The sequence below is a fragment of the Grus americana genome, chromosome 5 (assembly GCF_028858705.1).
Source record: "Grus americana isolate bGruAme1 chromosome 5, bGruAme1.mat, whole genome shotgun sequence".
In the NCBI taxonomy this organism is placed as follows: domain Eukaryota; kingdom Metazoa; phylum Chordata; class Aves; order Gruiformes; family Gruidae; genus Grus; species Grus americana.
Window position 1 is genome coordinate 21,567,085 of NC_072856.1, and position 72,089 is coordinate 21,639,173.

Sequence of the window (72,089 nt, forward strand, 5' to 3'; positions counted from 1 at the left end):
TCTAGTGACATTTTTATAGAAATTGTATTATTTTACAGCAAATTTTATGTATCACTTCTGATTTTGCTACAGCAGAATGAAGGCAGGAACATCATACCCTGAATTCTTTGATTGCTTGGCATGTCTTAACATACATATCAGCTTCTTACATGTTCCTTTTGATATTCCACTGGAATTTAACAAATGAAGCAGAGATTAATATTAATGGAAAAGTAGAAATTACCATACATTTGTTCTCTGTTTTCATCAGGTGTCAGACATTACAGTAACAGACGCCAATTTAAGAATCTAGACAGATTTAGATAATTTCTTTCATGCTTGATGGCTATAATTAAATTCTGGGAATCTGCACTGACACTTCTGTCATACCATGAATGTGGCTTCCTAGCTCCTAATTATAGAGGTTTTCATGTTTTCTCTGCCACCTAGAATTGTGTGGGGACCAAAATCATGTTAATTTTGTGGTTGCAGTGCTGGAGCAGAATATGTGGAGGGAAAGGTCTGCCTGTCTCCAAAAGCCACCCATAATCCTCTCTATGCTGAACCACATGTAAGTGTCAATAATCATACTTGGGAGCATGGGGGCAGCATAGCTGTCTAGGCAGGGCAGTAAATTTAAGGAGTCACCACCCTGTGTGGCACCCTGTCTTTGAAAATAGCACACTACTAAATAATGCATACTGGTGTGCCGGCCAAGTTAGCCTCACCTTGCCCAGACCTGTTGGTACAATGTGCTTTTTTGTCTGTCTGGAAGTATTCTCGGTCTTAGCAACCAGAGTTGTCTCTGCCCTTGGGAGCTGAGACAGAAAAGTCTTACAGCCTCACAAACACTGGTGACACACCAGTCTAAGTACCACATTTGAATCAAATTTCTGCTCCTTTTGCTGGTGCGGTAGGAAAAGTCTGATTTCCATAGCTATGTTGAGATCCAGTGGTCACAACCTCCTGTGGTGCTGCAGCATATGGATGTGATGTATTTTAGTGACTATTCTCCCATGTTTAGCTCAGTGGGACGATGTAAGAGGTGGGTTCCTTGTTCTTTATTGCCTTCTCATTCTTTGCTTACTTCTTATCTTTTTCCTGTTCTCCTGCTCTGGATTGATCATTCATCTGATATGATGATAAGACATTATTTTGATGATGAAAGCTTTAGTGTAAATACTCACCAAGACATGAACTGGAAAGCAAATACTTAGAGTCAGTGACATGAATGCTTAGGGAAATCTTATAGGTACTAGACCTCTTATGAAAAGTTCAAACAGTTGCCTAGCTGTTTTCAGTGACATCATTAACCCTTGGTGTTGTAACTACAAGACAATGCTGCTCTCCAAGATGGACATTTACAGCCTTCCTTCTTCCTCAAGGACCACTTTATTTGATAGGTTAGAATGAAGGTGAGCAGCCATGGAACTTGACTACAAACTCAGTGAAAAATGGTGAGATCTTCCCAAGCAGCACTTGTACACAGGTGCACCTTACCTGTGTGAACAAAAGCAACTTAGGTTTTAATGTAATTGGTGGTAGTGTGGATGACAAGAACAAAGGTGACATTCCTTGAGTCTGAGATCCACTATTTATCTTGAAATCAGGTTCAGCATAAATAACATGTATGAAATGTTTCCCCTACACTGACAATGAGCCTTGATTAATAATTAATACTACCTCTGGATGTTGAAGGACAATTCATTGCCTGTGCTTGGTAAATCTAGCACTGAGAATGCTTGTCAGCATCTGTTGGAAGGGACATTTAAGATGAGCCCTGGAACCAAAAGTGAACATAGACTGGAAAATTCACTTTACACAGACCACTGAGATACAGATGAGGGTTCATGTTTTTATTTAGGCACCTCATTTCCTGCTCAGGTTCATGGTTGCAAGCTGGAGGAGTAACTCACACAGAGGCAGGGAAAACTTTGGACTCACAATTCAGAACTGTCCTGCAAGCACAGATCTTCTGTGAGGAAACGACCTTTCCTTCCTCTTCACTCCAGTTGAGAGTTCAACTGATGACTGAATTAGTGAAAGGCCTCAAATGCAGTGAAAGTCCTCTAATGCAGTGCCCAGGCTGTGGCTCAGTGGAACAAGCAAAAATATTTTGCCTGACTTCCATGGGCTGTGGAGCAGGTGCCTTAAGAAAAATTTTAGCTTTCCTCTGCTGAGCTTAACCTTCAGAATTAGAAAGGTTAAAAGAAGAAATGTAAAACTGAGCACTCATCTGCTGATTTTTCTGCCCTGCTAACCTACACATAGCTGAGTTCAACCCCATATACACATAAAGTGATGATTTTTTTTTTTTAGTTGTTTTTACTTTCTCTCAGATACGCAGAGAAGCTGGAAGACCAAGAGACTCCCCTTTCTGCAGACTCACGCATTTTGCACGATGCTCAAGGTATGAAAAAAAGGAATTGAGCCCATGATATTGGGCTCCCTGCCAGCACAGGGTTATTCCATACTGTGCATCTCCTAATGTTATTTCCAGACTAATTTTAATTTAGGACATTCCTGCTTTTCACTTCTCATTCTAATTATAATCTCCTATCTACCTGAAATAACCTCCATTAAAAAAAAAAAAGGGATGGTCTTAAAAAAACAACTACAAAGAAATCAATCCCTCATCCATTACCGGGTTTTTCTTTTGTTCTGGAGCCACGTGTGTAACCCGGTTAGACCTGTTCTCTTTGAATACTGAGGACTGAGCTGGCCTTATGCAAATGCTTCCAACTTCATCTTGTTGTTGTTGCAGATCCAATCAAACGAACAGGAAGTGACCTAAGGAATTTCTCTATTGGCTGCCTAAGTGCTCAGCAAAATGTTTTAAAATTAATATCACATCCATTTATCTTCACTCCTGGGAGTCTGTAGGAGACATAACCTAGTACCTGTGTTTACCCAACCTACTGTTCTGTAGACAGTTTTCCCATTGCCTCAGTTAAGGATTTCCACTCCAGAATCTGCAGCTAAATGAGGTAAGGTGTCTGGGGTATTTTTTAATATACTTCCTTTAAATTAACACCAGTGAAAATAAAATTTAAAAAAGAAAAAAAGAAAAAAAAAAGAAAAGAGAAATATCTGCTGGATTCATGCCCATCCTAGCGAGCCCCTCCTTTCCCACTGTGGAACAGCAGCTAAGCTCATTTGATCAAAAGGCTTTGTAATGTTACAATAAAGACTTCTGTTTTCCTATTTTTAACTTGTGTCTTACTTCTATTTAAATATTTCTGTTATGTTTACATTTGATTTCGGCCAGATCTGCTGCCTTTACTTACCCAGAATGTCATTGACTTTGAATTGAGCCAGTGGCTTCATCAGGATTACTTAAAGACTCCTGAGGATCCTTTTTATTATGTATCTAGTAATATTCTGGGTCCTAAATCTGCTGGTTTTGTCCACAGAGTGGTCATCTGTTCAGTAAGGCAAGAGGCAAGAAAGCAGACCGTCTCTATACAATTGAGAGTGCTGGTGTTAACAGAACTGGGAGACACTTTACAATGACGATGTTTCTCTTGATTTTAGTGATGAGGGTATTGATGGTGATTGTGCTGATAACAAAAAATCCTAAAGTACCTTTATAATTTGGCTCGGTTTTATCCTCAAGGCAATTCCTTGGCAGTTGGGGGGGGACGGGCGATGGTCTCTGCCAATCTTAGTCCCTTCTAAGTTAAAGCACAGCACGGAACCCAGCTCAAGCACTGGGTAGGTAAATACAATGTGAGGAGAGGCCTTCAGTGTCTTCGCTTGCTTAATTTGTTTCTGTTCCAATGGTAATTTTATTTGAATAGAACCAGAATTGGCCCCTTAAGGTACAGACACAGCTGTTTAAGTAATGGTAGAAGTGAATGTAAAGAAAAAGTTGCTTAAAATGTATGTTGATTTTGTAAAATATGTAATGGTCTTAGTGATAAATGTTTGCATTTCACCACATGAGACATTTTAGGGAAATACTCTTGTGTATATGGTTATAAAGTTATTGAATTTTATCAGTAATATTCTTTTCGATTACTTCATCTAAAAATATCATACGTTCCCGTTGCTTCTAAAGTACATCCAACTATCCTTTTTTTTCCTATTCTTTAGACAATGAAACCAGTTCATAATGACAGAAATGAACCTTGAGGTAAAAGTTTCATTTAGTGATTTTATTTGTACTTGTGTCACATAAGACTGTGTTAAATATACCTATCTTGCACCAGTATTTCCTGTAATTTGTGAAAACTTTAGTGGAATAAAAAAATTCACTCCTTTAAGTTTTGTTTTGATAGCAAATTTGTGGGTAGCAATTTAAGCCAGTTTTCTGACATCTATTTTGCACTGTAGAAAATACCAGAGCTGGAAAATATAACAGTTTTATATTTAATGCAAATGCAGAAACCAAAGAAAATGGTTGCAATTAAAACTAGAAAAACAACAAGATTAAGGTTTTCACCAACAACTATCACAATTAATGACAGTTTAATTCCTGGCCCTTACAGTTTTCAAAACCAGAAGTGATTGTTGCAATAATGACATAGGACTTCAAATACTTTTTCAGAGTTTAATTAGGTGACTTGAAGTAGAGCTTATCTTCTAGAAAACTTCCAATACTGGAAAAAAAAAAGTTCCTAAGTCCAATGACAGGAAATTCACCAGAACTTTTATAAGTGCCTCAGCAATTAAATACTATTTCTCTAAAAATATTTTATCTCATTGTCGATTGGACATGGTCTAGCTTCAACCTGGTCTTTGATAATTGTGGTAGTCTGAGCTCCATAGTGTATTCCCTGTCATGGAAAAACTTACACTACAGTGAAACCTCTAGGACCTCAATCTGTTCCACTGTAAGATTTTCCATCCTTTAATCACTTTGATGGTCCTCTTTAATTTTTCAACATCTACTGAGAAATTTGGATGTCAGAATTGGACACAGGCTGTATGAACAGCAGTGCCAAACATAAAGGTAATATGAGTCAATATATTGGGACTTCAGGGTCAGGGGTTTATAAAATGTGTTCAAGGCTGTCTTAGAGTCATCATGCTCCAGACACCTTTCTTGCCTTTGAGCATTGGTCTTACATGCAGAGACAAGGTTATCATTAGTAGAGTTGATGTTGTTTGCTTACATTTTCTTTTCATTTTTTTCTAGTCCTAGTGTCATTTGTAAAACCTATAAGGATGGTAAAAAAGTATATTTTTCCCAAGTCATAGTAGTATAGGATCTCATATCAGACCAGAATAATGCTTTGTTTGGCCTGGCATAAATTAGGTAGCCCTTCACAGCAATTTATAAGGTGACAACGACACATATTACCCCAGTTGTGGTGAGATCAGGTAGTAGAATATGGTCTGTTTAACATGGGATATTATTACCCTCTTGTCACCTGAGAGAATATGCTGTGGTATTGCTATAGTAAGTTCATTTTACTTTAGATATTCTCAGGGTGTTGTGAGTTTTCAGCAGTAGTAGAAACAGACAATAGGACAGTTGGACAAAGACATTTGGCTCCCACTGAACTTCCTTAATTTTTTTTCATTCCTGAAGAATTTTATTCACATCAGTACTTGTTCTGTCTGGGAGGTGCAAGGTAACAAATTGCAATGGAGGGAGATCAAACTAAGAAGGAAAAAATCATCCAGAAACACAGATTAAGAGATATTAGAGAGGAAAAAAGGAAGATTTCTGTAGATGCATCTGTGTCCAGACATGACTGACATTTTAGTCTGTTGATTGTCCCACAGCAATTCGCACCAAAAAAACCCCTGCAAGATTAAATTCTACACCGGTTGAAGAAGCAAATATTTATGTACATTTCTCACAGAAGAAGATTAATGATTTTATTGCCTCAGTAAACTCTGAGAACCGTCCATGAGCCATGACACCTTTCCAGAATCGGCGCTTACCTTCCCTCCCTTGTTCACCCCTTACGTATTCTTTATAAACATGTCTTAGTCTCAGGACCAAACCATTCAGTCTTTTCCCACTCAAACTCTCCACTGACTGCAGTGTAATCTGGATCTATTCAGTGGAGTCTCAGACAGTCTATTGCTGTTTACTAATTCAATTCTCACAGAAGTGTCTGAGCTCTTTCTGCAATGTGATGAATACCATCTCTGTGAACTGGAGCAATGACCTACTGTACAGAGAGACAGGTTGGAAAGTGGGTGCTACAGGACAGACCTGTCTGGCTTAAAAATTGGTCAGTGTGCCGAGACCAAGCTATGGATAGAAATTAATGACCTCTTCTTATTCTGATGGTAATGCGACCACTCTATAGGATTTTCTGTGGTCTTGCAGTGCTCTCTTTCTCATCAGCCTTCCTACAGTTGTAAAGTAGGTGTTCTTGTTGAGAACTAGGTGTTTGTGTGGCAAGTAGCACATAAAAAGAAAAGGGTCACAAACTTAATTGTCAGTTGTCATTGCTAATGACACATGATGTTAGGATGTGGTAGAACCAAATATAAAGACTTTGCTGTACATGAGGAAATGAACAGAAATGCTAATGATTTTTGTAGCTTGCATAGTTGTGATGTTTAGTGAAGTAAAATCTCTGTCCAGTCTCACAGTTTAGTTACTATTGAACTTTCAAGCATAAAGTCATAGAGTTTTCTTCCTAATAATAAGTGCATTGTACACCAGCGAAGTCCAACACCATATTTAGCAAAGCGCACTGGCTTCAACCGCTCAGCCAGCCTAGAGCTCAAGGGTGCTTCTTTCTCCCTGTCTGTGCCTTCAGCACACTCTGCAGCTTACATGTATTTTGGCTCCTGATGAACCAGGAATTCTTTTAGTAAATTTTCAAGAAAAGAATATATTGCAAACTTGGTAAGGGTGAAATTAATAAGTAATACTGCTGATAAAGGGTAATCTAAGAAAGGTTTGTTCTTCACACAGCTGGTATATGGAAAACTAAGGATTAATTTGATTTCTGTGGAAGTCAGGAGTCTTTCTTAGTATAAAAGTTGCTCTGAGCTCTACTGGGGATGCAGCTTGCACCCAGTCCCTCACTGAATGCCTAAAATACTTGGGACATTTGTTGGTCATTGGTCTATAGACAGATGAGAATGAGTAACCATGGAGTCATGTAGCCAGTGGAGCAATCAACTGGCATTTGGCATTTTGTGTGTCTTCCTCTGAGGAAGAGCACTCAAAGGCTCCCTTTCCAAAAGATGACATTGCACGTGGTTGTCATTGGCTATTCCTCTGGATCTTGTGAAATGTGCTCCAAAGGAAAGAGTATGAGAACTACTAGACAAAACAGCTAGCTGGGCCTGGATAATCACTGGTTACAGACCAATAAGATGGGGCAATAAAAGACAATTGCTTTGCAGTGGTGAAAAGAAAGTCATTCTTCTTAAAGGATGTGCAAACATGTAGAATAAAATAAAAGTTCCTGCCTCTTATGGAGGAAAGATACAGACATAAACACTTGAGGTATTTCCTCAGCTTACAATCAGATGTAGCCAGAATAGTCTCCTGAGCCCCTACAAGTCTGTAAGTATTAAACAACTATGAGTAAAAATATGCTCTATTGTCCAAACTACCATCATCAGAAGAATTGTTTTTGTTTCTTAAAACCGCTCTGGGTTTTCTTTCATCTAGCAGTGAGCAGGTAAGTAATTTATATTGCTATATAATTAACGAACCCATGTAAAACTGCCCAAGATACTGTGGTCAGGAATCAGACGAAGTCCATGATATAATGATTACCCCCAAAATTTCTTAAGGATTTTTACTGAAACATATAATTATTATTACACATCAGTTTAGAAGCTTGCAACTTGATGATACATTTTCAAAGCATGCTTGGTTAAGCAATTGTATCGTAGGTTGGCATGGCTATGGAGGAGTTTTATCAGGGACTCAAATTCTGACACATTCAAGGGTGCTGTTCTCATCTCTCTTGCAGTGGGATCTAACACACTATTCACATAAAACAGACTTTACTTGTAATATTCCCAGGCAGCTGCCCTGAGAGAGGAAGATGAAAAAGTTTTAGTAGACTGAATTAATAGGTGATTAGATGAGTAAGATGTCTTACAGAGTTATCAAAAGTGGGATGCAGAAAATGAAATACATATAGTTTTTTCCTTAATTTAGTGACTTGTAGATATCCTTAACCTCCCTAAGACTTTTTTTGATGAAGCTATAATACTTTATAAGAACAGGTAAAAACTTCTTTATTTAAAATCTCAAATGATTAAACATTTTTGGATGATAGTCAAACTGTAGTCAATCCAGTAAATTTTTCTTAGTCTGCCTGTAGCCAGTCCTGATACACCTACACTCACACAAACATACTGCACTAAGTACATGTACATGCACATCCCTTATCTCCTGCACAAGCTTTCTTGCTTTACTTTTAAATTAGGATTTCAAATATTTACCCCAATTTAAACCAATTTTGTTTGCTAATCTGAAAAAATCCTTGTTTTAATCCTTTAAAATGCAAAGCTATTTGTATTTGGTATTTAGTATATAGATGTATTTTGTTAGTAGGTATAATGAGTGATTAGTGTTGTCCTGCAGCGAGTGAGGGGGCTGCTCATGCCAAGAGCCCTAGCCTCAGCTGCCTGCAACTTCCATGCCTCCTGGTTTTGCCCTGTGCTGCAGTAGTATTTCTTGCAGAAACACGTGCACAGCCTGAGATCTGGTGTGCCCAGGGCTGCCCTTCCCCAAACCCTGGACTAAGAGCAGCAGGCCTGCAGCTGTTGCACCAGCCAGGCTTTTCTATGCCAGCATTGATGTAATGGAGAGATGCACAGACTCAAAGGTGTTAATTAGTGCTACTATATATGTGAAAATCTAACAGGGCTTTGGGTCATTTAGAACCAAGGTATCAGCCTGCCTTATACTATGACACATTTTCAATATTAAAAATCTTATGAAGATTTAATCATTAAAGGTAAAAAAGAAAAGAAGAAAAACTCCCCAGTACCTGACAATAGCTTTTATAAGGATCTCTGCTAACACTTCCTTCCTATAATAATGTTAAAGTTGATATAATTCACATGGTAATAAATCTCCTTTTGAAGAAAATATTTGTTTGAAATACTCCAGAAATATTTTTATTGATTTTGTTGGTGGAACCTGTTCCAAGTACTTTGAGGACTGAGATACATACATGTACAGGGGAGCAAAAATAACTGAGGGAAGAAAGCCTTTTTCCCCTGTTTCTGACTCCTCCAACCTCCATGCTAGAGACCAGCCACAAACTCCCCATTTGCTGTAAGATCTGGCAGTCTTGTGCCACAGATAGATAGTTGAAGATGATGGGGTTTTTTTCTATTTTAGTGGTTACAGGCTTATGGTAGTATTTGAAAGAAGCTTCCTTGGCCAGGTCAGCCAAGTAGAAGGCAAAAAATGAAAGAGAGAGAAAAAAATGAAACAAAAATTAAAAAAAGAGAAATAAAGGGAATCATGGAATCATAGGATCATAGAATGGTTTGGGTTGGAAAGGACCTTAAAGATCATCTAGTTCCAACCCCCCTGCTGCGGGCAGGGACACCCTCCACTAGACCACATTGCCCAAAGCCTCATCCAACCTGGTCTTAAACACTTCTGGGGATGGGGCCTCCACAACCTCTCTGGGCAACTTGTTCCAGTACCTCACCACTCTAACAGTAAAGAATTTCTTTCTAACATCTAATCTAAATCGACCCTCCTTCAGCTTAAACCCATAATAAGGAAGAAGAGAAGGAATAGCAGCAATCAGTGAAAGAGGGGGAACAGGATCGTAAACTGCACATCCTAGGTAGCATCTGAGACAATCAAATCTGGTAGTCCACAGAGGCTGCATTTCAGGATTACTGTGGTGAGGTTCTACAGAGGGTTCCCTGGTGACCATGTGCACAACAGCCATGTTAGGCAAGTTTATTGCTTCCAGCGCAGCTGCTGTGTGGTGACATTACTGCCTGTTTGCAGTAATATCTTAGTTTGGTATTGCACATTTTCTGTGTTTTGTAAACAATTCTATATAACAGGTTGAGTTGCACTTTTGTTACTTGGACAACTTGAGTATAGGTTTTTACACGTCAATTGATTGGGATGGGGATCCTCCCTCTCTGTTGCCAGGGAAAATTGCTTTTTAAAATTCCTTTCATTGCAATAAAAAAAAAAAAAGGAAGAAAAAACATGCCTTGAAATAGACAAGGTTCCACAGAACAGAAATTTTGAATTTTGGCCAGCTCTACTTATGAATGTCTAGTTCATTTTCAGGATCATATGTAGGTCAAGGTCAGGTTTTTTATTTAATAAAGTGTAGATTTAATTGTCTGGCTAACTTAACATTCAAATCTCTACTAGGCACATAACAGCCATGATGCATAGAAGAATCTTGGTTTCAGTCTGAACAGGTCTCTTTTTTATAGAAAATTCTTTCCCTTATTTAATACCTTCTCGTTGCCCTCAAAAAATGCACAATCATCCTAAGTCATTTGAATGTTGAAATTTTTGCCCGAGATGTGATGCAATGGACAGTAATGGAGCTTGAGCTGGAAGATATGAGTTGGACTGACTTCTCCATTGACTTGTTATAAGACAAACCATTTCAGCTCTGTATCTCAATTTTCCTATTTGTAATAATGAGGTAATGCCAGTTCCTTCCTTCATTTCTGTGCGTTGTGCTCTCTACTGCCTTCACTGTCTGTGTGTACTCTTCCTTTTCTGCTCTATGGTTGTCAGTGTTTCAGGAGTTCTTCCATCACCATAGATGCTTTTACAGTTGATGAGCCTTGCAGGCTTAATTTTCAGAAGAACTTAAAAGTAGCCTAGATCCCAGCTGAGTACCTACTCCTCATGGATTGCAATTTTATTTTATTTTTTTTAATACATTAAGGGTTGGAGTGTGTGTAGGTTCATTTGGGAAAACAAACCTTCCCAGTTCTTCAGGTTTTATTTCTCAAGAAAGTACCTTTACTGCTTAGACTTAATTTGTTGCTTTTTCTTGTTAATTTTCCAAACATTGTGTCTCAGCTGATTTTTCATTATGTATTTTGTATGACACCTCTTCTGACTTAAGTCTTAGAACAGTGTGTTACTTTGACCTCTTGAAGTTTCAGTTGATGGAAAAGTACGGTATTGAAATCTCCTCTGACACCAGGCTATTCTGTAGCAAAGGACTATTTATGAGAAGGGAGAGAGTTCACATAAGAATCGAAAGAGTACTTTTGTACAACACCTAATGGGAAAAGCTCTATTGTCAAACCGGCCCAGGCTGTTGAGGCAGATGCCTGGCTTTGCTTTTTTGTTTATATTCCAACAAATCAAAGCTGACCTGTGTTGTTATCAGAGTAGAGCAACAGGTGCAAAAAAATAACTCTGCTGCCAACTCAAACGAAAAGGTAAGACTAATACCCTCTGGGAGGTATTGAGAAGATAACAGAGAGCCATGCCAGCAACTGAATTAACGGCTCTGTTTACGGTGGTTTTTACTTAATAACCTGCTCCTAACACTGACAAATACTCCATTGTATTGTTTAATGCAACCACTGGAGAAATCAATGGAAACAGGATGGGCAGCTCTCACTGTGCCAGGTGAGAAGGAGCAATGCCATGGAAGTGTTGTTCCTCTAATTGCAGACAGGAGAGAGGAGGAAGCTGTTCTTGGCTTTTACAGAAGTGGGGAGACATTGTTTCCCACAGCTTCTTAGCTGCAGAGCAGGAAACTTAAGTCCCTCCATTTTCAGGCTGCTTTTAATGAAGGCACAGAGCACAAATGAGCCCCAACAGATATATCCGCTACTGTCCAGGTGCCCTGTGGCTGCAGGAGGCTCAGGACTTCCTCAAAGTCCTGGGTGCCTGTGGTGAGTGAGCCTGCTGCTACACCCACGGGTGAAGCAGACAGCTCTTGTGCAGCCAGTGGAGTGGGATGCCAGGGCAGTTGTCTTGCAATGTTTTACTCTCTACAAAACAAATACAATATGAAGAAACCACATGGACATAGCTGGGCTCCAAATAAATGTTTACTAAACACACAAACATGCAAGCCTGAATGACAGTCAAAGTAATGGTCTGACAGCAAGTTTCTGAAACAGAGTCAGTGAGATGCCTTTAACTATTTCAGTGATAGCTTCCCCCTTGGGGACACTTTCCTTTGCAAACAGCTGCCCAGCTTGGGATACTTAGTAGTCTAGAGAGGAATGCAGGGGGAGCAGGCATCCCGGCTGGAGCTATCACACTGGTGGGACTGGCGAGTCCCAGCTTGGCACTAGGCAATGTGGCTGACCCGGGCAGAGTTAATAGTCAGCCATATAAACCCTCCCTGTTAGTTACACAGAATAATCGTTCCCACCATAAGCCCTGCACTGCCTCTGCTGTGTCTCCTCCTTGAAATATCCTTTTGTTATTATGCCAGCAAAAGAGTGTGATCAGATTGTGGTTAGTCAGACAGTGGGTTGTAATAAGGTATAAACACTGCTATTGACTGGGTTAGTCCTCCAGCAAGCTACTTAGTTCAGGATAAAACACTTTATGCTCAACTTCCAGCTTCCCTGTCCTAGCTAATTTGTGCTATACCCCTCATGTATTTGATGAAGAAACACAATTAGTTTGTTGACTGAATTAATCAATTCATGTAAAAAATAGTCCCAAAAGGAAAATTTGCATGTTCCCCAAGACACATGCCTTGTTTTGCTCTCCATCCCATGTTCCTTATTCTGTTTAGTTCTCACTCAGAAACCAGGCCCGAAGAGGAAACCTGCAGTTTCCTAGCAGATGCCCTTTATAAAAACAAAATGTATGAAACAGAGTTTACAAAAAGGAAAAGAGAAAAAAAGGATCTTTTTATTTTGGAAGTAGGCAAATTAGTGGTTGTTACTGCTGAAAACCTGATTAGTCCCATAACAAAAGAGAAGTGCTGGTGGTGATCATTTTAAAAATAAACTTCTCCATAAAATACTGGCTGCTGTAGCAGCATATGTCAGAGTCTCTATATCTGAGTGGCTGTTATGTCAGAAACACTTCAGCACCTAATGAGAACCAAACATGAATACAGACACAATTATAATTGTTATTATTGTCATTCTTCACTAATAACTGAACAGTCACACATGCTACATTAGCAATATGGAAAGCAATATGCTGTTGGTCTTTAATGCAACGCAAGGAGAAGCTGTCATGGAAGGTAGAAGGAAGTGGTTGGGGAACCAGAGCCAAGGGAAAAGGAGAAGATGTCAGAACACGATGGTAATATTTTGTTAGCTGATGAGGTTCTTGCCTAATTATAGACATGTGGCTTGTCAAGCTACAGGGGCATCTAGAATAGGTTTTGGCCGTTTGTATATTTAGTGTATTGTAAGCAAAATAAAGGTGTTTAGCAAAAGGAGATTAGGGAGATGAGCTGGCTCCTGCTTAGAGGAAGGATGTACCAGAAAGAGATAGGAAGGACATGAAAGGAGGTGTGGAGTTGTTCCGGTGTGGAGTTGTTCCATGAGGTGTGGTAGTAAGTGCTGAAACAATAAAGAGCAAAGGCAGTTTTTCCCATTATTGTGTTTTCCAAGACTCTGTATCCCTGAGGCTAGACTGATGAATCTATGGTAAATGATTTCTAAATATTCAGGAAACATGGCTGACCCAAATTATCATGAACTTGCTGAGGTGGTGCAGGCAGTAATGAAAGGAGTGCCATATGCCAGTCAAAGCCATGTTTTGCAGCACCAACTCTGAAGAATAAAAAAAGAAAAAAGCCTACTTTTTTTGCCAGTTTTTAGAGAATATATCTATTGGTTCCAAATATTCTAAGGATATGTTAATGCAAAAATGACACAAACATTTATCACAAGAAATAAAACCTTTTGTCTTAGGTCTATGACTAGCAATTCCACTAATAATGTATAAATCTTCTGCAAGAGGAGAAGGAGATTTTTGACAGTAAAATAACTTATATTCTTTTTTCCATACTCAAAAACTAGTGGCAAGAAGAGGTACATCTAGCGTGAAATGCGACAAGGAAGCATGGATCCCAAACACTGGATCCTTGTTAAGTGGCAGGTTCCAGTTCATTGTTTCCTCTGATAAAGTAATGTAACTATGGGTAAAATTTGCAGAAGTACCAACCCTTGGCAGTTAGCACTGTCAGACACATTTATGCCTTGAAGACTCTCTGTTCACAGTTGGCCTTCTGTTTGCTTCTGACTTAGAAAACCAACCAATCAAAATCTTTTTTAAATTTTTCCCTTTTATTTTCATTATACTAATGAGTACCTTGAAAATTGAAGTCAGTTCATATGAAGATTGTTGATTGTGAAAAAGGGGGGGGATCAGAGAAAAAAAACAACCTATGAGACTTTGCATATCGTAAAGTAAATTTTCTTTTTTTTTTTTCATTCATAAAGTGAACTTTGTTCTCTCTCAAAAAGGAAATTGAACTATGGTTTTGTCTTTAAATTACATCGTTAAAAGAGAGATAAGAACCAAACCCAAACCCTGGAGCGGAGGGATAGCTCAGATACAGATCTAGATCTTGACTTTTCTATCCAAGCTTCTCTTTATATATGCAAGATTTTGAAGCATCCATATGAACATGTTAAAACAACCACCACATATGTCTTACAAAAGTTGCCTTGTAGTGCATCATGAAAATCAGATCTGTAGTAATAAAAGATTCCAATCAAGCTTTATTTGATTTTGTTTATCATGATCCTATCCATATGTAGGTAAATGTTAAATGTTCCTTTTCTATTCATCTTTCTTTTTCTCTTCTTTAAGTTTACCTTCATGTATACATTTAAAATAGAAGGTTCAAACAATACAAAGGAATTAACCCAACTCTTCCTTTCCAAAAGCCCATAACTGTAACTGATCAATGTCTCAATGTGCTCTCTGAAAAGTCACCAAGAGTCAGTTTTTCACAGGCGAAGGTGGGTTTATGCATATGAACCCCAGCTGTATACACCAAAAATATAGAAGCATAGGAATGTGCAGTTCGGAGAGGTGTAGAAGGGAAGTAGACTGGCCCCAAAGCCCCAAACCAGAATCCCGAATACAAAGAGTTTTGGATATTATTTAGAAAATTTTCTTATAAAAATGATTCCTTGAATGTCACACTCACAATGTGATTCAGTAAACATATTATGTTACTGTGGCCCAAAGGTACATATGAGGAACTAAATATGAAATGCATCAAACACTAAGTATGTTATACAACAAATATTGAGTGTGATCATAGTGCTTCTTCATATGAATTTTCTTCAAAGCTTTCAAAGAATTTGGAAACAAATTTTTTTGGGTATGTTTGCAAAGATATTAGTGATGAAGTCTTGAGATTATCATCAGTCGGGCCAAGCTGCACAGACTGTCATCTGAATGGTACCTATGATCTTGCAAGTCGTAGCAAAGTGGTCCAAAGTTGAGCTTTTTGTTGTGAAGTGGATCCCTGCTGGGAAGCAGCCTGCAGATGAGTTGTTTCTTTTGAGGCTTCTCTCTGCTCTTCAGGCACTAAAACAAAGGGATGGAAACAATGAAATGTGTGGTGGTTACATGTGGATCTACGTGGCCAGAAGAGATCCTAACACACTGCAGAAAAGTTCATATCTGAAAGTGAGCTGTGGCAGGGATGATATCTTATCTGGGAGTCTGGCATAGACACCAAGGATGAACCTGAGACCTTTGCAAAATAGACAGATAGAGATCATAGGGCAATCTTAGGGTCAGCCATAAATGTATGTATAGGCACACTGGCTCAGAGTAAGACCCTGCAGCCCTGGTAATAATGCACATTAAATGGGGGGGGGGGGGGGGGGAAATAACAAACCAGAAACCCCAAAGCCCATGGTAACATGCAAACAGGCTCTCAACATTCATATATTCAGTTTCTGTGCCTGCCCTTACCATCACTGGAGATGTAAAATAGGTGGTTGGAATGCAAAGCAGCTAATTGATCATATACAAGTGCAATGTATTTATGTTTCTGAAATAATTGTATGTGTAAAGCAGGTCCACCTGCTTTGTTGTGCATGTCCTTCGTTTCTGGTGTCTTGAAAACTTGGCCCACTTGGTTGTCTTTTGATTTTTCAAGAAGCAACTTAAAATCCAGATTCTGTTCCTCTGCAGCCGCAGTTACTACCCAGTATCATTTATTTTAGATTGCTGTTAAAGTGCTTGACCGTAATCCAAGGTGCACTAATGAGCTAAAATATTTAACATACTCTGTAGATACTTGTTCCATAAACTCCTAGCCCTGAAAAGCAGGAATTGTGTCTTCACTGTGTACATAACATACTTCAAAGAAAATAGGCCCAAGTGAAATCTACATTTGAAGTTCAGCCATGATGGTAAAAGGGGAAAAATGGGGAAGGATCCCATAGGTAAATATGCCAAAAGAGATCCACCCTTTTGGACACGCCAGGAGGAGCTGCACTGAGCTTGTCTCAGCTAGAAGTCACTCAGACTTTGCATAGCTTACGGGTGGAGTCATGAGTTTAATAGTTTCAGTCAGATTTGCCTTAGACATCTTTTTTTGTGTTTTGCATAGAGTACACAGCTTTACAAAACAGAAGGCTGTAGGCCCCCTTCTGCTATGGGCTCCACACCCCCTCATATTTGTAATTAATGAGACCCTTAGTTCAGTTCAGTGTTGTAACATAAGCAACTGTGCAAATCAATCAGAACAATCACTTGTAGTACTTCAGGATTTACTTGTTTTCTCTATACTGCTTATTCACCTTTTATACTGTGTTCAGCATTTTCCTGTCATTTAATATGAGCCGTTCTTGAAAGATTCTGGTTCAAAGAAAGGAGAAACTCATTATTTGGATGTTAAGACTCATTGGGTTGAATGTGGAAACGGGGATCAAAGTAATTTATTTTCAGAGCACACCTGTAGTGCAATAAAATAATTTGCACAGAGTGCACTATACAGTGTTCAAGGTTCAAGGATTTGTAAATATGTTTTTCTGCAATGCTGGATTTACTCCATGGGCAGGCCAGGGCTCCTTGATCTTTCCATCACCTCTGTTTACTCAGAGTGGTCAGGCAGTCAAGGAAGACAAGAAGAACAGAGCAAATTACCTCCTGTTACTGCCAAGTTGCTGGGTTGTGGCTCGGTCAAAGCTCCTCCTGACTCCAGTGAGGGCTTCTGCTAAGAAAGGCCTTCAGGGTTTGGTCTTTGAATACCACCTGATATATTGAATGTAGCCAAAAGACCTTTTTTTTAATATTTTATTAATTCATCCCTTCTCATAGGACTCTTTCTAGAACGAATGTTGCTGAACACCAATGCACAACTGTATTTAACCTTGCTGATTGGGTAAAGTGTTATTTGCTTCCTCTCGTAACTGTGCAATGTTCTTTGTGGTGTTATAAGACTATACTCCAGAGATGGCTCCTCTTCAGTGGAAAAGAATGGAAATGTGTGTACAGATACTTGCAATGCACACACACAAAAGCATATATTTGTATATATAAATTAATATGTGCTTTCATTTCTAATGTACCATGTCTAGTAGAGAAACAGACACAAGATCTTTATATTTTTTTCCAAAATCTCAGCTCAGCTAGAATCCCTTTTTCACGTGGTTTCCTGAGGAAATGAGGTTATTGTGGTTATTCTGTCTGTGTGATGGCTTTTGCATTTGGCCTGTAACAATCTTTGAGTCCCATCTATAAGTTTAATTACATTTGATATGCGGTAGAAGCCTCAAAGATATGAAGTTCTTACTGGATTAATGAAAACTGGCTTCCAAGTACAGGAGGACAATCTATTAATACTCCATCTGAAAGAAAGAAAGAATGAAGCTTGAGCTCACTCCCTTGAGACAATGAGATACTATGAATGCCCCAACCGTGGGAAAAACTTCAATCAGCGCTCACATCTTATTAGACACTAGAGAATCCAACCACAAGATACACATTCATAGGAAACCAGGCTTCATTAGTTCCACTGTTTACTTTGATACATGGCATATGATAAAAGAAAATAGAACATTTTAAGTGTCCTTCCCCTTGAGGCTTCACACCCTTTAACCAGGTTTGTCTGTACACAAAAAAGATTTGAGGATTGGCCCTAAACTAAAAAAACCTACACTCCTTCCAATGTCCTGACTCAAAATCTTTCCGAGTATGGGATGAGACACTGCTATAAGCATAAATCTGCCATGAACTTGTATACAAGACAGGCATATACAGGATGAAATGGAGACAATCACAGTTTAGTCTTCATAGGGAAAACATACATGAGCATGATGCTGTACACTTCCAAGGAAAGGTGTAGAAGTTATGTTATTGGGACTTTGTATTCACCTTGAACAAGTGCTAGAATGATTTCCAAATACGGAACACACTTGCACTAAGATAAAGGAGGTAACTTGACAATTTACAAGTCACCAAAAAAACCAGTTCCTTGAATAGTACATAGAAGTTTGGGAAAGTTTGGGTTAAAGCTAAATCCAGTCCTGTTCCTGTGATTAATGTCGCATTGCAAATTCTTCCTCTCATGGATAATTGTTCTGACAGGTGATAACGGAAATTAATTAAGTTGTTCTGGTTGACATAACATATATAGCTTTCAAAAATGGGATATATTCATTGCTTAATTTATAAAGCAAGTTCCATGCACATTATCCAAAAATACTATTAATGTTGTTTAGGGATAAGGTGGAGAGCAATTGTCTGTTAGACTGTGACAAGAAAGAAGAATTTAAAGGAAAATAACTCAAATGTGAATCTAGGCAAAAGACTGTCAGAGTGCTTCTTCTCAGGTCTCTAGCATGCATTGATTTTGGATTACTGCTGGGGTGGAAAACTATGCAAGACACATGATTTGGTTTATTTAACCCTCCATAGATTCAGTTGCTGAATCAAAGTGTCGTAGAATCTTTTGGTTTGGAAATTCAACTGATTAGTTATGAAGAAGGAAAAATGAGAATTTATCCAAACTGAATTTACACAGGAGCTTGAACACAGAAATAATTTCAGTTCATATGCACGCATTTTCCCAAACACATTATTATTTGCATGAGTATTAGGCATGAAAATTATGTAGAATCCCAGAAAGTGCAGAAGTTGTAGAAGACAAAAGCACATAACACAGTACCTGAAATTCTTATATGGCTTCTGAAAATATGACTTCAGTTCAGTAAGTTGAAATTCAATATTAAGTGCATAGTGTAATTTTTTTTTAAAGGAGTGAATTTACCAAAATAAGTTCCTAAGTGTGTTTGGCTAATTCTCAAGATTTATAGTTTTCTTAGAATGGTTGGTATTCTACCTTACCTCTATTTGATACTGTAATAAGGTCTTCATCATTAATACTTCATTCATTCATTCATACCTAATTGTCTTAAATGATTAAAACCCAAGTTAAATAAATAACTTGATATGCCATCACTCTCATAAGTGTATGTATTGACTGTCAAACATGCATTATTGCTTGAAAGTTCTTATATATCAAGTATATGAGATAAATTATACTCATGTTATATGCTGATGTTATAATCAGTGTAATAAATTTAAATGCTTCCTTACATATTCTCCCTCACAATACTAAAATCATTTGGCTTTAATACAGGACTAAAAAATGTCTTCTCTTCTAACTTGCATAAATTTACTGACTGATTTGACAGTCATCTTTTTTTGGCCACAGTGGGACAACATGTATGTTTCTTAATTGCTAGTATTTTATACCTCCACATACCTGCTATGAGAAATTAAATTCTCTTTGCTGGTGGTCAGTGAGGCACAGATTGGCTAGGATTAAGAGTGGAAAGCAATCGTTAAAACATTCATAGTTTGATTTTGCCATGCTGTATAGCTAAAAAAAAAGGCCCTGAACTAGGTTATACTGTAAAGCACTGTTCCCTGTCATAAACTTCCTAAGGCTTTGGCTTTTTAAGTGATTCTCAGTAACCTCTCCCTCTTTAAATATATATATATCTCTGGGGGGGTAGGAAAGAGAGAGGTTTGTAACTTTTATAAGTTACATAATTTATTTAAAATTACAGAGAAAAATACCAACCCAGGTTATTTTCAGGCTGTTCCTTAAAACCAAGGCTGAGAGTATTTCTATTGATTACTTGTCTTCTACCAAAAGGTTGCTGATATGGTCAGGCTACGCCCTCGATGGAATTTTTCTCATTGGCATCAGTGGGTAAACAACCTAGACCAGTGATTTTTACTTTCACAAGTTCATTCTGTATTTCATTCTTTTTTTAATTCCAAGGTGAAGTCTAGCTGCATGCACATGCCATCCTGATGTTTAACAGTTTTGTTTTTACAGACTTTGTGGCTTTCAACTTAGAATATTTTTCAACATGTTTTGGGGTTTTTTTCTGTGTGTTTATATAGGAATAACAATCCGAAGACTTTATAACAGTCAACAAATTACTTTCCCAAACTCTTGAAGAATGTCTATGGTTATAATGTATATTTTTAAACTTTGCAACTTCAAACCACTGAAAGATAATATAAAATATCAAGAATTTTTATACCTTCACTGGAATGATTAAGCATGTGATAAATAAATGATATTTTTCTAAAATATCAGATAAATGGGGGGTTACAGTATAAATAAAATAAAGGACAGTTTTACTCACAGTGCTAATGCTAAGTAGAAAGGAAAATTTGAGTCACTTAATAGAGGGAATGCTGTCTTGTCACTCAAAAATGCTGTTTCTGTTACAACAATGGCTGTCTCATTTACAAGATCTTTGACCATCTGATTTTTTGGTGTTTACAAATCTATGATCTGTGATATTTGTTACTGAGAAGTGTTATGGACACTGCTGACACAGATCAGATAAGAAACTGGGTCAGCTGACAAGATATTCCCTGCAACATTACCTCCCAGTAGCATTAATATGTGGGTTGTTCTGTGTGAGGGAGTTTCTGAACATGGGCTGTTGTCAACTGTGAGGTTTCATCTGCAATTATTGAAAAGTCTTTTCTATCTTGAAAAGGAAAGGAAAGGAAAGGAAAGGAGAAAAGAGAAAAAGAGAAAAAGAGAAAAAGAAAAGAGAAGAGAAAAGAGAAGAAAAGAGAAGAAAAGAGAAGAAAAGAAAAGAGAAAAGACAAAGAAAAGAGAAATAAAGAAGCATGTTTAAACTACATTTCTCTTTAAATTATGAAGAAAAAAAAGGGGGGGGAACTATTTAGTATTTCATTTCTCAAAGTTTGGCAGTTTTCCTGTATTTCTCTGTCAGGAGCCTTGTCTTTTCATTCAGCTTCATTTCTGATTACAGATTATTCATTTATGGATGGGCAGCTGTAGAAACTTGCTTCTCGCATATGCAAATCAAACACGGTAATTTTTATCACAAGGAGATTTTGTGGCAGTGGAACGGGGTTGTGGCAACATGTTGATTTCAATTGTATTGTCTACAAATGGAATTGGCTTCCTCACTTAACGTTCAGTGGATTTTTTTAATTTTTTTTTTTTGACATTTGCCTCTTGGACTAGACACTGTTCACTAAGCCAGCTGTTCAATTCACTTACAGATCATGATTTTGGAAGGAGCTGGCAGAATGAGTATCAATTCCAGCAGCAATCTACTCCACCAGCAGCCTTCCTGGACAGACGGATATTCCACATGCAATGGTAGGAGGAATTTAATGGCTCTGAGCCATGTTTTTTGGGGGAGAGGCAGGAGGAAAGGGGCTACTACACCTTTAAGCATGCACAAGTATTATTTTTCTGTAATACTAATTTACTGGAGTTTCACCTCTGGTAAGAAAAACTTCCATTTGTTACTTTATTTGAAAAAAGTGAACTCAACACTAAATTTCTGAAAGTGATTTGTTTACGGTTCATTTCCTTAATTAAAATGAATTTGGTGATGTTGAAAGTGCAAAAGTTCCCCCTTCTCAGTCCAGAATTCTTTCTCTCTTACCTTTACCCCTCACACATTCTCTAAACCAACATTACTCTTCAATGCTAATCACCCCTCCAGATTTCCAGGGAATAGTCTTTTTGCTTCTTTACTGTATTAGCTTTTTCAGCTCAAATTACTAGATAGCTTTCTAATTAGACTGGCATTAGAGCGCTAAATAACTTGTGATCTGACAACTCTTTTTCTTTTTTTTTTTCCTTACTCTTTTCTTATTATATGGCTGTATATGTAAAAATGTGTTCATATATATTGTCTCTCAGTATAAAAAGATAGACATAGACATATATATCTCTCTATATATAGTGTTCGATATATTTTTTAAATTCTTTTCATCACTCAGTCAATGGGTAAACCTTAAAAATCTAAGCAAACACATACTGTAGTTGTCCTTCTAATCCAAATAATGCTGCAACAAAACTTAGAGTGAAAGTTCGCACTCAATGAAGCTCCTATTCTTTTTCACGTGTATTTTCTAAACACACAAGAATACATAAGCACGCACTTAATAAATGTGCTGAGCTGTCTGTTACAGATTCATGGGGGAAAAGTCCTGGCTGAGTTTCACTTTGCACAGAATTTTGTGAAGGGAAACAGTGGTGTCTATTTTCATGTTTCTAGTGAAACTCCTCAGGATTTACTTATGTTTTAGAGAGACAGAAAGCTCAGACCAGCCTCTACAATAATTCACCACTTCACTTCCTTTTACCTAGCTACTCTTTCCTCTCACTAAAGGCTCTCCATTTACATTAGGAGTCCAGTGGCCTCAGAAATTCCTTTACCCTTCTGAAATGATGGGAATACATATCAGCCTCCTTTTCAGGGAATACTTGATGGCTCCTTCAAACCTTTCTTCTCTGACACTACACTCTTAATCATTACGACACTCATCCTCCAAATCCTTCAACAGGAGAATGAGAAACAGTCCTGCAAACTCCCTAAATTACTGGCGCAGACCTTGTTGGCCAATATTGATAAAGAAGCCTAAGTAACTGTGAGGCATTTTTGTGTTTACCTGGAAACTAACATTGTGCACTGTATCTCAACCGAAGACACCTGAGGTCTAGTGGGACCTGAGGGGAGGTGATTTCCTAATATATGCCAGTTTTGTTGCTTGTGGTCCTCTAGCAACATCCACTGTTGTCAGTATTTCTCACGGCTGTGTGGGTAATCTTTTTCTTGGGGAGACTGAGAACAAACTGGTACCACATCCTGGAGTGGAGCTACTGTAGAGCTAGGCCATAGCAGTCTTTCTTCCTCCCGTAATTCAGCCACCTCTGCAATCCTTCGTTCCCTCATCCTTTAACTCTTCATGCAATTGTGAGCATTTTATCATGCTGCCATTTCTGCTTGGCATACTCAATTGTCCTCCTTTTCCAAGGAATAAATTGCACTGAACTCCTTTTGCCAGTCCTTCTGTGAGGGCAGACCAAAGCGGTCCAGCCTTTGCTCTTATCTTATATCATTATCCTATCCCCATATACAATTTCTTTCATTTACATATGTAAATTATTGTTGTACAATGACATACAACTAAGAGCAGCTTAAAAGATTGCCAGGAAAAGATTCAGACATCCTAACAAGAAAATAAGGCAGCTTCAGTAACTAAAAATGTTCTACAGCTGCATTCAGAAATCACCTTACCTGACTACAGAAATAATGGGCTTTCATCAGAACACAAGCTATATCATGAAGCTGTGGGCCATACTGATAGGCTGTGGAGCAATGTGAAAGTGCCTTGGCTTTTACTGTTCTTTGATTGAGTCTCATAATCCATATTCAGTTCTTATCAAGTCCTTAATCAAAGAAAACTTCCACGTCACTTTATGAGAATTTTGCAAGGCTTTTCCATAATTTTCTGATCCACTAAAATTATTTTCCCACACAAGGATCAACATACCTTTTCAAATGTACTTCTGTAAGGCATCTTCCAACAAATAATTTTGGAGTATTTACCCAACATTAATAAATTAATTCCTACATACTCAATCTGCCAAGAGAGGTGTAATGTAATAATTCCCAGTTTTTAATTGGAAAACTGAGGCAAAAAAGAATAACAATGCCTTCTCCAGCAATAGGGACTGAGCTAGTGTCAAGGACTGAGAAAAGAATCTAGATCTGTGGACTGCTAGGGCGTGCAATTTAGCTACAGACCCTTCTTGTCATCGACATAATCCCGTGGTGCTAACAGAGACAGTAAATACCTATTTTCTTTTCCAGTGTCCAGCAGCTTCTATGGAACCCAGTGGCACGAAATACACCCACAGTACTGGACTAAATTTCAAGTCTGGGAGTGGCTGCAGCATCTCCTTGATACCAACCAACTGGATGCCAACTGCATACCTTTCCAAGAGTTTGATATCAACGGGGAACATCTGTGCAGTATGAGCCTGCAGGAATTCACTCAGGCAGCTGGGACGGCAGGGCAACTGCTTTACAGCAACCTTCAGCACCTAAAATGGAATGGTAAACAGATATTAGGCAGAGATGCATGTACAGTGGTCTGAATTCTGGGATCTTCAGAAGTTGCTTACATTCCCCAGAGACCTACCTGGCAGGTCTTATTTGCTATGTTTGCTCTACTGCTTATACCTCATTCACCGTATTGCTAAATTGCTTAGATATGACATAAGGCAGAAGTCTGAAGCACCAGGGGAAAGAGTATGTTTCCCACTCCAAAATTAGCCCTCTGTAGCAGTTGCTAGTTGGAGCTAATACCTTTGATTCTTCTGTGCTTGTTGTTATATGTCCTATCTGACATATGTTTTCTTGCAGGCCAGTGCGCAAGTGACATGTACCAATCTCATAATGTCATTGTGAAGACAGAGCAAACAGGTGAGTAACAGTCAGGTAACTTGTCTTTTGATGGCAAAAAAAAAAAAAAAAAAGGAAATTGTCCATTCCAAGACAGAGATATCAAAATAGCATTAAATAAAGTGGAAAGTGTATCATGCAGAATAAAAGCAGCAACACAAATATCAGACAATGTCTACTTTTTGAAATTTCAGGTAGTACCACCATATCTTAGTTTGCATGCGGCCACGTTTCCTGGGAGATCTCTGCAGTATCAGCAGTCTATACTGATGTTCAGAGTTGGAAAACTTTGTAGTACTCAGCAAGTGCAGCTTTGTAGAGGACTTCATTCTATGCTTCTTTCAGCAGATTTCAAAACAGCTATTTTCACAGTATTCTCAGTTAAAAAAAAAAAGAGAAAAATATTTTGTGTGAAGTGCTATTAATGTTTGAAACATGAGAAAATTTCCAAACAAAACTATTTTGAGAGAAAAAAATGTTACATTTCAATTTCTTCCCATTTCAATGAAACTGAAATTCAGTTAGTATTTTGGTTTGACCAAATCTGCATTTTTCCTGTGGCAGACTTTTTTTCCAGTGTGTTCATAGTTAGATGAACACAGGCCACCTCCCAAAAATGCACCGTACATAACTTCCTTTCCTAACAGGACTTTGTTTCACCAAGAAAAAAACTTCAGCTTGATTCAATACTCTTCTTCAAGCATGATTATTTTCCTGGTTCCTTTGCCAGAGCACCTCTGTCCATATCCAAACAGTCTCTATCCCACTAGTCCCAGCCTCTTTGTATGTGGATGTGTTCATGAGCCATGTTTTAACATCGCCGGGCAGAACACATACGGATTCATAGTGTGTGATGTCTCCAACAAATACTGCCAGCCTGTTTATTCAGCTAACCCGCAGGAGCCCAGCCTCTCCAGCCAGGGACACTATTCACCTTCTCCTTACAGCTGGCAAGCATTGCAATCTGCAATCCACTGCCTACACAGTGCAGGTGATGCGCATGCAGCAGCCTTGATGTTTGCCATGTAGGAAACTATAGTAATCCTAGTAAGGACCGAGTAAGTCCTGATTTATGAGATCTCAGTATAATATTCATTCCTCCTCTCACTAAAGATACACAGTGCAGTGCAAAGTATCTCAGCTGCACATCATGGAAAGGTCAAAGCCCAGGACTAACTGATGGTTCTCCTAGCTGTGCTGAATCAGGAGTGGCATGGTGGGGCTCTGGTGATGCCAACCATGGGGTGTGGGAGTGGATTTAGTTTCTGCATGGGGAGGAGCAGGTGATGTGAATTGGGGCTGCTGGAGAAGGGACTCCTGGTGAGCCAGCAGGGACAGGGTTGGTGTTTTAGAAGGAAAGCCTGCCTCATCCTAGCAGACCGTCGCAGTTGTAAAGACATGAGTACTGAAGAAGACCAAATGGGAATACAAACTGTCTCCCCGTGTTCTGGCTAGGTAAGACCTGTTTTCAGATGCAACATTAGGCAGATCAGGTGTCCAAGCAAGCCAAGGGTGTGTGCTATTGTAGGAACACAAGCTCTGGGTGCCCAAACATGCAGCTATTACTTAGCATGCCTGCTAAATTCCTATGTCATAAGTGGTTACTCAGCCAAAAGTGATGATTTAGCTACAACTCATATTTGGTTTGTTTTGGTTTGGGGTTTTTTTGTTTGGTGGGTTTTTTGTTGGGTTGTTGTTTTTTTTTTAATTTCATTTATATGAACTTAAAAAAAAATAAGTTAAAGTACAACTTAGATTTGAACTTTACATCTCATCCATTCTGACCTATATTCAAAAGAAAAAAAGATTTTTTTAAAGTCTACTCATCTCAAAAATGCACTGTGAAGAGACTAATTTCCTGATCAATGTACAGGTCATAAAGACAATACTTCTGCTTATATTGATTCATCTGACCAAAAGGTCACTAAAAATTATTCCTCTTTAATCATGAAGGTGGTTTTTAGGTTAAGGATGGGGACTCGACATGCCTGGAATAAAATGGCCCTTCATCTAGGCTTTGATGTTTATCACTATGTGCTTAAACATAAAGATCTGTTTCAGAGGGAACTTTTGAGTTCTGCCATTATAGAAATAAATACTCATTATAAGCATCCTTTTGTTTTACTAAATATTTGAGAACACTTTCATCTCTATGGCACCAAAGCACTGTCATAATCACCAGGGGCTGAGAATTCAGGACTGGATTGGGTAGAATTAGAGTTGATCTGGCATAGGAAACCTCCTTCAGGGGCATAAAAGATATATTAGCCAGGAAAAGGAAGAGCTTACTACATTATATCTAAAAGTCAGTGCTTTGTGTAAGTACATTTGCCTGAGTATGCAAAACCCTGTTCCATAATTTGAGTGAAAGGAAATAAATTTGTGCATAACCCCTTTACTACTTAGATCCCTTCACAACTCTTTTTTTGCACATTTCTTATTCCCTCAGTGCTCCATATTCACCTCTGTGCTAAAAAAATGTTCTTTTAGTGATCTGATTTTCCTCTTGGTCCTTTACCTTTAGATCCATCATTAATGGTGTCCTGGAAAGAAGAGAATTATCTATACGACAGTGGCTATGGTAGCACAGTAGGTAACTAACATCACAATACTTCATGCATTTCTGAGATGGTTTTATTGTTGTCTGAGCCTATTACTTTAAATATATTCTTTCTAATTCCCAGAGCTATTTGACAGTAAAACATTCTGTCGTGCTCAGATTTCCATGACGACACCTAGTCACCAGCCTCCTGGTAAGGAACTTGCAATTATATTGTTAATTGTTTGTCACTTGTCTCAGAGCTACTGACGTATAAAAGTCTCTGTGGTCTTCTGTTGTAGGATTCAGTCTGAGCCTCCAGTAATTTTAAACCAAGCAATACTGATTCTGACAGCTCTTTTAGCTACCATTATTACAATAGCTTGCTTTAAAGAAATGCTTCTCTCTTCTCTCTGTCAAGACAAAGAAGATCAAATAATCTGCAATCTCCACATATCTTTTAAAGTGACTGACTGAAAGAGGAAGATGTTAGTGTCAGAGAGACGAGACGTTCCAGCTCTGCCACACTTTTCTGTGGTGTAGCTAGGTACATGCAAGTAAGTGGCATGTTCCTCCCCAGAAGTGGCTGCGTTTCCCTAGTGAGCCAGTCAGCCATGCTGAATAGGTTACTAGGATTTGGGCTCGGTTTGGGGTCTGCCTGGGGGAGCCGTAGGGCAGGCAGCAAGCCCTCTGTCCAACTCCACCAGAAGAAGGGCTTCCTGCTGGAGCACATCTCAGCTGATAGCAGGGCAGGCACCACATACCTCTTCACCCCTCCACAGTGCTTCCATGAGGCAGAGATACAATCTGCATACTAAAGGGCAAGAGAAGGAGCAAACCTATTTGCCATAGTAACCGGTGAAAGTACAGTCTGGGCAAACATGTCGGGGCATTCTGTGGGCCATGTCATGGAGGCAGGCACAAGGGATGGAGGTGAGAAAGCAAGGCAGTGGGAAAAGAGGAGAGCAGAGATGGCAGGGGAACAAGAAAGGGGGGAGAAGGAAAGGCAGGTCCTTCTTAGCAGGCTGTTAAGCAAACAGAGCTGAGGGAGAAAGCAATGGAAGTCATGGGAGGATGAGAAAGGAAGGCACACTGCTGTAGATGCAGCCTCACAGGCTCTGTCTCTGCACTGGGGGCAGCCCTGTGCCTCTGCACATGGGTGGCAGTCACAGCCTCTGTGCCTGCCCATTCGCTGCATCCCCCAGTGTCCCAGCACAGCTGGACTTGCCAAGTGACATACTGTTTAAACTAATGCACTCAGCAATAAATAAAATAAGAGAGAAAACCTGACCAGAAGAAGAAAACCACCAAAGCTTAAAAAAACCCCAGCCAAACACTCTGCTTCCTCTGCCGCCTCCACCCACTCTCACAAGATGGCTACCAGGATTTTGGAGCTCTCCAACAGGACTGGGGACCTGTCAAGATCCTGGCACAGTGTGTTTACACGCTGACTGCTTAAGCCTAGAGCTAGGGTGGCACGCCAAGGGCACAGCCTCCTGTAAAAACTAAATTTGTATATCCCGTAAAAAATGGCTCATTCCTGAATCATATGCAAATACTGTGCAACCTTTTGTCAAAAGTTTTGCAAGACAGCTTTGTTGAAACTGCATCATAACTCTTTTCATCTGTCAGGCCCCAGCCTCCTAACATGGCATGTTTGAAACTGGTCTCCACATAGGAGCAGAGGCAGAGGAGGAGGCTATTTACACAGCTGAAATCCAGAATAAATCACTAGCTAGGCAGAAGGCAACTGAACTTCCAAGAATAAATCTCCAGCTAAGTGAAGCATAACAAGCATTTGCAAGTGAATTGTGAGATTTTAAAATGAGAAGGATTTATTTAAGAGGGCAAATAAAGGACTGGGTCCTGCTGTCCTTGCCTGGAGTTCCCACAGACTTTTAATAACATCAGGGGAATCATAATCTGAGGAAAGGTAGTGAAATAAGCCTCATTTTACTTTTTCCCCTCAAGCCGAGTGAAGTTCAGGCTAGTTCCTGCTCTTTGAGGCAAAATGACTCAGAGTATGTTTGCTGCTTGGGGGTCAAGGACAATTATATCAGGCTCAGAATAGTGGAGGTTAAGCTTATCCTCACTGATCTGTTCAGTTTATGTTTCCAGTTATGTATGAATAAAACAAGAATGTGAATAGCTTTGCATCTACCTTTTCACATGCAGTTATTGCAGTTGCTTGGGCAAATCCAGCAAGTTTCTATGCAAATGAATATTTCCTGTGAGTCATTTTCCCATGCAAATGCCCAGTTTCCATGAAAAGTATGATAATCGTGCATTCATAGAAGCTGGGAAAATGTGCGTGGGACCTTAAGCTTTGCTTTATGGAACTCGGGCATGAAGTATGCTGAAAAGCAAAAACAGAGGGGGCTCCCTCTCAGGACTATCCCACAGATTTTTGCAAGACTTAGAGTGATCAAATGACAAGAGCAGAGCCAGGCTGCAGTGGTTTGAGGGTGGGAGGGTTGAACGTGCAGACTGTGAGGTAGGTTACAGTCATGAATAGATGGAACTTTTCTTTTTCTTCATTTCTGAAGAACCACTCGTGCCAGAAACCCTATTCCTCCACTGATTGGCTGCAGGTGATAAAGTACCATAGATGAGAAATAGCTTGTTTTTATGGCTCTGAGCCATGGAACAATATATGCATGTCCAGCTGCCAAAAACTCCTACCAGCACAGCCCCATTCCCCCACCCAGCACCCCCCTCAAACAATAATGAGTTGCCAGTTCATTATGTTTTTGTCAGGTAGGTGTTCTGTGCATTGGTACCAATGCATACATTTCACATTAGATCATCTCTGTGGAAACAAATAAGCCCCCAAAGATACATGCTTCTGCAAAGACTAAGACATAATGGGACAATTCAGGATTCCTTTTATAGACATGATCATCTTATTTTTCTCTCTCTCTCTCTCTCTCACATAACATGAGCAGAGGTATTTGTTAATCAAATTTAGGTTTCAAAAGCCAAATGTTTACCTCTGCACTCATTCTTTATTCATCAATGATCTCTTTGTGAGGTGTGCTGACTAACATACAGTACAGAAAACAAAACTCTCCCCCTTCCTCCTCACTTAGATTACCTTCTGAAAAGTGATTATCATCAAAAGAGTTATTCATACTTTTTTGTGGTTTTATTTCTTTCAACCTGCTAGTCAATGGAAAGCCTTTAATCAAATTTACAAATAGGCTTCATTTTCCTTCTCTGCAGATTCTTCAGATGTGAAAAAATCGCAAGATCATACCCCAAAGTCCCACACCAAGAAACACAGTAAGTTGACATCTGTGTTTATAACGGTTGGTGGATTGAAGGAAAATAAACACATTAAAAGAAAATCCCTTTTGGGACAGAAAATTAAGCATTTTGAAAAACTGATTAGATTATTATCATGATTGAATCCTCCAAGGATATGATTGTTTGCTTTTGTTACTTTTGACTCAGTATTGTTATACTTTTCAAAATGTTTTTATCTGTGAGGGAAACAAACAGAAACCAGTTGCTTCTGCCCTATGTTGAGCTGGGCTGGTGGACTGGAGTAAAGAAATGATGAAGGAGACCCAGGATTAAATTAGGAAGATCTGTGTGTGGGCATGGCCACGCTCATGGGCATGCCTGCCAGGTGCAGCATGCACCAGAGACCCTGCTCAGCATTTTCTTGCAGAACTTCTCACACATAGTGCCACGAGCAAGCACCTGCCCCTCAATCCTGCCACCTTCTTCTCCTCTGATATGACAGTCTTTCCACTCCCCTCCTCTGTCTTTTCTGCTAGTTTTGATTCAACCTGACTCTGAAGACAGATTATCATAATTGTGATTTCTGGACATAGTTCCATTAATGTACTTTACTGAGATTTTTATGCTGAAAATACCTTGTGTATGTCTTTTGCGTCCTGTGTCATTCCCTATTTATAACAGAAAACCTTAATATTGGTCATTCAATGCATTTTGTAATATTTGATTTCATCCTGCTTCAATATGGTCTCCAGATTACCTGTCTCTTCCTGACACCTCTTCTGACTCTGCTCTGTGACTTTGCCCAACAAGAACTCCTGAACTTTTTGTCTGCACATAGATACTTTGTTTCTTTTTTTGTTTGTATATGAGGGTTGCTAATGAACAGATTAGATAAGACTGGTCTGAAGACAGACCCGTGAGGAACTGAGGTCACTTGTTTTGTTCAGCTTGCAGAAGAGAAGGCTAATGGGTAACCACATCACAGTCTACAGCTTCCTCAAGGAAGGCAGTGGAGGGGAAGGTGCTGATTTCCTCTCTCTGGTTACCAGTGACAGGACATGAGGAAATGGAATGAAGCTGTATCAGAGGAAAGTCAGACTGGACATTAGGAAAAGGTTCTTCACTGAGAGGGTGGTCAGTCACTGCAACAGGCTCACCAGGGAAGTAGTCAGAGCACCAAGCCTGTAAGAGTTCAAGGAGCATCTGGACGAAGCTCTTACTTCTTTAAGTCTACGTAAGAGGGCTGGGACCAAATACGCATTGATGTGGAACAGCATTTCACCTCCTTTGCCTTCTGTCTGTCTTTTAAATGTGTGGAGATTCAGGGCCTGCTTCACAATTGTCTTGGCTGTTTCACATACGGTGTCAGGTTACATGCCATGCTGTAGAAGAATATCAGGAAAAATGGGCAAATGAGTTGAGGGGAACAGTGCCAAAGGCAGAAGAAAGCAGTGGATGGTTTGAACTCTGCTTCCCCTGGTTGCTGGAGCTCCTACCTGCCTGCCACAGGGCTCAGACTGCTGAAGGCTGACACCTCCAGCCTCAGTGTAAAGGCTGCCCACCTTTTTTGCCTACATGTTTCTGAGGTGGGGGTCCTGTGCTCCAGTAACTGTGGCCTGTCCCTACCAAGTGGTCACCATCTGTAGATGACATACTGTATGAACATGACATAAAAATGGCAAGCATAGCCCAGAGAGCTCTTTAGACACTCCTTCCTCCTGCCCCCTTTCCTCTTTCAGACCCTCGAGGAACTCATCTTTGGGAATTTATTCGAGATATTCTTCTCAGTCCTGAGAAAAACCCAGGATTAATCAAGTGGGAAGACCGGTCAGAAGGTGTCTTCAGATTTTTAAAATCCGAAGCTGTGGCTCAGCTATGGGGAAAGAAGAAGAACAACAGCAGCATGACTTATGAGAAACTCAGTCGGGCTATGAGGTGAGCTGAGATGTTGCTGCAGAAGACTGAGGCACATAAAAAGACAATCTGAATGGAGAATCTAGCTGACTTTTAAAAATTGTCAGCAGCACCAGTTGCTTTCTTTGACAGCTGAGTCTCTCCCACTAATTTTGAGATTGTAACATTATGTTCTTTCTCTTTTCTTTCCCCTCCTGTTTCTGTATACTATAATATATATAATATATATAACATAGATATATGTTATATATATAATATAAATTCTGTTGCTGTCCACCTAAACAACCAATGTAGTAAGGAAACATGGTTGTACCAGACTGAAAATTCACATGCTACTGAACTGGGAATGCTTAAATGGCCCAGTAAAGGCAACAGACCTTGCTATTTCCAGCAATGTTCAGAAACTAGGCATGCGCTCACCCATCATCTTAAAATAAGTTTACAAATTCTGTGTGAGGATTTTCTTTGCTCTTTGCTTTAGCATTTTTCCATAATCTATGAAAGTTCAAAATGTATTTTTAAGTGGAACTTGAGATTCTTTCTTGGTCTGATTTCAGATCCTGGCTTATCTGAAAAAAAACTCCATGAAATCACTTAAGAGTATGTGATAAATACGGCAATATGCTATGACCTGAAATATGGTGAAAATCAAACTCAGAAGATAATTAATATAAAGTAAAAAGAAGACATCAATTTTTTCTTCTCTTTCAGTTATAATAATGTTAGGTATTTTATATATATATATCGCAATAGAAAAATAAAGACTTTCCAGCTAGCTCTGGGGTTGCCTAGTTGGCAGTGGCCTTTTAGTACAATAAGTAAACTTAATCTTAAATCTTTTTCTATGTTTTTATTTTAACAGATACTATTATAAAAGAGAAATCCTGGAGCGTGTGGATGGTCGGAGATTAGTGTATAAATTTGGAAAGAATGCCCGTGGCTGGAGAGAAAATGAGAATTAAATATGTCAAGAAATAACATTAAAAACACCTGAATGTAAATATTCAAAGACTATTTTCTTATATTTATGTACCAAACTGCGATGAAAAACCAATTCTACTTACGTTGGGAAGAAGGAACATTATCATTATTGGTATTAAAATTATTTTATTTTGAAGTATGTCCTGTATGGGGAAAACATGTACACAGTTTTCTGTGATATAAGATAACATTATAGAATGATGATTATTTTTCCCTTCTTGTGAAGTTTTTCTCTTTCTTTTTAAATCATACAGGCATAATGTGATTTATGACAATGCTGTGAGTCATGCAAAGAAAGGGAAGGAGCAAAATACTAGGGCATTTAGGGAGTATGATAATCCACTGTGGAAGGCAACCGTAAGTAGTGGAAATATAAAGCATCTCTGAGCCAAGTAGTCTTCCATAGTCAGCTGATTTATAGCTTTCATTGGCCAATATCACCTGTTCCTTCCCTCCTCTGATGTCTGAGTGTTTTAACACTTTGCTGGCTTCCAGTTGCTTTTGTTGAGTCAGACTGTGGGTTCCTCTTCAGTTACTTATCCCAGCCACAGAGAGCAGTGACTCTGCGAGGTGGCTGTCAGCATTCATTTGGAGAATCCATACTACCTCCACCGCTGGGACCTTCTTTTGTAGGCAGAAGTTTAGGAACTGACCTTGCCTGGTACTGAGTATCCTCCCTAATCTCCAAAGGGCATTCAGCTTGTTCCACGAAAAGGGCTATTTGTTTTTCACTAACAACTTTGAGGTGAACTGCAGGAAGAGAGTCAATTTCAGAAGCTATTGAAGGAAGATGATTGTTTTCTGACTGGGCAAACTTACTAAAAAGCACCAGTTTCCCAGTAGAAATATTAATAGTCCTCCCACCCTCTCATATTCCTTATTAAAGCATTCAAATCCATGCTATATGAAGCAGTGAGGAGATGGGCAAGCAGAACATATATTAATCCCATAGCATGAGGGAGCAGTCTCCCCAGTTCCTTCAAGTCAAATGGTCCTCCTAGCAGGTCAAGTCTCACTTGAACAGGTACTTTCAAAAAACCTTTGAGAAATGCAAAGCTCCATTGCATGTAAAATATTAGTTCCCTTTGCTTTTCTCAAGTCTAACTCTATATTTTATTTGTATTTGTCAGCTGTGCTTGGGATTCTTAGTTGGAGAAAAAAACATCAACATAAGGACAGTGAGATTTTGGGGACACTCAGATCTAGGTCAGTATTTTGGGCTCATCTCTAGCAGTGCTATACAGAGACTGAACATTCATTGGGGAAGTAAAAACTAGAGGAGGCAGCACTTTACCAGGTCACTGAGTACATGAGATGTGGGAGTTGAGAAACAGGATCTTCTTGGTGATGTTAACAGAGGTGAAACCAAGATCAATTCCAACTCACTTTTTCAGGGATGGGGAATTTGGAAAACAATAACAGGGGCTGAGAAGTCCAGGACAAAAAAAAAATTAAAAAAAAAAAAAATTAAGAGTATTAAATCCATCCAATATCCATTTCCTCAGGTGTCCCCTGGATTTGAATCCATATTAGCTTGAAATGCAGCAAGGTGCAGCTGGAGGTTGTAGAGTATTCCATTTTTTGTTTGTCTTAAAAGGAAATAGAGATGAAACCAAGAGACAACAGGGTATCAAATGTGCTTAGCAACAATTTGTAGGCAAACATGAGAGCCTAACTCATTATCTACACATGTAGGGCATGTCAAACAATAACACCACCTCCTACACTGTGTATGCCAGAGCTGTCACCATCAATTACCCATACATGACAATTTTTACTTTTCATAACCGGGGTGGAGAGAGATTCCTCTTATTTACAAATCAAATAATAAGCCTCTGTACTTCAAAGAATATTTTTCTTTTCTTTCAGTCTCTTTTTTTTTAACTGACTGTGCTAGCCTTGCTTGCTTTTGCGCAACTCAATAATTTCATTTTTTTTATCTTGATTAGCTACATTCCACTTCTTTTACCATCATTTTGTAGTTCATATAACAAGAACCAGGCCACCAGGTGAGGAGAGCACCTTCACTTTGCTCCAAAGACTGTTCCTTTCTCCCACCTCACAGTCCTTTGCCCCATGCTCTTCACCGTATCCCCTCCCTTGTCCCCCCCATTCCACACTTTGGGTGAAAATCCAAAATCAGTGGTATCGTCGCAAATCCACAGTACTGTTGTACCTTGTCTCAGGTTAACAAACATCTTACAGCAACTGACTGCAATATCTTCATAAAACTGCCTTCTACCAGATCTCTCATCAAACTTCTTGGGAGATAACATGAACTTGTGATATACACGTGTCACCACTTGGTTACCGAGCAGCAGCTAAACCTGCTTTTAAAGGTTTTGAAAGATAAAGCTTTATTTAGAAGTGTACTGTATAAATCTAGACAGTGATTTGCATTGGAGTGCAGTATAAATGCCAGTCTTCCACTAGCACGTCTTTCAGCACATGGAAATCATGCAAGTTTCTATTCCCACTCTGCAGAACTTTTCAGACTAGGTACTTGTCATTCAACATTACAATAGCACAAAGTTGGAACAGAAACCAGCCAACATTTACTCTGTTTTACAAATATATTAACCTTTGCCTAAGACAAACACAAAGGACGGTTTAAAACTACAGTTCTTGCCAAGGATAGATGTGACAAACCAAAGGGAGTCTTTTTACCAGACCTAAGCAAATGGATAAAATGAAGAGATGAATGTTTATGTAAATTACTATGTAAACAAAAAAGCATTTCTGATTGCTCTTTTATTTTATATTTCAGAGGCTGAGCAATCATATTTTAAATGTATCCTTTAAGTTAGCAGCTGCTGAACTGGTAGCACCATGTGTATAGATTTTTATTGTACCATAATTTTTCATATGTATAAAGCTCTAAATAGGAAAGTATATTATATTTATATAGTTACATGCAAATCACAATGTCAAAGGTGTTGGCACAAGCACTCTCAAAGTATATTTTCTGCACAAAATTAGAGCAACTTACTCTAAAAACATCCTGAGAAATTGTATGTAGGCTGGTGAACTACATAGACATTAAAATGTTTAGTTACATTTTCTTCTTTCTTTCTGCAGCACATTGCATAATACTGCTTGCTTCTCACAGCATCATCTTCAACGTATATGTGTGGATACAAATCCACGTTAGATATTTCACTATTGCCATTGTAAATCTCAGCTTGGAGACTATGTATCACAAAATGGTTCTAAAGACTGTTTCTATTTTTGTGGGTATGATATAAATTCAAATAAAACTCATGAAAGAAATTTTCTGATGAATGTTTATCTTCACTTGTTTGTGTCTTGAGGTTGGAAATGACTAATATGAATTATTTTAATATTGGAGAATATTTCAATATTGGCAAAAGGACTGATGTAACTACCACAAAATCCAATACCTTAAATTTACTAATATGCTGAATAGCCTACCTATTGTGAAGATACTGGATTTCCAAACCTGTTTTATGCCTCACAGGCCTTGCTGGAATACTCAATTATGTCAACACAGCTAGATTGCCTTTCTTGTTTGGCTGCTAAACTTTACAAAGGTCTTACTTCAGCTCTGATTTAACTTCAAGGTATTTTGAAATGTGTGCAAAGGATAGGCTGATTAAGGATACCATTACTCAGACTGAGCATTTCCTATACTGAATCAAAGCAGCTAAAACTATGAAATCCTGTCTTTTGTGTTATTTTTTCATCTAAGTGGTGGCTACAAAAACGCTGAATGAACAAAGAGAACATCTCTCCTGATTTGGTTTGCAGCTTGAGGAAAAAAAGTGAAAACCCTTATAATTAAGAGACAGTCAAAGTAAGCCCACATGGCATTTACACTCAGGGCGGGGCAGGGGGAGGGGGGGGCTGTGGCTGTATCAGTATGGTGTGAGAGTACAGTGCATGGACCTGCAACGAGCCAACCTGTAGCACCTGCTGCTGCCTCGCTTGGTATCCTGAGCTGATTGGCAGCATGGGGCACCATGGCGGTGCAGTGTAGCATGCCTGCTGCAGCAACTTGTGCTTGTTGCTGTGCCAGCATGTCTGGAGTTGGGTTTGAATCTCAAACCCGGAGCTTCACTGCAATGGGATAAATCATGCTATCATGCTCTATAATCTGCAAATGTGCTTAATTTTAAGCAAGTGTGTGATTCCACTGCATTTGAAATTATGTTTGTGGATGTGTGAGGATGATGACTGTATATGTGCAGTCTATATTGAATCAGCCTATATTCCAACCCAGAATTTCAAGGGGCTCCAAAATTATGTCCACCTAAGTAGAAGAATATGTTTGAATTTTAAACACAGGTACAACCCCAATGTTTAGCATGCAAAATCAGGCCAGTGCCTTGAAAGGGTTGTCATAGTTTGGCTTGGAGTCCTAAGCCAGGTTTCAAAAGGAATTGGAACTGGATTTCAAGCAAGTACAGACTGAGTTTTTAAAAAAAACAGCTAGTTTTCCAGTAAATTGTCAGGCCTTTTGTTTCAAGCAAGCTGAGGCCAATATTTGAGATAGAGACAAATGAGACTATTGCTTGGAAACATACAATTAAAAGCACACTTAAACCCCCCCAAACTCTTCTTTGGTTGTGACTTAAAATCAAGCAAAACTTCAGCTTTCAGCTACATTCTAAGGCCATACAAAATAAAAAAAATCAAGGCAAAATTCAGAGTGTGCAAATCCTACATAAATTGAGAATAAGTAAGAGGAGTATTGTAAACAGAGTCTACCAAGCTACATCTAAACCTGTTACAAATTTGTGGGCATGTCTGCATCAAGGACAAGTGAGAATTGCTTCAGATAAATGAAATCTGGTACTGAAGAAAGATGAGCAATTAAGCCTTACCAATACTAATAGCTTCCAAGAAGTGTTAAGTGGGATAATTACAATAATTTGAAAGATAATCTAGCTGGGTTTTAGCATTTGCTCCCTTGCTGATGGAGTTTTGCACAATGCAGTCTAAGTCCTGAGGTTTGTGCCAGCCAAGACTTTCCTCTGACAACCACTCTTGGTGCCTTTCCCCAGATATTTAGCTCCTTCAGTCACCTCACTCTGTTTCAACACATGAAAATGTTAGAGAAAATAATAAGGAAGAAAAAGAAGCAGGAGAAAGAGACTGAGTAGATGGCCAGGTCTTACTGCACCAAACAGTTCTGTGTGAAAATACAAAGGCTGTATGCACCAAAAAAGTTGATGACATCTAAGTTGGTCTATTTATAGTCTTTCCATCAGAGGTTGGTTGCAAAAAATTAAACATAAATTAGTGTTTACAACTCTAATTATAACTGTAAGGAGAACAAGAAATTAGAGCAATATGCCTATGGGCACTGCATAATCTTGTAAGCTTAAAAAAATAATTATGAAAGTAAAATGACTGAAGCACTATTTCTGCTGAATCATTTCCTCCCTCTGTCTTCAGAATGGTATGATATTCTCCTTTGCTTTCATCTCATTTTGAATTTTTAACAATAAGATTCAGTCTCAACACAGGGAATGAAGAGTGACATGGATGATCTGTAATGTTGTAGCAGGTGTAGCAAAACAAACAGGCAAACTATAGCTTCTTCTTCCTAAGCTTTTTGGTTCCTTATTTAGCATTTATACTGTTCCTGGGAACAAGGTGTGAGGTTGGGGATAAATTTAGTCTAAATATGTAATGTTACTAAAATAAAAAGAAAAAATAAAACTATTTTTAAGATTACAGATGTTTCTTTTTCTACAACTGAGATTCTAATGCACCTACCCCAATCAGTTACTATACCATGTAGTATAATTTTTCTTGAGACATGACTGTTAACTTGAACAGCTAAATCTGTTTTAAAAGGGCCAATCATTTCTGTGAGAAATTTGAAATATGCTCAAGTATTTGCATTTTAATTTAAGTAACCCTGTATTGTTTCTTCAGGAAAAGCCTAACAGCAAGATGCATTTTACAAGAGTATTTTCATTTTCAAAAACTCTCACTGGCAAATTTTGCTACTGAAAACCAGATTTCCAGCATACCAGTAAAATAGACAACACAAAATAAATCAGGAGACTTTTTTTTACTATTTTATTTTTAACTTTTGAAAAAAGGTTATGTAGTAACCTTCCTTCTATCATTTTGTTTCTACCTTTTACATTACATTGTTGCACCAGCACTATATCTGATTTAATGAATAGATTAACCCTTTAAAAAATATTTTGTATTTTTTATATCCTATGGAGCAGGTGAAGACACAAGGAATTTTTAGTTAATGACAGCACCTGTTGAATGTCTTTCTCCGTAAAGCAGACACATACATTTGGGACATATGCATGCCAACATACCCTGGATGGGATGTTCCCCACAGGAACTGGCTTGACTAAATCTCTTAAAGAAACTGTTACATTAATACAATTTGACCAAATATCTGTTAAGCAAACCATTCAGTAACGATAATGTAAATTCAAACCTGGTGAGAAACCCCGAAAGCAAACAGACTGTCAAAGAAAGCTCCAAGAGGAGTGCAGGTGACAGTTTTGTACTTCTCCTGTTACTCACCTGTTTTTAGAAGTTACAAAGATAAACACAAAGTTCTGAACAACTTTAATCACAAAGCTCAAGACTGTATGAAAATCCCGTGCTCACTATGTTGGCATCAGTAGCTCAGCATTCAGCTGCCCCTCACTGGAAACTTTGTTACGGTTTGAGATTTTTCCAGGAGAACCCTGTTAATGAAAATTTGTATACAAATCACCTGCACCTGGCAGTTAGAATTATATTTTGCTTAAAGGGTTATGGTTCACAGCAGATCTGACATAAGCAATCATATTTTTTTCATTAAAATTTAACTAATTAAGCTTCTGCCCCAGGAATTTTACATCCTGATGGATCATTGCTACCTTGCCTACCTTCCTTTCTACCACAGAACCTCCATCACATTTCACTGTCATGCCCGATGCATGCCCCTAACAACTATTTGACGGACCGTATTTGATCTAAAGTGCTCCTTTGAATGCTAGACGAAAAGTAGGAAAATCTGAATGCAACCTACAAAAATCTCAGCACTGCAAATTTTTTTGCCTCTCAAATCTTGTCAAGGAACAGGGCAACAGGCTGTTCCAGAAGTGCAGTTTCTGTTCCTAGAGCTGGCCTGCAAGGTCTGCTCAAAAGCAACACAAAATGTGCCTTTGCCCCATACCTTTACAAACAAGATTACTGCATATGCAATACTTCTTGGCCCTGGGGAAGTAGGAATGCTTCATAAATATTTGTCATCTGGTGTTATACATTTTATGTATGTCTTGTACTTGATTTTTCATTTGTATCTAAGTCTGCAGTTTTATGCCACTCTAGATGTTGATAGATTCTTCTTCCAGTGATTTGGTTCAAGTGAATTGTTAAGTCAATCAGATCACAAAATGAGATTAACAGGTGGACTATTTATTGCAAATATCACTCATTGTGAAAAGCACTTAATTTCCATAGGAAGATGCTTCTTGACTGATCCCAGATTTTTACGTAAGTATATGATATGCACTAGGATTTCCTTGTTTCAGGCTATGTGTATTTCAGTGAGGAGTGAATGCCATTTTAAGCAATGATTTCAGTATCAGTGACACATCTCGTGAATTTTTCCAGAGAAGCCTCCCCCTCTCTCCTCTAAAAGCAGCGAAGAAACCATCATAGCATGAAAAATTCTCTGAAAGCCTCCTTCTTGGAACTGAGTGTGTTCACGGGCTGAACACGACACCTTATATACTGCTTTTTAAAGCTCCTTTCTGAATCTTGAAAACTTCGGGCAATAATGTGACCTGCAGCACTGTGTGGCAAGGCAATTATAGTGCTTCTCTGTTCTCTAGGGAAGGCTGCAGGATGGCTCCATAGCAACCTATGGGTGAGGGAAGCACTGCGTTTACCCAGGTTCCAGCCTCTGGACACTGTAGGATTCACTGTGTACAGGGGTTTAGTGCCACTGTACACCTTCATCTCTCAGGCTGTGGGTCCTGCATTTCTCAGATGTGCCAGGCAGATGTCGGCTGAAGATTTTTAATATTCTCAGAGAAGCACCCCAAATGCTGTTACTGTGAGTGCTGCAGAAAGGTCAGGAGATTGATGGGACTGTTGAAGCTCCTGGAGGTGATTCCGTCATGAGGATACGGAGACACAGCCCTCCACTGGAGATCATGAAGTGTACTGGGAGAGTGGACTGCACCTTCTCCTTCAAGTCTTACCAGTTTTGCTCACTATTTGTCAGCTTCTGTCTCAAATCTTTTCTCCCATCCCCTTTTCCCAAGTGAGGTTGTTATAGCTGGCTGGACCCATGGAAACTGTCCTTTCCCTGGAAGGGAATGTAAAGAGTTTGTCCATCAGCCCCCTGGTCTTCTGAGTCAGCTTTCATGGGCTAAAACCAAACTAGTCCTTTGGTTCTAGCTCACACAGTTATAGGCTGTGAATTTGCCAAGTCAGGGAAATTTAAAAGTGCAAATCAAATCTGTGACCAGGGGTTCTCTTACTGAGTCATTGAAGTTTGGAGAGAATGGAGGATCACACCACAGGTCTCATGTTGCAGTGTTTCCTGTGGGCTATGGTACTTCTCCTCAATATATTCATCCCACCAAGCCTGTGCCTGAACACTAACAGGAGGAGAAACAACATTTGCCACCAAAGACTCACAGGCTGCAGTCTCATGCTGTCTAAGATCCCTGTATTTTCAAAGAAAGTTTAAATAGAGAGGCAATTAATTAAAAAAAAAAGGGGGGGGTGGGAAACACCTTGAATTTCATCCTTCTCATGGCAGATACAATCATAATGTCTCAGGTAATTAGCTTTGCCTGAGATGATGATCACTCATTTTAGGAGTATATAAAATCTATGAGTTGCGATATGAGGCAACCTGCAAGTCTCCTTGCATCCTCCTAGAGTTCCCTCTGTACTCTTATATCTCTCTCTAAATCGTACCTCCTCTCCTGGGGGAAGGCTCACCAGAACTTATCAGATTCAATTACTGCTGTTTGATATCAATGTTCTCATGTGAAACCAGAATACAGTTAAGCCAAGACTACCTCCAAACCCCCAAACAATTACAAATGTTGATGATTCACCAGTTATTCATGCCAAACCAATATTTTTCAGTATTTTACAGTTCATGAGTGAAATATTTCAGCATGTTCAGGCTGAAATCATTAGCATGCCAGGAGGCATCTAATGGAGAAGAACACTCTGCATGGGGACAGATGGCATATTTAGCAGCTGTCATGCAATCACATACAGCTTATGGACACTTTTCCAGTAGGTTTGGGGTTGAGGGGCTAATAAAAGTTACATTTGCTTTCAAGGAAATTTAAAGTTAGATAATAAAGCTAATCCAATCCACTACCTTGCTGCCACTGGAAGAGGGACACACTTTGCCCTTCCGCCTCCCCAGATTTATCCCTGGCACACCTTGGATCCTGCCTGCTGCTGTGACCCCTGCCCAGCCATGCCAGTCCCCAAAGCTCAGAGGCTGCCTGATGGCCCTGCAAGCTGATGCACTTCTGTAGCGCTCTGACTGAGCTGGCATGGGTGAGGAAGCAAACCATCCCATTGTGTCAGCCCCCCTCATTCCCATCACTGTCAGTGGCTGGAGAGGACTGGCAGCATGTCATGTGGAGCAGTTCTTTAATTTTGCTATAAAAACAGAGATCAGGGTTGGCAGTGATGAAAATGCAAAGGATTGGAGGACAGCAATAAATTTTGAGGCTGATAACCACCCTTTGTCTCCCTAAAACCTGACCTCACTACTTCAGTGAAGGGAAGTAATTCACCTAGCGTGCTGTGTGCTTGTACTGGTGAAGAGCAACCTAGTGCTATCAGATTTAAGGGGGCAGAATACAAAGACCCATTGTCAATGTCCCAGATTCTGAGCAAGGATCATCTCATCCCAAGTATGTCCCGTTGCCATGAAGTTTGGTCTCTGTGAACAGTTGTAGTGAGACCTAACCTTTATCTTGGTTTCCATCAGACATAATTTTTCAATACACATACAATGAAAAGCTATGTGCTGGAGTTTAAAGCCCTTTTTTTCTGGTGAATTTAATTCACTATGCACGATAAGCCATTTGTTTATACTCATGAACAAAGCCAGCTAATAAGCTTTGCTGTTACCTTTAATAAATGGTTTCACAAGATAATAACTCCATGCGACTACGCCCAAGGGCCGACAGCATTTTTAAAGTCTCTCTACATTTCGAGTAAAAGTCACACTGTAACAGCCAGCAACGCTGGGGGGAAAATATTACATACTGATATATTGGTTATGAGATACAGGGGACCTATGGGCAGAGAATCTTTAAGCAGATCACCCGCCCCAAAAAGGATGTACACCAGCAAGCCTTTCCTTAGCTTGGAGTAAGGCAAGTCTGGAAGCAGGGCCTTATCAGGAGCATACATCCCAGTTCAGCCACTGTGTGAAATACCTTGAGCTTGATTGCAGATTTAGTCATAGCCTGTTTAAGCTGACTTGAGATCCCTTCCGAAAGGGCAGCTCTTGCTCCCTTGTCTTGTTGCTCTGTACCTGGTGTTGCCTGATGTTGGCACCAGCACTGCTACATGGGCTGGTCCTGCTCACTGATAGATCCCAAAACTAGTCTGAAATGAAAAAGGGTAAGCTTTTTGGTTGAATCTACACATCCTGATGTCACAGGCTCATCAATCACAACTCAGGGGAGAAGGTAGAAACCTGCAGTCAGAGGAGCAGGAGAGGGAGATAACTTCCTATCCCTTTAGCAGCTGTTTCCAGTTAGATTAGTGTAAGCAAATTTGTGAAATCTCAAATGATCACCTGCTTCATGGAGAGAACCAGGTGGACCTAGCAGGTGTATTATGCTTTGATAAATATAGCAACGCCTTTCCTTAAATTTTGTATGGTAATGAAATAATCTTGTCTTTTACTTTTGCCATGATGTTTTTCTGGCCTTAACAATGCTTTTGTATGCCCAGCAAAGCACAGATCTCTAGGGACTAGTGAGATTGGGGTGTGAAACTGCACTCCCCTGCCCCACCACTTAACACAAAATGTGGAAATCTAGGATGATTGCAAGCCTCCTCTGCTAAGTGCCTGTCAGGGTTTTGCCCCAGTCAGCAGCTAAGCACCATGCAGCCACTCACTCACTCCCCCCCCCCCTTAGTAGGATGGGGGAGAAAATTGGAAGAATGAAAGTGAGAAAATTTGCAGGTTGAGATAATGACAATTCAATAAGGAAAGCAAAAGCTGTGCACACAAGCAAAGCAAAACACGAAGTTCATTCACCACTTCCCATGGGCAGGCAGGTGATCAGCCATCTCCTGAAAAGCAGGGATCCTTCACGTGTAATGGTGACTTGGGAAGACAAACACCATCACACTGAATGTGTCCCCTCCTTCTTCCCCCAGCTTTATGTACTGAGTATGATGTCATATGGTATGGAATATCCCTTTGGTCAGTTGAGGTCAGTTGTCCTGGCTGTGCGGCCTCCCAGCTTCTTGTGCACCCCCAGCCTACTCGCTGGTGGGGCATTGTGTCCTGGCAGAAAAAGCCTTGATTCTGTGTAAGCACTGCTCAACAATAACAAAAACATCTCTATATTATCAACATTGTTTCCAGCACAAATCCAAAACATAGCCTCATACTAGCTACTATGAAGAAAATTAACTCTATGCCAGCCAAAACCAGCACAGCAGCAAGGACAAGTTTGTTGAGGAGCTAGTAGCACAGGGTGTTAGTTTGGGAAGGATACCTCCCACCAGCAAGTGTCCTCACAGGATGGTGAAGAGGTCACATGAATCACAGGGCTCTCTGAAATTCTGATATCCATGCTGCCTGGGAGGATATGTATGGCCCATGCTGCTTAGGGAGTAAGGGAAGAATGAGGATCAAACCTACTGATAAATGGGTTTGGTGTTTGGGGTTTTTTTGGGGGGGGTGGGAGTGTATATCACCAAGATGAAGAGACACGTTATTAGTGGTGGAAGTTAATTAAGAAAAGGAGAAACTGTGAAGATGAGTTTTGGGCATAACTTCTTGACTGTCCTTCAGAAGGGCTGTTGTGTAGCTGGAGGTGCTTGGGCTGCAAAGATGTATGGTGCTCACCATGCTGCAGTGCACAATCAGAAGTAGAAACCATTATAACTGTAATGACTGAAATTGCAGTGTGATGCGTCTAATCCTTTTGAACTCTGGATGCTACATTTGAATATTAATATCTGAGAACAATTACCTCACGTCTCCTAAGGGAAGTGGTTGAAGCCTCATCACTGAGCACCAGTAGGGCCTGATTTTCAGAGATAGTGAGCAATGATCTATCCCGTGAAAAATCAAGATGGAAAATAAACTGCAGATAATAATCTGGTACTGGCAGAGGGATAGGTGTGACCTGTTATGGTTTTTTCCATCTCAAAATTTTATTATTTGGCTCTATGTGTTCACTGATATGCTAGTTAAAATAAGAAAGTAAAAAATACTGTGTGATTAACCCACACAGCTCAGTCAGTTCCCACACCTTCATTCCCCAGCCCATTCAAAGGGCTTGGTTGAAAAAAAAAGCCACAAACAAAAACAAACCAAACAACAAAAAAACCCCCAAACAAAACAAAAAAAACCCCAAGGAAACCACAAGTGGGTTGGATCATCACAACACTGCAAAGGGTTGGTTACAGACAATTAATTTCTTTGGGCTTAGATTATTCCCTGGATTTACACATCTGTCCAAAGGAGCGAGGCAGAATAAAGCATCTCCCACCTAATGCTGAGCAGTGACTACATGTTTGCGTTCATGTGAGATGCGCAGGTCAGGCATCTGTTCTGCATATGCCTTTCCAAGAGCAAGGGCGCAGTGGTCAGGTAGAGTCATAGTGATGCTTCTCTGGCTCAGGCAGTGGAAAAGTGGAGACGCAAACTGCTCTGTGAGGAGTAAAAGATGCTACTTGCTTCCAGGAAAAGTCAGGAAAGAAAATATGACCCTTGCTGTGTAAGTTTGTTGTGGGGGTTGTTTAAGCCAGATATAGCTGCAAGTATCCTTTCAATCTAGCCTTACATAGGGGGCTCAAGGTAGCAAGAGGTCTATGATACAAATGTTTGGTTAGCAGAAAGTGGACCTCTTTACACCTAGATACTGCAATCCATCCTCCTATGCCTTCCATGTTCTGGCAAAAAAGCAGGCAAGTGCACTGAGGGTGCCTTGCAATTGAAAGGGATAGCATTGAAAGAGTTAAAGTTTTACTATTTTAAGGCGTTCTTGAGTATGCTGTTTTCTATCAAATACAGTAAAGCATAAATCATAAATATGACCTGGATCATTACCTCCATGTGAACATGTACCCATGTGATCATACACGAGTGGTTTCCCAGAAAAAGCCAATTACCTAACTATGAAGTTCAAACTTGTTAATCACTCCAGCATGTATCCTCTCATTTTCTCATCAGCAATGTCTGATTTTTTTTCTCCAGCTGTTGTCTTAAGATAAAGTAGCAGGAGGTTTCATTCTTTTTTCCTTTAGTGTAATTATAAATATGTTTCTCCTAAATAGATCCTGCTTTTGATAAACAAGGTAGTATGCTCATGCTTTTGTAGAGTGCTATGTGGTTACTTCTTAAGGGACTTGTTATGTGTGTGGGAAAATAAAATGTACTGTATTGGTTTTGATCACTTGGAGGGATCTTGCAGTGGATGGTATTTGCCATTTCGGACAGAGACTCCCCTGTTCATCACTGTGCCATGTATTCCAGACACAAATCTTTCTCAATGCGTCAAGTGATTGCAGTTGAAGCACTGCATGCAGAAAGCTGACTTATGACAAGTGTATGTGTGTGAGATGTGAGAGATCTAGCTGCAATACCTGGTCTCACTAAATTATTTCTGGAGTGTGATATGCTTGAAAAGATTATTTCTGCAATGCTTTTCTATTATATTATACACTTTTATTTTCTGCACTAATATGGAGAAAGCAATAGTTTGCCAAAGGGAACCAATATAATCCACAGATGAGACAGGTCAACTAGGGATCTCTGGAGTTGTTTGCTCATAAACCTTTAACTCTACCTTGAGCCTGTCAGTTTTATTTCACCACGTAGAAATCACAGCCCAGGTACTGAGTACCAAAGGCATTTAACAGAGCTTTTAAACTGTGATACAAGTAGCATGGTATGGAAGAAGAAAATTGTTGTTAATAAGTTTTCCTTGATGTGTATGCCATGGAAAACCAGAAAGAAATACTAATCTTCTGAAATTAATCACATCTTTTCTTTTTTCTTTTTTTTTTTTTTCAGAAGGCATGTTACAAATAAGTAAAAGCAGCCATGACTTATAACTTCTAAAGTTTTAACAGATTTTTTTTTTAATTATCTTGAAAGTTTTTAAAAACTGTATTACAATGTAAAAAAATGGGGTTTGTTTTCAGTTCGGAATAGATTTTTTCTTTTTCATTTTTTCACCACCCCCATGTGATGAGTAGGGATTTTGAACTTTTGAAACTTTCCCATTGGAAACTTGGTTGGACTTCTGATCAGCATGCCCATACGAATTAACATCAGCAAAAACAGAAAGGAGACTTCAGACTGGAAAGGTAAAAGAATATGAGTTAGATATTTCACATTAGCTGGTCTTTTTGAAATCCATTCAAAACTGCTTAGGAAGGTGGCTGAGGCAATTGTTGAGTTGAAAAGAAAAGCAGAGATCTGGTAAACAGAAAAATATAAATAAACTATATTTTAAAAGAGGGTGGTAAGGAGAAGATGGCCAAGGCAAATATAGGTCAGGAAGTGTAACTTCAGCTTCTCCAAAACTATTGCTACACATAATCAATCTGTTTGCAAGACACCTACAAAAGCCACAATGGATTTCCAAGCACCATTCCAACCAATTTTATTATGTGATAGCATGACAGGCTGACATTAGGAATAAGAGAGAGAATGTGCTATGTTCAATGTGCTAGGCTTTCGACTTAATACTACTTCATAGCATACTTTCACAAACAAGGTATGGAAACGTGGTCTTGATAAAATTACTCTAAACTGTGTTCAAACTGGTTGCAAAATTGTACTTCAAGAGTGGTTATTAGTGATTCATTGTCAAACTAAGATGGATTAAATGTGGCTCCACTGTGATATGTCATGTGTCAAGTACTAGTCAATATTTTCATTAATGACTTCTCATGAAAAAAAAAAAAAAGCCAGTTTACTGAGTTTGTAGGTCATGACAGCTGGGAGATGTGGTAAGTCCTTTGAAAGAAAGGATGAAAATTCAAAACAATGATGACACATTACTGAAGTGATCTGAAATAAGTAAAAGGCCATTCCAGACAGACAAAAGCAAGATCAATGGCTCAGTATGTTGCACAAATATGCAACAGTTGCACAAATATGAGATCATAAATGACTTATTGGATGGTTGTTTTGTAGAAAAAAGGAATGTAATGTTGCAGTGGATCACAAGTTAAACATGAGTTGGCAGTGCCATGCTGTTGTGAAAAAATAGATGAGAACATATAAATAGGTGTGAGAACTGTGAGAGAACAACACTGCCCTTCCAGCTTACTCAGCAGTAGTGAGACTAGATATAGGTACAATATCATGTCCAGCTTTGAACACTGTACTTAAAAAAAGACGCAAAACAAAACCAGGAGCCTGGTAGTGTAGCGAGAAGGGCTAGAGACCTAGTAGATATGTTTTATGAGGAAAGATTAGAAAATCAGGGTTATATTACAGAAAGATGGTAACAGTCTTCAAACATGTAAAAAATTGCCAGAAAGGAGATAAACCTTTCCTCATTTCCAGTGAGACACGATGAGAAATAACAAGTCTAAACTATAGCAAATGAAATTCAGCTTAGATGTATGCAAGAGATTTGTGATGGTACAGATAGGAATCCCAACAATAGACTTTTATATGAACAGGTTATACCAACATCTTTGGGGAATTACATAAGTGCAGCTGATCTTTCCTTTGGGTGAGGGATGGACTGGTATGATCTTAGATCTCTTCCAGCTTGGCTTTTTATGACTCTGCAATATGTCTTTGCAAGTCATGTAGGCTTTGATAAACCAAGAATGTCTCTGTGGAAAAAATATTTTTTCAAAAATATTTTTTTCAAAATCTTTTGCATGCATTCACAGTTCATAAAGTTGCCTTTGCTGGGATTTCACTGTTGAATTTGATCAATTGTTTCTATATTCTGCAATAAATTATAGGCATTTATGGGACAGAAGAGTAGCATACGGACATAAAATTTAAAATAGAATATGTGCAAAATTCAAACTGGCTGCAGAGGACAAGGGGGAGAACACATCACAGTGACCTACTCTGAGTTATGTTTCAGCCTCACCTATCTAACTTGTTAGGCAATTGTTTACTGTGTACTGTTTCCCTATAGGTTAGTGATAAAGCAAGTTCAAGATTTAAAAGGAATTAAGAGAGGTTGTTGATGTTGTTAGATTCTGGGGAGCATTAACTTAGACTGGTCTATATTTCTACATTGGCAGCATCATGTCTTGCAAAAAACTGCCCTTCTGTCTACAAAATATAAGGCAAAAATTTTCCTGTATGCATATAACACTTAGATAGCCCATCCTGGTATAGTATCCTAAAATACCTTTCAATCCTGTCCTCGAAATCTTGCTGTCAGAAACAGAAGTACAATTAGCTTCTTTTTACACACCATTTATACACAGAAAACAAATTCAAAATCTACTTGGTGGCTTTGAGATGCTTATGTACCTGTGTAGATTTGAGCTGAAGTAACTTCCTCAAAGTCATACTAACAGAGAGAGATGCTGAATGTGAATGCACCTGACAGGTACAAGCAGCTGCCCTGCACTGGGATTGTTCTTTCCTTTCATTTAGCTGTCATGAAGCACTGAACTGCCCAGTGGAGGCAGTCTCATTTCAAGTGAAATGCTTTTGGTTTTGCTGGAAGTGTAAAAAAAAGTGGTTTGATTATTTTTGTTTGTTTGTTAAAAAAAAAAATCTCTTATGAAAACTTGCCAGTCTGTGCAAAATGGACTGTGGCAAATGAATAGTGCAAGATTTTAGCAAAATAATAATAATAATACCTGAAAAATGCAAAGTTACATAGACATTTCTGGTTTGACAGAAAAGCTCATCCATCCAATTAATCAGCCTGCCAAGCTGGCATTTTTTTCATGGAAAATTAAAACTTTTAGCCAATCCCATTCTTCTTGTTGACCAATGGGAGACAAAGGAGTCCCAGCGGAATGTAGATATGTGGAAGAAACAGTTTCGAAAGAAACAGAACAAGTTAAAAGAGTTTATGCTATTTTTTCCCTTTCATATACCATGTGTAGATCATCTCTTTCGCAACACTCGTTCATTCTCTGGTTTCATTCTCTAATTTCAGTCTTCAGTTGAGTTCTTGATAAGTAGCTAAAGAGAAAGGAAGCTGAGAAACCTTACCCACCACTGAACTTCCATATCATTATCAACAAAGCAACAAAAAAGGAGACCTAGCCATCCAGAATACAGCTGAAGAAAATACATTAGCATCAATTTTCTAAGCTGAGTAATGCTTGGTATTTAGGAAGGTAGTTACAAAAGGCTGGCTGCAGCCTACTAAGACTAATCATCTGAGGATCATCTGTAGTCAATGAAAGCTTTGTTTTTCTGTTTCGGTTTGGGACATGCAGGATATGCAATGCCTGTGTTGGGAGAGTCATCAGACAAACTCATTGTGGGTAAGTGGCACACTCTGCACAGTACTCCAGGAGAAGTAAAAATCCTATGCAAAATATATGCTGGCTCTGGAGTCAGACCAGATCAGTTTGTAGCAACTATAGATAAGTGCTAATGACTAATTTACTTAGTACTACTAAGTTAGCTTTACTACTTAGGAAAAACCTCTCTCTACCATGGTATTTGGAGAATTTCAGTGCAAAATGAAAAGAGAGAGGTTGACCCAAGAGTTAACAAGATGGAAATGTCTTACTGAACTTGCCAGACCACAGCAAAAAGGATTTTGGATATCTAGAATGACTTGGCACCTGGTACTGTCATCCTCAGGCACATCAAATTATGTGGGATTTGGGTGTGTCAGGAAGCAAGGACTGAGCCTCACACTGCTATCTTCTAAGGATAACTTGCTCTCTTCCTGATGCCTATTAGGAACCAGGATATGCCTAATCAGACCAAACAAAAGATGTAGAGATTAAACTGCACCATTAGTATGCAGTAATGAGATGACTGGAGAAGATCTCTCACATGCAACAGCTTCATTTCCATGCTTTAATGATTTACTTCTTTATTAGGTCCACTTGAATCAGCATTTCATCCAGGGAAATTAAAAGTATGTGGAAGAACAGTTGGCATCTTGACCACAAGCTGTGCTACGGATGTGGATTTAAAGACACAAGCAGAATTAGATAATACTAATGAATGAAAGAGACCAGAAAAACCCTTTACATATGCTTACTCTTGCAAAAAATGTTACAGCAATCCTGAAAGGTAAATGAAGAATATTTAAAAGGTATAAGAAAGCAGAGTAACCACCAAATATAATTTCTCACAGCATTGCTGTTTTACTTCACAAGTAGATTTGTAGACTGATTTCACCAATGTAGGAAAAGTGGCAGAATTATCTGCTTATAATTATGATCCTCACAGCTTTTAGATGCTGTTACTTGTTATCTGACATTCTGGGAAAAAATTATAGCTTGTGAATATCACTGTCCTCCCCTGCTCCAGACCAGTCACGATATTTTGGCATGAAATGTTCTCTTTCTAGAAAATGCTGAGGTGAAATTTTGCTTATGATTTCTCTGTTGTATACATTATAATTTAAAAAATCAGCTCCTGCCTCACCCCTCCTCAACCACAGGAGATAGAAGGAGGGAGGGATTGATGGTGCTGGAAATGGTGATCCTGTTGTTAGGCATCACCTTTTTGTACCAGGGATGATGGCATTGCACTGGCACCATCCAGCAAGAAGTTTTAGTCATTCCTAAAATAGGCCATGAAGTGGAGTTGACTGCTGCAGATGAAAGACTCCATATCCCAATTACTCACTGCTCAGCTATCCAACACACCCAAGGTTTTCTATTTGTAATAAAAACACATTTTGATCTTGATGCTCTGGAAAGACGGTGATTTGTTAACCATGAACTGATAGGTTTGCCTCTTGTCATACCAAATAATTCAGCTGTGTTTTGAGAGCTTTGTAAATTTGCTGTGGCATAGAAACTGGAAACTTCTCCTGATTACAGTTTTCCCTTGCATTTACAGGGAATCATAGAATCATAGAATGGTTTGGGTTGGAAGGGACCTTAAAGATCCTCTAGTTCCAACCCCCCTGCCATGGGCAGGGACACCCTCCACTAGACCACGTTGCCCAAAGCCTCATCCAACCTGGTCTTAAACACTTCCAGGGATGGGGCATCCACAAGGAATGTCACCTTAAATCTAAGGTGTGATGTGACTTTTCAGAATGGATTTCAGTTGAATTGTCAGTGACATGAAGATATCAGGAAAAATAATAATAAAGAGTCATTTCAAGTTGGTTATGGGAGAAATCTTCACAAACAGCTATTTGCATTCATACAATGTGCTTCAGATTAATATTTATTTAATTATGAACTGATAACAGATTTACTTTGCTGTTGTAAAACGAAGTTGCAGAGGCACATGGAGAATCAGTCATCACAACTGACTGAGAAACCCTAAACCCTTCCCAGAAACTGACAAGAAGGGGCATTCAGAAATGCCAGGTGATGTACTTGAACTTAAACACCTTGAAATTAGCCTTATATTTGGGATCTGAGCACCTCTTGGCCATCATCACAGCACCCATCACCCATTGAGCCTTGGCTGGTGGAGAACAATGTTTTTTACTGAGGGCAGATCTGCACATTTGCACATTTGCACAGGTCAGGACAGGGGCTGTCCCAGGCCATGCAGGTAGTGCCAGGGCAAGGACGTTCCTGTGGCCTGTTTCTGTTAATCTGATACGTTTCCATTCATTGTATGGAAGAATACAGACTAAAGAAATAACCTGGCAGGTGAGTGAAATTTATGAGGTACTTCAAACTAGCAGTGGAAGAATTTTATAAATAAACGCAGGTGATTGAACATTTGAGAGATTTTCACAAGAAATGTCAGCAAACCACTAGTTTTTAAATGCCATGAGGAAAGATTTGGCAAAGAGAGTGCAGGTCACCGGGGAGCTGCCCAGGAATAACACGTGTATCTCTGTGGCATTTCAGATGCCTCTGAACAAAATCCCAGGAATGAGCGAGTGCTCTGGTGGAGGCTGGGTGCTTGCTGGTACCGCAGCATTTGCTGCAGAGTCCCTGTAGGTCACACAAGCTTCTCTCCCTCCCCTGGTGCTTGTTCAGCAATGCTGCAGTTGCTTTTGAATCATGTAGACAAAAATAGCTGGAGTTTTTTCCTGAGGTGACTTTGTTTCTTTTGGTTTACAGGCTGTAGTCATGCATGCTTTCAGCAGTCATGGTGCACAGCTTTGTGCAGAAGACGTAGCTGATGGCTTTGCCTTCTCAGTCTCTTGTGTTCAAACTGTGCATTTACTTCCACATAAGTTGTGAAATGTTTGGCTGCTCTGTTGGTGGCTGGTGGCGTAACCCAATGGTTACCTTGAAATATGGGAGCTAAATCAAACACCTGGGAGGTAAACCTTTGTCACCTAGTAACTGTCCCCTCTAGTTTCTGTATATAAAAAGGTAAATTTTTTTACATCTATCATATTCTTGTCTCTTTATGTTACGTGTATTGATGCTAGAGCAAACTTAATGAGGAGATGGTGAAGTTGCAAAAGGAGTTTGTTTATCTGATTGCGTTTGTTTTCCCTCACTGTTCTTTAAAAAATTATATGTGATTTGTATTATTTGCTGTAGCTTGGCAATATGTATAGTGGCAATGGATCAGATTCAATCTCAGATGAAGTCATCATCCTCAGCTAATATGCGTGGAAGAGGCATGCAGACAACATTTTCAGCCCATTTATTCAGTTGTTGTAATGGCCTTTTAAACATTTTCCATTTATGGTCTTTATTTAATTTACTCTAAGTCACAATGGTTTAATGTAAATCCAAGCCATAACATACACTAGACAGCCCAACCATAAATTAGACCAACCTTTGGTCTTCGTGCATTTCCTCTTTAATGAAATAACAAAATGTCCATTACCTATCCTGTAAAATGAGACTTGAGAAGATAAATCATTTTGGTTACTGCATAGAACAAACCAGTTCAGGGAGACTATGTCTTTGCCCATAACAAATGCAGTAAAGGTTTAGAAACTCTTCCTCTGAAAAATATTTGTACTCACCTTTTGTGCTATGTGGCTTCAGTTGTAATTGAAAGAGAAAACATGGTGAGGAAAATTACTCCTGCAGTATAACTTTCAAACTCTCCAAAGTCAGGAGCACTGGAAGGCTTTTTGCAAGTTTTCCATGTGTCTCATTAATGCAGGTTTGGATTGATGTCTAAATTAGGATATTTACTGAACTAAGCAAAACCTTGGCTGTACTGTAAACATGTCATAGCATGAGTTTCAGCAGCATGTGCTTCCTCATTTATCTTCACTTTAGTGCTTCACTCTCTGCTCATCTTTTCCAATCACCATGTGCTTAACACATCAATCGAGGACTTATCTTTTTTTGTTAAACATGTCAATAATGAGTTACATTATTTGGGCTCCAGCCTTCAGAGTCAATGCTTTTTCTTCCATCCCTCCTCCTCCTAGGCCCTGCACTGGAGGTATGAACCAGAACACAAACCATGAAGACTGGGTTCTAGGAAATGTAACCCAAATCCCACGGTTTCCACTGAAGAGAAGCACAGCCCAGCGTGGAATTGTGCCGAGTTATGCAGTGCAGTCAGGCCCCTCTGCAACATGCACCACCTGTCCCCCAAAAATGAGCAGAAAAAGTGAGAGACAAACCTGGTGCTGCCAGTAAGAGCTGCGCTCTTAAGAATAGCATTGTGCTGCGCTGAGGCTTCCCCTGTGTCAAAGTCAGCAGGTGCAGCTTGGGTACAATCCAGGGCAAGGTGCAGCTCTGGGGTGTCCTGGGTCATCATGGGCAGCCAGGCTGGGTTACAGAAGCAGGCTAGCCACAAAATTAGCACAGCCTCGCTGTCAACTGCCCAGTGCCCGGTGCAGCACAAACGTGTCCCAGGTGGTTTTACGCTTGCTGCCCAGGGTTATTGTAGATCCTTAATCAGCAGGGTTCATCTTTTACATTCTTAGGTGGATCCCTGCTGTAAGAGTGATGTTGTTTCTGGTGTTTGGACTGGCTTGCACACTTTTGCGTGGTGCTTCCCTGGACTCTGCAGACAAACTGATCCTTCTGATCAGATCTTTTGTCCCTGTAATTGGAACAATGAAAGACACACAGACAATTACTCCCCTAACTTGTCAATGTAGACAACCCATGTTGTAACAGTGTATGTCAGCTGGACATGCAGATGGGCCTGAGGTAGCTTTTATTCAGCCTGCTCAGTTACTGGTGGCATTTGAACTGGGAGCGTGTGGCCAACAGCCAGACCTGCCTGGGAAATGGGGTAAACCTCTGGGCAATTAGCCCACGTAGTGCTCCATGCAACCACAGATAGACCTGCAAGCTCCAGGTGAAAGCAGCTGGGGTCTGTCTCCACTACACTGCCTGCTGTACACCCTCACGATGCTGTACACCCCAAGTGCTCCTGGTGCTGCCACCCATGACAGGAAGGTGAGGGACTGCTGTGGCACTGGTGAGCCACTTCGCTTCAACACCAATGGCCAGATCTCAGCCCAACCCTCTGCAACCGCTGTCCAGATTTTCCCTGTGGTGCACCCCACATTCTTCTTTAAAAATATGTCCTCCTCATTAGAAGGGGCACAGTAAACTACTGTAAGCCGTACAGCAGATGTTAAGCCTCTGCCAGCTAACCAATTATTTATGTGGGTGCCTCCCTTTTAGCTGCAGGCAGAGCTGGGGACAGTGGTCAGTCCCCTGCTGAAGGTCTCCAGAGAGGTGCTCCCAAGAAATCAAGACACCGTGTGGTCCTTCTGCCTGAGGGAGAAGTTGGGCAAGTCCCTTCCATGGCATTTCTGAGGGCTGTGCGCCCTGGTGAAAAAAACACATCTTTAAACTCCGAATTCCCAATATTTCAGCCCAAGAAGCTGGTCCTCAAGTCTGTCGGGATAAGAGTATGGTGCAGAGGGAGAGTGAAACTGCTGGGCCTATTTCTGTGTTAATTAAGACAGACTGTAGCCTGTATTTCTTCTCTGTGTTGACTTTATCAGATTGAAATCTGATGGGTCTGGTATATTTGCAAGAGCCTTGTGTGCATTGTTCTGCTGTTTGGTTTTGATAAAATGTGGTATTGTACTTGATGTTCTTTAGCTACGTCAAACCTTGCTTCATGGCTAATGCATGGCATTAGTCCATACCACAAGTTGTGCAACATTTTGCAGCAAAAATATTAATGCTTCTTAGGGATTAAGAGTGTTATTTCAGTGTGAGTTTAAAGAAAGAAGGGAAGGCAGAATTGGAGGAAGAATAATTTCACTGCAAAATTAATTTTGGTGAGTCAATTATAAGGAAAAAGCCCCTCTTTCTTTACCCATTCAAACACTATGCATTCATTTGTTTCTAGAAGTAAACCTTTTTTTTAAAAAAAAACAAACCACAACCCAAACTTTTCAGTTTTAATTTCAAGCTGAAGCAAAACAGTAATGACAAAAAAGCAAAAATATTTGGCTGGAAGACCTTCAGAAAGCACATCTAACCAGGGCTAGAGAAGAGAATGATGAAAAATTTTACAGCAGCCGTTCTCTCTCCCAGTGGATGTTTTCAGTAAAGTCTCAAGAACTGGGACAATTCAAGCCAGCATGAACTGTGCAGTGTTTCTCTCACCTGACCAAATTCCTGTAATTCTGCTGAAATGAATGGAGTGATAGCAGAGGTGAATTTGGTCCATTCTGCACAGAGCTGGCCCTTGGACCTAATCACTCTGGGAAATTCTGATGGGAACTAAATGCTTAAGGCCTCTGTGGCTATATCTGAGCTGCTAAATTAAACAGTGAAGAAACACTCCTCGCATTTTACTCTCACTCTCATAACATCCCTGGCACATGTTTTGCCACTTTCTCAAGCAGTTCCCAGCATGTTTTAGGACTAGCCACTCCCCACTAGCAGCCTGTGTGGGGCAAGGGAGTCTGATGGCCTTGGGGGCAGTAGGGTTTAGTTTGCCCGCAGGGGCATAGTGGCAGAATCTGCAAACTGAGTGGGCTTCGCAGTCCCGGGGAAGCAAGGGTGACAAAACCGGATGGCACTTGAGCACCCCAGGCTGAAGATGCTTTTTTAGCTGAGCTTGCAGCACTGGGTTTTTGGTCTTTATGGCCAGAATGTGAGGTTTGTTTCCCCTGCAAAGTGCAAAGCTCCTTTCTGCCCTAGTGGTGCTGAACTTACTCTGTTCTTTGTATTTCCTAGCTAAGGAGGCCCCTGTGCTCTGGAGGGCAAGGAACAATGCAAATGAAATGGTCCTGCTTACAGGAGAAATGATGCCTCCATTTTTCCAGGTAGCAGCAAGATAACACTCACATCCACCCTTTGGACTCTGATTCATGAGCTCTACCCATTCATGCTGGGCTGATCGAAAAGATTAGCAGCATGATGAGCTGCCACACCTGTCTGCCAGGGGTTATTGCCCTGCAATGGGGGTGATGACAAGGCAGAGTATCAGCTTCTGACGCTCTATAGATCATAGGTTGATAAATGCATGCAAACTGCTCTTTTGCTTTTGGTTTGTATTACTCTGCCTTGAAACGTGGCTGTGTGGTGGTGATTCATGACCCCTCAGCTGCAGCTAAGAAAAGTTTGAAATTTTATTTCCAGCATAAAATTTTTGAGACTGGTTCTGGCTTTTAATTGCTATTTTTTTCCAACAAAACTCAGTCTCTGCTGAGACTGGCAGTTGATACTCTGCTATTAGCACTATTACTATTAACCACAACAATAATAGCAGCAGTGAGTACCTACATGAACCAGACAATGAGTTTATTAGATGCCACAAATGCCTTTTATCATGCAATGGAAATGCTTATGTCATACAGCCTAAATGCCTTGAGTCCAGCTGAAAACCAGACCATGGCTTTCTTCCAGAGTATTTCTGAATATCTGCACAATAGCTTTGGGGTCAGAGCATTGCATGTCAGCCCAGAGCTGGGCTGTCTGAATCCAGCAGGTCAAAGAGGGATGTTCCACACTTATGCAACAATTTATTCCAGCAAGATCACTCCATCTTGCTCTAAAACCAACACTCATATATATTAGAGGAATCTCTACCCACAAGAGTTTGCATGTGGTGTTTTTGCTTATTAAATTCCCAAGTCCTCAGGTCATCATTTGCATTGTGTATCTTCCTCTCTTGGGCTGACAGTGTTGCAGTATGAAAACACTGAGGCTAATTGTTCTGCTATTATAAAAACCTCTTGAAACAAAGCAGGTTTGGAGGATAATTCAGATGAGGTGCTCAGTACATGGGAAGTTCAGTTGTCCAAGTAACAGATACCACATGAGGTTACTGGCTCTGGTATTAGTTATACTTGTTTCTAGACGTTTCAAGCCTTCATAAATAGAGGCAGCTTAGACAATCTCCATGAGTATCTTCCATATCTAATGGAGCATATAATTAATTTATGTTTTGCATAACTATGCATGTTTTTCTGGAAGTAGTTCTGCCTTTATTTTACTGGCACTCTTTTCCAACTCTTAGTACCTTTAGGGACATAGGTTCAAAACTGTGTTTAAGCACTGTGGATAAGTTGTGTTGAAAAGATGAAGGGAGGAAATTCTTCGAAGTCCAGTAGAAATATTTTCAAGTCATGTGTTATTACTTTTTTTGTAGGATGTTGTAAACATGTTGAATTTCAAAGAACGCTATTGCTGTAGCAGAGTGTCATAGATTTTTTTAAGTTTTTACAGAACGTTTACCCATGTAATTCTATAGAATTTGCAGGAGGAAAATGAGAATATATGCTTTTATTGTGACTATTTATCCCCAGGCTGTAGTAAGAGAAACAAAAATTTTAGCCAGTGAAAGGAGAGAAAGCTTAACATCCCATTGCAGATTCCTTGCAAAATCTGTCCTTTTCCTTTAGCTACAACTGTTAATTGGTAGCAAAGCAAAGCAAGCAAAGCTGCAGTGGAGTCAGATATAGCAGCAATCATATAAAGGGCCATTGCATTATTTAAAGCAACTTCTATATTCATATGACATAAAGGATTTTTAAATGTAAGCTTTGATTTGTTCCAGGAAACTTTGTAGTTGCAATCAGAACAAATCTAGGAATGTCAGAAATATTACTGTAAATTATTCATGAAATACTGAAGCAAAACTAGATGGAAAATAATTGTGGAAATCAGTATGAAGGGGTTTTACACGACTTTTTTGTGCTTACATACATTAAAAATATTTTTTTCTTCTTCAATAAAATGTGAGTAACATAGGATGAAGGAAAACCTAACTATGATGCCACAATTCCAAAACAGATTCTGCAGAAGTTGCGCTATGATTTTACCCTGAAAGAAAAGCTGAAATATCCATGTTTAAGCTAGTCTGTGAAATTTAGCAGCTAGTCTGCTGTTTGATTCAGATGGACATGCCAGGAAAATTACTTCCACATAATACCTGAATACTTCAACTGCAAATGCATTGGCAACTGTAGCAATATCCAATTACAGCATTTGATAGTCAAGTAACATTATTTTATGGTAATTACCTTTCATAGCAATTCCTTGGTGTTTGTTTTATATTTACTTTAAAGCAGGCTCATAATAAAGCATGCTCATAATAATATAACTTTTAATAACTATATATATACACATACGGTACCTCATCAATGCAAAAAAACCCCAACAACCAAAAGAAATAGTCATACTTAGCAGCAGAATGGGTAGGGAAAATTAAAAAAAAAAAAATTTAACAAAACCCCAAAATCACATGGAAATGAACACTTGTCTCTCTGTTTCTGCTTTGTTGCCTGGATAAATAAACAAGAATTACTTTCCACTTTTTTTCATTACCAGATTGTTTTGCAGAATTATATATGTGTGGTTCATTATCAAATCATAAGCTGTAATTAGGGATTTTCTAGGGACTGTGCAATGACCTGGTAATTCAGAGTGTTGTAGTGGCTCTCACGTTAACCCCCACACACACACTTACACCCTTGCAGTGCAGATAGTGTTAACAACTAACTGGTGGAGTAAATGAGCTGCAATTACTGCATGTGAAGAGCTAATAAAGAGTTGTTAATACACGCTACAGTTATCATTTAGTGTACTACTCAATTTCGCATCTGTGAAGAGGAGCTTTCAGCCTGATCAGAGGATAATTTTGTGGATCATTTCTCTTTTTAAAAGGCCTTCTAATTTAGCATTGCTTAGTTGATAGAGTTGATCTCCATAAAAATACATGGTAAGAATTTGGTAGAAATTATAACTAATTGTGTAATGCTTTTGGAATATACGTTTATATTGCAGACATTGGTGCCTACTTTCTAACTGCTGGTTAGGAAATATATGTATGTATATATATGTGCATTATGTGAATGGCTGTATTTATTCATGTTTTTAAGAAAGTTTTTTATAAAGAAATTAAAATATTTATACTAGTTTTAGGAGCAGCATAAAGTTAGGCTTCTTAATAAATACCTTGTTTTCTTTTTTGAGGTTATGAATCACATTTTATGTTTTTTAACTACCTAGGAGTAGTTAATGAATAATCAGTTATGCAAAGCTGTCACACTTGATTAAGTAGCTTAGTCCTGTTCTTACTGCTTCAGTCTTTTATATCTTTAATTACCTTTATTTAGCTGATATAAATCACCATAGAATACATGCTTTCCTAAGCAGCCCTATTTCTGCATGGATTCTGCAAAGTACTGATTGCACTTCTGGCTGAAGTGCAAAACACAACTGTATCTCTTTTTCTTTAGTGTGGTTACAGAAATCTTTTCCATAGTTCTTACTCTTTTTATCCAGAAAGAACTCTTTCATTCCCCCTCTTGGTCATCCTTAGACATATTTCACTGCATTGATATTCTTGCTCAGTTGCCTTCTCATGTAGGTACACACATTCCTGTTTTATGCAAAGATCCTTGGAAGAATATGCCATCTTTTCCAGCACCTTCACTATTAGAAGAAACTTCCTTGGATACACAGCTCAAAATGTGTTAATGAATACTTGTCCCCTGTTTGCAATTGGATCTGCACTCCTCTGTACCTAAAAAGCTTTAACCCCAAAACTATCCTACGCAGCCAGTCTCTAGCTGACAGTAACATACTCCATGTTTAAGAAAGCAATTTGCTCAGAAGGAGTTTGATAACTTCAAACATAAACATTACTGTCATAGTAAATGCCTGGAAAAGCATCTTGGCAAACTAACCTACTCAATTGGGTAGTTGTAATGAAAAAGTGATGATGGGTTAAAGTCATAGTAACTAGAAAAGCCAGTCAATGGCTGCAAAAACACTCTCAGGTTAATGTGAATGTCACTTTCAATTTATTTTGTCATAATCTATCTGTCACAGTGGACAGACAGATTTGCTGTAATGGCTAGTGTCTGCAGATTAAATGTGATTAATTCTCCAAAATGAAAGGAGTGCCTTTTCATGCAAGAAGTTAATTAGGACCTAAAAATTGTCTTGCAAATCTCCAAAAGGAAGACAGACAAAAAAAACAAAGATAAACTACCTAGATTATTTCAGGATGATAATTTAGTTAGATCTATTACTTCAAATTCTCTCCTCTTTTTTTTTAATATGTTTTAACTTCTGTTCAAGGAATACACCTGATTATATATCTGTGTATACATGTATACAAATGACTGTAGCTGAGAAGATGAAGTCAGGTGTCCTGTATTTCTGATTCTGTAACAGATTTGTGATCAAGGTATTTCACATTTCTGTGTTTTGGACTAAGTATGTGTGAAGATTAAGACAAGCTTTCTCTCTCACTTCTTCCCTGTCCCCTCGAGCTTTCATCCTGTTTTCAAAATTTTCCTTTGAAACTTCCAGCTCATGAGTAATATATCTATAAAAAAATCTATAAAAACAATACCTACAGTGAAAATATCTGCTAAGGGATAGCTGCATAATGTCAAACATATCAACAAGTCTTTAGCACCCTAAGCTTCTGATGCATCATCTGACATCAGCAATGCCTGCAATCAGACTGGCAGAGGCTGCTGTTCTGGCTGGTCTTGCTTTTTCAAATTCCTCTTTGCATGTTGACTGCCAGCTGTACAAAACTGATACACCTTTTTGATGAAACAAAGGAAATATTATTGGACAAACTGCTGATAACAATATGTTGTTATTTGCATATCTAAATGCTGACTTGTGAGTAAGTGTTGTAGGCCTGGGAATAGGTGGGTTTCTGTTCGAGTGACTCAGACTGGTTTTTTGCCTAGTATAGGAGCTTCAATGAATAATAATCACCAAGTATCCTCCCATTGTATGTACACAGAAAGGTAGGAGTCACTCTTTCCTGTCCAGGGAAATCTTTGTCATTCAGTGTATATAGGAAAAAGCAAGGTTTTACTCTAAAGTGATTTTTTTTCTTGGTGTTACATGAAAACATGGATAACTTTCATTACAGAAAGTTCCATGAAATTTTCACAAAGGTTTGGAGTTTCTAACACACAAAATTGTTAAGACTTATGACCCCACTTGAGTCTGCTTCTTTGATTTTTCTAATTCAAATATATGCAATATGTCATCTTTTTCAGGCCTCAGACAATGCAGCTAACAAAATAATTTGTGCCCCAGTCTGAATATATTACCCCTTTAATTGGAGTCTAGTTCCAATGTTTTCCCCTTCTTTCTCTTCCCTACCTACTTACCTTACCTGCCTTTTATAGCATTGCCCCTCCACTTTTTTAGTGATAAATATCAATGTTCCTTCCAGCTTCCCTCCTCCAGTTCCTGTTGTGCTTCCAACATTTGATCTGTTTTGCTAACAAGTAGATAAACCTGCTCTTTTTGCATATTATACTGGGTAGACCAGTGCTAATAGTGTAGGGCAGGGGTGCTATACACCTACTGCTTATTTATTCCCTCCAAACTAAAGCATGCACTTGGGAGTCAGCCTGGATAGAACAGCTCCAGGTACCCACCTTTCGAAGGGAAAAACTCAGGTAAAAATCAAAATGCCACAAACTCTTTATGACCTGTAGATCTGTTCCTTATATAACAGGTGTTCCTGACACTGGAACTTCTGGTGCTTTTCACACTGCTCCAGCCTTTGGAGATAGTCCAAAGCTGTTCTTGGAAGACCCTGGTGAGACAAAGGTGTATTTTGCATGCAAAGAGTCATCACGGCACTTGTCCACAGTCTCTCTGAACTACATCATTTCCTGAAAAAAGGGGTGCTTCCTTCCAAGTCCTCTGATGAAGACCTTTCTCAAGGCATTACAGCTCTCCACCCACAGAAGAAATTAATTTGGAAAATGTAGGCAGTGAGGTATGAGAGAAAACTCCTGCCCTGCATTTAGCTGAAGAGCAGGTGCTCCCTTTGCTGTGCCTGGGAGCTTGTGGGACTGGGACATGGTGGTGATATGCAGGGGGCAGCATGTATGTGGGTTTCACCCTGGTGTGAATTTGTACATGTATAGCAGTGTCTGTAATCAGATTAAAGAGCTCAGAAGCTCCCTGCCTCCCAGTTTGTACGTACATGCTTTACCTCCAGCAAAGCCGTCCAAGTAGTGATGTTATTAAGGAATTCTGGGAAAGTGGGGGTTGTGCTCATGGTAATGAATACCAAGCCATGGAGATGGCCCAACTTAGGAAGAACAAGAAGCGAGAGAGAAAGGGATCAAAAAAGAATGAGGGTAAAGCAGCTGTGTGCAAATACGCAAGTCAGTGGCTGGACCTTCTCCTCTGTGTTTGTAGTTCGTACAATACCCAGATCTTTCCACTGGCATGCTCACTGCAAGAGCATTAGTGTAATAATGGGACCTGGGTTGTTGTATGAGTGCTGCATAGTAGACCATTTATGATGAATCTGTGGGAGATGATTCCTGCCTTCAGTCTAACAAAGCTGATCATCTTCTCGTGGTCTATTCAGCACTTCATAAAGTCGCTATGTGAGCACTTCTACAGATAACCCTACAAAGAAGTCAGAGTATTAGCCAGTTGATGGACATCTCTGTTTAGTAGTGCCATTTTAAACAGATAGTTGAGAGGGAGCTGCTGTGCAGGGGTGGTTGCGAAGCAGGTGATATCTCTAACCAGGGGGTGAGCGCTCCAGGTTCCTCCCATATGTGTGCTGAAAGCTAAAGGGTGCTCAGAACCAAGTATTCCTAAATTCTTCTCTCTGCTGTGATCCAAAATAGGCCATATTCATGGTGCCCTGCAGGTCTCCCTCTGCTAGGGCTGTGGGAACAACTGGAAAGCTGAGTTTTCAGAGCTCTGCAGAGGGCAATCCTACCGGCAGCAGTGTAGGTGCACCCATCCTATTCCCTGGAGGGCAGGGTATGAACAGCCTGACCTGGTCTGCAGGCAAGATTGAGTAGGTGATAATGCCCTCTACTGACTTCCCCAAGGAGGCAAAAGGATGGCACAACTAACGAGAATGTTTTGATCTAGTATAAGACCTATGATAATAAAGAATTCAGGTCCTCGGTCTTTGTTTTTTCTGTCTGACTGAATGCAATTATTGTATTTATTGTCAACAGCATGTTAAATTGTAACAACATAACAAGAGCTTTGTGAAATATTTGGCTTGATACAGTTTGAGCTTTATATCTCAAGCCTTTTTGTTAAAGAATTCTGCTCTACTATAGTAGGTTTTGCATAAAAGAAAATACATACTTATACAAGTACTCTTTAAATAAGGAAAGGCCTGTGTTTTCATACAAACCTGCTTGGTCATATTATGACTGTTTCCTTGCCATGGGAATAATTGAAATTCAAGTTAAAAAAATATAGTAACTGGATTTATTCCCTGCACTCAATCAGTGGATCTTACTTAACTTTTTGGGATATCTTCACAATTTCTTTATTTTTTCCAGCTGAGTTAGGTGGTATTTGAATCAGACAGATAGTGTTAGTGTTAGTCATGCAAGGCAGTGTTTTCTGAATGGAGAAGATGACTCACTTGTGAGGAGTGCAAGAATGGTGGATATTAAAGGTTGACAATTACCAGGTTTTCATTCAAAGGAGCTCCCTTTGCTATGCCCTTAGCTTTTCATGAACCTATCCATTCTGCAGAGATGATCTTTGTTGCCACCACCCTACACCTTCACTGCCTCTTACATGTTCCCAGAATGCACGAAAAATGGCCAACATATAGTAAACATGTGTACTTTACCTTGTATCAAATCTGCATCCTCCTTGTTTGCTTCACTCCTTGTGTTTTCAAATACTTAGTCTGCAAAATCTCTAAGCATGGACTGTCCTCCTGCTCCATGGGTTATACCCAGCCCAGCGTGGCCCTCAGTCCTAGCTGTAGCCTCTAGTTCAACACCGTACCAGTGGGTGGTGGATGAGTTTGTGAGGACTGCATGAAAAGCCTATGGGCATAGTGAGGAGCAGGTAGTATTGGAGATGGGAGAGGTGAGAAGAGATGGAAAAGGGGAAGGGATACAGAGGAGAACAGAGGCAATAAATTGAAAAATATAGGGAAAATGTTGTGGAGGCCCCATCCCTGGAAGTGATGAAGGCCAGGCTGGATGAGGCTTTGGGCAACCTAGTCTAGTGGAGGGTGTCCCTGCCCATGGCAGGGGGGGTTGGAACTAGATGATCTTTGAGGTCCTTTCCAACCCAAACCATTCTATGATTCTAAAAGAGAGAGATATGTTGGGCTTCCAATTCAGCCACGTTCTTTGTATCTCAATACTTCTCCTAAAAGCTGGGAAGCAGAGGCACCATGTTTGCAAGGGGTGAACAATAAAGGAGGGAGATAAAGGAGGAGAGAAACAGAAAAAAGAACAGTGTGTTGGAAATGGGGCACACAAAACCCAGGTACATGTCACAAGATACCCAAGCATTTTATCTTTGCTGTCACGTGCCAAGTGACCATCTGAAATAATCAGAGGGTATTAATTAGAGTAGCAACAATAATTCAGTGGATGGAAAAGTGGGACAATCTGTTTATATTATGCATGTCAGCACATATGACTTCTCTGCTAATTCAAGGTGTCTGTTTTGCCAGTCCTGGGTGTTCCTTCAAGCTGAAAGAAAAGTGCTCTGGGTGGACACAGATATACTTAATTAGGAGCAACACCAATCTGTATTTTACTACTTACAGATCTCAATTAAAAGAAGGTTAAAAATGTGCTAGACCCTAGGTACTGTATGAACAGGGTACCATGCCTGCAGAACCTCTGGGAGGATGAAGTGAGGAGTAAAACACAGGGAGGTGTATCTATTTGCTGTTTGGTGTCCTCAGGTAAGACTGTCAATTATAAATTTAGTCTTATGCTTTGATCATAATTTTTTTTTTTTTTTGGTGTAGGGACTGCTTCTTAGGTACACAAATCTTTTAAAAAACTAAGGCCCTATCTTGTCACTACTATAATTCAAATTTTTTTATTAGTAGCTTTTTATGCACAGGTTATTTTTATAGATAATGTTTCTGAAAAATGGAGTGAGTTCATGCAGTACTAGAGGAGGAGAAAACAAGCCTCTGCTGATGAGTTTGAACAGACATGTGTCTTTAGGACATGTGTTGCACAAGCTTAAGATTGTATTATATGGTCTTAATGGCCTTTCTGTGTGCACTTGTGGACATCCCTTCAGCAGTGGCTCTGTCCATTTCCCCCTTATGGAAGAGAGTTCCTTAAGGATGTGCCTCGCCATCAATAGAGGACTGTTTCGATACCTTCATTGGTTTTCCACAAACACAGTTATTACAGAGGGTACAGGTGCAGGACCATGTATGCCCACATGGGTTGAGGAAGAAGAAGAAAGGTTTTCTCCCTGTCAGAGTGATGCAGAAGCAGAAAGACTTTCCTAGATATAGGCTAAATGTTGGAGCAGAGATTGATAACAGAATTAGGGAATGCCTCACTGCTATGTCCTTTTTGTCCAGTGGGTGGAAAAAAATATTGAATGAATTAGTAATTGAACTTCTATTAAGAACTGTTGGGGGAGATGTTATTTGTTTAACTTATCCCAGTATAAAGGTTTACTGTGCACATGGAAAATTTTATTTCTCAGTGCTCACAGTTTTTGTGTATTGATGTGGTGGGGTTTTGGTTTGTTTGGGGTTTTTTAGTATCAAGTAGTAATCTCTGAATATCAGGTATTTAAAGTATGTCAGTGTATGTACTCAAATTATAGGCCAAGTTCCTTGTTTTTCCTTAGTTTTTTCCTTTGGTTCCTGAATGTTGTGGTCTAATGGATCAAAATCAACCATCAGGATTTCTTAAAGGCCTTCCTACACTGCCTTGGTTAAGGTTTAACCAAAAATGCTGTTCACACCAGTTCTGGTGATCAGCTCAGAACCACTCTCAGACCTCAGTTAGGAATTACTGTTCTAAAATACCCAACAAAAATACTGTAAACTCACCAGATACTGCAAAACAAAACTGTAACCTCTGCTGGTCTTGTCATCAGGCTTATCAAAAGTTCAGTCCCTGAGTTACCAGCACAGAATTGGGAAAGTTTCTTTTAATAAGGAGCTTTTGGTTTTTATTTTTTCCTTCCTTTGAATGTCAGGAAAGTAACTCTTTTTTGCATTGTAGTGATTATTTAATTATCAATTTTTCACAATTGCATCTTCTCCCCTATTGTCTATATTGTGAGTATTTTGACTTGCTTAATTTTTGCATCTTTGGTACTTCCTACACAGAATAACTTTGATACCAGTTTTAACCTTTAACATTTTATACATTCGGGTCTACAGTTATTTTTATTGGTTAAAGTTCCTTTGATTATTTCAGTGAAGTGCTGCACTCTGCCAAGGAAAAATAATATAGGAAATAAACTCAAAATTTTGGAAGCTAAGAAAAGTTCAGTTGCCCATATTATTTATATAATACTCTACTTTGTCAGAATAAACTTCACATACCAACCAGTCTTCCAAATATTTCTGTTTTTTTAAAAAAAGTCATTTCTTACCATTCTTGCTCTGGCTATAATGATGGAGGAATACAGAATGATGTGATGGTGTTTGCACTAGTGAGTTTATATTTTAAGTCTGAGATAAGAAATGCTGGCAGGTCACAGAAGAAGAACATCACAGAATTATTTTCTTCAGTAGGCATTGCAGCTAAGGAAGATAAATGAAACTTCTGTGAATGAATGCATTTTTTAATTTATGCTTTTTCTTCATGTTGTATCTGAAAAAGCAGAATAGATAAGAGGAGCTTATCACCTTAACAAGGGAAACAAGGCTTGGAATGGATAACTCCTACATATAAGCAAGTTGTTCTTTGCCTGTTGTTGATACATAACAAAAAGATGGAAAGGAATAGGTCTGTGCAGGTAGAACTGGGCGAAGAGCTTGGCTGCAAAGCTTTGATGACTGGTGAGGGTACACAGAAGGACAAGGACCTGTGTTGTTTTGCATAACTGACAGTTGAAAAAAACAGCGCTTTCAATTATAAAATAAAAAGTGCACAAGAAACACTGAGACAGTTATTCCTTTAAACCTACACTTTCAGTCACATGATGGGACAGGACCACACTTTGAGGCAATCTGATTTTCTTTCCATAGTTTTAGGATTCTGCTGCAATTCCCTAATTGCTGTGGAATGTTGGTAATAACAAGCAGGGCATTATCACTCCATCTGGATTGTACAGTACTAGAATAGTTTGCATTTCTTTAGTGTCATTTACCATGGGGAATTTAGACGTAACCTGACTGATGAACTTACATGACTAATATTTTCTTTTTAGGAGTGCAGAAATTGAGACAAACAGTGCTGGTATTTTTTTTTTCCTCCATGCCGTACAGACTAGGACAGCCTGAGATTGGAACCAGGTCTTCAAATCTTTAAAGGGTTAATTGCTTTCACCCCTAAACTATATGTACAACTTGCACAAAAATCTTCATTCTCACCTTCAGCGTCATGGGCATACTCTGAAGAAATTCATAGTAGAAGCTTCTTTAATGGTGTAACCCAGAAAGTGTTTTCTCAGACTTTCAAAATATATTTCATTTTTAAGAAATATGTAAGAATATTTATCAATACTGAGAACATGCACAAGCTCTTATTCCTTATTCCTAGACCTGCTTTGTGAATACTTTTATGGCTAGCATAGTTATTTGAGTGGTCAGTTCATAGTTCTACCATTCCTTCTAGGATCTACTTCTGTAACATACAGAATCCACATGCTTCTTACCTGATGGTTTTGACTATGCTGTAAAACAGCAAAAGATTCAAACCAAGGCTTATTTGAACCAAATCAAACTTTTAATGCTATAAAATCCACACAGATTATTTCTACATACCACTTACTTTTGAGCAAAATATAGTAGGATCTTTACAACAAAATACAGGATTTCAGTTTCTCAGAATTAAGATTTGAGAAATGTGTTGGCTTTCCATTCCTTTGACAGGTGTGATTTACAATTTAAGTGAAAGTGTATCATGCTGACTACTTTTAAATGCTTCATTATTTATATCTCCTTTTTTTCTACTCACAGTGGAGAAATACATGTAGTACAACATAGTGGTCTGGATGGTGATTATCAGACAGTGGCAGAGAAAGAACTGAATATATTAAAGACAACAGGACCATGTGTGTGGCTTGAACTCTCTCTTTGAAATGGTCTCACCATGCTAAGGTGCAAGGCATGAGAAGCAAAATGACAGTATCTCCTTTGCATACAAGTGACAACTACATACCGTGTGTTTAGGAGGAGGAGAAAATTTCATAATTACATGGGTATTCAGTTTCGCAGTAGCACAGCTACCAGTACTTCCAATCATGCATTATACTTTATGACCCTAAAAGTGTAAAATCAGACTTACAAAGAAGCAGCTTTTTTTCCGAATTAGCTGGTGAGAGCTCAGGACCCTGGAGGTGTCTATATTTTGTATCCTCCTCTCCCTTCCTTTTCATTCTGAAGAATGTGTACTGAAATGACCAACTGATTTCCCACAGTATATCAGCCATCTGATGACCGCTACTGACCTTGACTAGACTGGAATGATTATTTAGCCATTTAGTTGTGGGAGATAACGTTAGTCCAAGTTCTTGGCCGTACTTCATCAGTTTCCAGGCTAGTGCATGTAGGCATGATGAACTTATCACAGCTGTGGTTTAATGGGTATAAACAATTAAGTAATTAAAATCAATGAACTTTGTAACTCTGGTATTATAATAATTACATTTTAAAAGGCATTACTTAGTTACAATTCAGGGATTATTTACAGGCAATAATTAAGGTCAAACTGACTTCCTCCTGTTACACAGAGTATTTGTATGAGCAGTGTGTCAAACAATAATTAATTTAAGGCAAGCCTAATTGCCTAATGCACTGAAGTGTGTCATTATCCTAGAGTATATGTTCTTCTGTCTATCACTGGTTATATTTTAAAGAGAAAAGATGTCTTTTTTTAAATAAAAATGCAAATTGTCTTAATATGTTACTTTTCAGTTAGAATGGTATCATTTCCTTCAGGGTTTTTTTACTCAGCTCACGGGAAAGGGAATAAAGTAACAGGAAAGAGTATGGCCTATTCCACATATGAAGCAATCCTATGAAGAAAGAATAGATGGGAAAAATTAGTGCAATCATTTTATAGGATTATTCCTCACATTAAGTTTCCCAGTGCTTTGTCTGGTCTAGTTTGCAAAGATGCAAATGTTGTTTTTATTGCTTCCCTTAGGGGAGATTATTCCAGTCTAATAACAGTCACAGTTAGGAAATTTTACTGATGTTCACACTGTTTTTCTTTACCTGACTTTACCCCATTGCTCCTAGTCGTAAACTCCCACAGGCAATTCGGTATTGTTCCTCTCCATCCTGGGTGTTCTGAGCCAAGCAGTACACAAGTATTTCTTTTAATCTTTCATTGAAGTCTATCTAAATGATGGATGATTGGGCGTCGGAGAGCCTCCAAGTTTGAACGCAGCCTCTGATCACTGCCCTATGTCTACATATATATCTGTGTGAGGACACACTCATGTGCAGAGATGTGCACTCATGAAGTACTTACCCCAGACAGTGCCCCCATGGTACCCACTGACCAATGGAGTATTCTCTTGTAAATGAATTTATTTTCCAGTTAGAAGAAAAGTCACTTCCAAAGCTGGTAGCCTTGAGGAAAGGTAAATTCATAGGGTCAGCACACAGTCATAAAGGTGGGAAGGGACCCCAGGAGGTCTCTGGTCTGACCCCCATTGCAAAGAAGGGTGAACTATGAATGCAGACTGTGTTGTACAGGGCTTTGACCAGTTGGGTCTCAAAAGCCCTCAAGGACACAGGTTCCCCAACCTTTCCTGGTGACCTGTTCGAACATGCTATTTTCTCATTGAAATATTTTTTTCCTTTATACCCAGTCAGAAGATAACCTTGCACTTAGTAGTCTTCTGAGATTCATTTTATGTTTGATGTATATGTTTCAGCAGAAACAGAAGCTGTGAAAGGTGGCAGCATGAAAAGTGTCTCATGAGCTTTGAAAGGCAGCATGGACTCCTCCAGTTTTGGGTCAGATGAACATTGTCAAGTTACCTTCCCTTTCTGGATTTTGCTTTCCTGTCCACTGTTAATTACTTTAAATGATAAACCTGAAAAAAAAATAGTCTTTGGAGTAACATCTTGAGAAGGCATGATTAAAATTGGCTTGTGTTAAAACACTTTAGAATTTAGTCATATTACGAGAGCTATTTCATAAATGTTGAAGTTTCTGCTGTTTGATGA

General features: G+C 39.3%; 1 protein-coding gene across 3 annotated transcripts; it reads left to right on the forward strand.

Annotated features, from left to right (window-relative positions):
- Positions 1–2,844: 2,844 nt before the first annotated feature.
- EHF (ETS homologous factor) lies at positions 2,845–36,545 on the forward strand. 3 transcript variants are annotated; one of them, XM_054828693.1, is made up of 10 exons: positions 2,845–2,966; positions 4,075–4,114; positions 21,401–21,500; positions 24,010–24,255; positions 24,565–24,624; positions 27,128–27,196; positions 27,288–27,356; positions 30,365–30,424; positions 32,128–32,323; positions 33,165–36,545. In XM_054828693.1, exons 2-10 carry the CDS (start codon positions 4,094–4,096, stop codon positions 33,262–33,264), a joined length of 921 nt encoding a protein of 306 aa, XP_054684668.1. In that variant the 5' UTR covers positions 2,845–2,966; positions 4,075–4,093; the 3' UTR covers positions 33,265–36,545. The 3 variants fall into 3 exon arrangements, with proteins under 3 accessions (XP_054684668.1, XP_054684669.1, XP_054684670.1); XM_054828695.1 differs by lacking the exon at positions 33,165–36,545 and adding an exon at positions 32,860–33,129 and having other exon boundaries at positions 2,857–2,966; XM_054828694.1 differs by lacking the exon at positions 4,075–4,114 and having other exon boundaries at positions 2,849–2,966.
- Positions 36,546–72,089: the final 35,544 nt, after the last annotated feature.

What these genes read in the sequence shown, in the direction of transcription:
- EHF (XM_054828693.1), top strand. Translation starts at nt 4,094, where the DNA reads ATGACAGAAATGAACCTTGAG. An exon ending in TGGCTATGGTAGCACAGTAG is followed by an intron (nt 27,197 to 27,287) that starts GTAACTAACATC and finishes TCTAATTCCCAG; the next exon opens with AGCTATTTGACAGTAAAACA. An exon ending in ACCTAGTCACCAGCCTCCTG is followed by an intron (nt 27,357 to 30,364) that starts GTAAGGAACTTG and finishes CCTTCTCTGCAG; the next exon opens with ATTCTTCAGATGTGAAAAAA.